Raw genomic sequence first — 72089 nt, forward strand, 5'->3', positions numbered from 1 at the left:
GGCAATTGATGTAATCCTAAGGAAATTAGAAGTCATCTATTTCTAAGAAAAGGAAAGACATGTAATAAGGTAATAGGACTAGGAAAAGGAATTCATAGTTCTATATATATACACGATCACCAAAGTTGTGGTTGATCATATGAGCAAGATTAGAGCTTGTGTTTAGTTTTGAGAGATTTTCTAAAAATCAATAAAGAGAGTTGTCTTTATATAAGCTAAGTTTCATCTTGCAGTTGCCATTAATTGGTATCAGAGCTTGTTTCTGAGCCATGGAAAACGAAACCACCATTGTGGGTGCAAAACAATTCATGCCACCATCAATACAAGTTCCAATCCTCAACGCCACAAACTACACAGTATGGGCCATGAGAATGAAGGTACTGAAGAAAATCTACAAAGTTTGGGAAACAATTGATCCTGGTACATTGGACCCAGACAAAAAAAATGTTGCCATTGGATTAATCTTTCAAGCAATACCAGAATGTCTTGTTCTACAAGTTGGTGAACATGAAACTTCAAAGAAAATTTGGGATGCAATAAAGGCACGTAATCTCGGAGCTGATCGAGTTAAAGAAGCCCGTCTGCAAACCTTAATGTCTGAATTTGAAAGAGTGAAGATGAAAGACACTGATACTATTGATAGCTTTGCAGGAAAGCTATCAGAGATAGCCTCAAAAGCTGCGTCACTTGGACAATCCATTGATGAAGATAAACTGGTAAAGAAGTTTCTCAATAGTTTACCAAGATCCAAGTATATTCATATCATAGCTTCTCTCGAACAAGTCTTAGATATAAAGAAGACTATCTATGAAGATATAATTGGAAGATTGAAAGCATATGAAGAGAGAATCCTTGATGAAGAAAACAATGGAGAAACTCAAGGAAAACTTTTGTACATAAACTCTTACCAACAAAACTCTGCGACAAGAGGAAGAGGTCGTGGAAGAGGTGGTAGAGGAAACATAGGTCGAGGAAGGGGAGGAAGGTTTAACTCACAAGATAGAACAACAAGTCAGAATGATCAAAACCAAGGGAAATAAAAGAAGGATAGATCAAACATTATTTGTTACAGATGTGATAAACCAGGACACCTCTCCTCTGTATGCCCTGAAAGAATACAAAAGATGGAAGAAATAAACAAGGATGAAACAAGGGAAGCAGATACAGCTCTTTTCATGCACGAAGTTGTATTCTTAAACGAAGGGAAACTAATACCAAAGAACTACGAATCAAAGGATGGAGAAGAATGAATCTGGTATTTAGATAATGGAGCCAGCAATCACATGACTGGTAAGAGACACTACTTTTCTGAACTCAATGAGAAAATCAAAGGACAAGTGAAGTTTGGGGATGGATCTTCTGTAGAAATTGAAGGGAAAGGATCAATTCTATTTCAGAGCAAGACCGGAGAACAGAAGTTTGTCACAAACATCTACTTCATCCCAAACTTACAAAGCAACATTCTAAGTTTAGGACAAGCTACAGAAGTTGGATATGATGTTAGAATGCGACAAGATTATCTAACAGTTCATGACCCAAGTGGAAGACTTTTAGTTAGAGTCTCACGCTCACAGAATAGACTCTACAAGATAAGTCTCATGATTGGAAGGCCATTGTGTCTGAATATGAGACTGGAAGATCAGACATGGAAGTGGCACGCAAGGTTAGGACACATAAGTTTCAGAACCTTAGAAACTAATGATGGACCAAGTAGGGATCCAGGAATGTTTCACATAAGATGGGGTCAAGTAATTGATGAAGGCGAAGGACACATAATCATCAATACCAATGGAAACAATGATGTTAATCAAGAAGAAGAAGAAGAGAATAATGAAAACACTGAGAATAACGAAGAAGAAGAAGAAGAGGAGATCGATGAAATAACTCAACCCATTACACTGCGAAAATCAACAAGACATATACAAAAGCCACAGTATCTGGAGGATTATGTTCTTCAAGCTGCAGAAGAGTGTGACATTATGCTACTTTCTGTTAATGATGAACCAAGGAATTTTCAGGAAGCAAAGGTCTCGACTAAATGGACACAAGCATGTAGAGAAGAAATTATTTCAATCAACAGAAACAAGACTTGGTTTCTAGTTGATAAGCCAGGTGGGGTAAAAGTGATTGGTCTTAAGTGGATCTTCAAAATAAAACGGAATGCTGATGGTACTGTCAACAAATATAAAGCAATACTTGTAGCTAAGGGATACGTTCAAGAATCAGGCATAGACTTTGATGAAGTTTTCGCACCAGTTGCTAGACTAGAGACAATTCGTCTCTTAATAGCAGAAGCAGCATCAAACTCATGGGAAATTCACCACTTAGACGTTAAGACAACATTCTTACATGGTGAATTGCGAGAAGATGTGTATGTTGAACAACCAGAAGGTTTTGAAGTAAAAGGACAAGAGCATAAGGTTTATAAGTTATCAAAAGCTCTATATGGTCTAAGACAAGCTCCTCGATCCTGGAATACAAAGTTAGATCAAATCTTAAAGGGAATGAGATTCATAAAGTGTTCTAAAGAAACTTCTGTATACAGAAGAGAAGAAAAGGGAACGCTTCTTGTGATTGCAGTCTATGTAGATGATCTATTTTTGACTGGCAACTCCCTTAAGGTGATCAATGAGTTCAAGAGAGAAATGTCATCAAAGTTTGAGATGTCAGACCTCGGAAAACTCACTTATTACCTTGGCATAGAAGTCCATCAAGGAGTAGATGGGATTCAGATTAAACAAGAAGCTTATGCAAGGAGAATTCTGAAAGAAGCAGGACTTGAAACTTGTAATCCAACTAAGATACCAATGGAGTTTGGACTTAAAGTTTCAAAGGCACAAGAAGAAGCAGAGATTGATTCAACGAGTTATAGAAGAAATGTTGGATGCCTAAGATACTTATTACACACAAGACCAGATTTGGCTTTCTCTGTGGGAGTAGCAAGTCGTTATATGCAGAGTCCACGCAAGTCTCATGGTGATGTAATAAAGCAGATATTGAGATATCTAAGAGGAACAATCAGCTGTGGATTTAAGTATGGTCGAGGAGGATCAAAAGGAATTGTTGGGTATAGTGACAGCAGTCATAATATTGACCAAGATGATGGAAAAGGTACAACTGGTCATATATTTTATCTAGGTAAAGCACCTATTACATGGTGTTCACAGAAGCAAGACACTGTAGCCCTCTCATCCTGTGAAGCTGAGTTTATGGCTGCAACGGAAGCAGCTAAACAATCAATATGGCTTCAAGAATTATTGGGTGAAATCAAAGGAAGAGAACCTGAAAAATTTCTCATCAAGATTGATAATAAGTCTGCAATTGCACTCACTAAAAATCCAGTGTTTCATGGGAAGACGAAACACATTCACAAAAGGTATCATTTCATACGAGAATGCATCGAGAAGGAGGTCATTAACGTAGAACACATACCTGGAACTGAGCAGAAGGCAGATATATTAACAAAGGCATTGGCTCGGATCAAGTTTGAAGAGATGAGGAAATTAATAGGAGTACAAGATTTTTCACAAGCACAGTTGAAGCTTAAGGGGGAGAATGTTGGATAAACTTCAACATTAAGCCTAAGATAATCTCTAACAAGTTGGTTAGGACAAGAAAAGGCAATTGATGTAATCCTAAGGGAATTAGAAGTCATCTAGTTCTAAGAAAAGGAAAGACATGTAATAAGGTAATAGGACTAGGAAAAGAAATTCATAGTTCTATATATATATATATATACGATCACCAAAGTTGTGGTTGATCATATGAGCAAGATTAGAACTTGTGTTTAGTTTTGAGAGATTTTCTAAACATCAATAAAGAGAGTTGTCTTTATATAAGCTAAGTTTCATCTTGCAGTTAACATTACTTTAGCTCTCAAATATAACATCACAAAGTTTGTCAGACAAGTAGACACAACTTGTACGTTTTTCAAATCCTATACCGAATCAGCTACGCACCTTTTCTTCCAATGTGACTTTGCAAGAAGGGTGTGAATTCAATGCCCGCTGGGATTCCGGGTCAAGACCTGACAGTGCTTCGATTTCAGACATCATCATTGAATGGTTCATCCCTGATCCTAATGGTTTTGATTTAAGGTTATCTTGTCATATCCTACGGAAGATCTGAAAGACTATAAATGCTTACATTTTCAAGAAACTAAATCTCAATCCTTCATCAGTAAATATTTGTGCCTATAGATTGTCTCAAGATTACAAAAATCGTGAAGATTGAGAAGAAGCAATAAGTGACAGCGTCAACTAGCATAGGTGCAGTAATAACCGCCGGAATGCTCCTCCACCAGGTTACCACAAGGTAAATGTTGATGGGGCTTTCATAGACTTGACTATGATAGCGCTTGGGAGGCTGTAGCTAGAGATGAATACATACAATACGAAGGGTGCGGGAGTTGCTTTGGACGCTCCCTCTCGAAGCTGAGATAAAGTGTTTTCAACTAGCCCTAAAATTGGCATACGATCTGGGCTAACAAAAATTTATTCTGGAGGGTGATTGTTTAATTGCGGTTCACCTGATTAAAGGCGACATAGATTGCTTTCCTTGGAAAATTCGTGGACTCAGGACTGTTTGTTTGACATTTATAACCAGTTACTCTTTTTTGAAGATGTAAAGGTCATATATAGCGATCGTGACACGAATGCAGTTGCTCACAACTTGGTTAAGTATTCCCTGTCTTATTAAATATCTGATGTATGGGCGACAGACGCCCCCCTTGTATTACCAGTGCTTTGCACTTGGACTCATTATGCAGTTGATTTAATTATTTTTTTTTTCCTCTAAAAAAAAGGCTAGGATGTGGAGTTAATGTAGCAACTGAGCAATATTGGGTGATTTCCTTATACTTAGCTGAGCAATGAGTTTGATTATACTTTTAGAATTTTTATGTGGAGGGTTTTTCGATTGAGTTGGCGAAGTTAGAGTTTAAAATGAGTAAATTCATGAGAATTTTCTTTTGTTCTTTGTTTAATTTGAGAGGATATTGATAAAAAAAAAAGTTAAGAATTAATTTGATTATAGTTTTAGAATTTGTAAATTTGTGAGAATTTTTTTTTCTTTATTTAATTTATGAGGGTATTGATAAAATAAAAGCTAAGACTTGTTTGATTATATTTTTTATTTGTTTGTTTGATTTTTGGTTAAAATAAGTTTTGACTTCGAAGAAAATTTAAGACCCATTTGGTCTGATTGTACATAAATTTGCCAAAAACTAAGCTCACTATTGAAAAAGTGGGGTACAACAACCTCACCCAATATTTCGCTTAACAATCTTTATGGACTAAGTCCAATATACTTTTAAGAGAATCAACTGGACAGTCAGACTCAATCTTAATAAAAAGTATATCAAAGAGTTATATCTTAATTTCTCGATTCAATATTTACTCAAGCAAATAGAAATCTGCGAGTCTAATTGAATACAAGAGAAATTAACTTAAAAGGTACCAAAGACCAATGTTCAAGGATCAATCAATTTCAATCAACAACCAAAGGTTAGATTTACCAATTGATCAATTCAACACACAACCTGTGATATTTCAATTATATAACAAAATATAATGTAAAAAAGATATAACACAGACACCAGAAGTTTTGTTAACGAGGAAGCCACAAATGCAGAAAAACCCCGGGACGTAGTCCAGATTGAGCACACAATGTATTAAGCCGCTACAGACACTATCCTACTACAAGCTAACTTCGTTCTGGACTGTAGTTGAACCCCAATCAATCTCACACTGATCCAAGGTATAGTTGCGCTCCTTATGTCTCTGATCCCAGAAGGATACTACGCACTTGATTCCCTTAGCTGATCTCACCCACAACTAAGAGTTGCTACGACCCAAAGTCGAAGACTTTAATAAACAAATATGTATCACACAGAAAAGTCTACATGAATACATAAATCTGTGTCCCACAGAAATACCTATGAGTTTTGTTCCGTCTTTTGATAAATCAAGGTGAACAGGAACCAATTGATATACCAGACTTACATTCCCGAAGAAAAACCTAAAAATATCAATCACCTCACAATAATCTTAATCGACTAGTGAAACAAGATACTTTGGAATCACAAACGATGAGACGAATATGTTTTTGACTACTTTTCTATCTTGCCTATCGGAGAAATTAATCTCGAGCCAATTTTACAACTCAATACGATAGAAACAGCAAGATCATATCACACAACTACAGAGAAAATAGTTGGGCCTGGCTTCACAATCCCAATGAAGTCTTCAAGTCGTTAACCTACATGGTCTCGGTAGAAACCTAAGGTTAAAGGAGAATCGACTCTAGCTTATACAACTAGTATCACACATGAGGTGCGGGGATTATCTTTCCCAGTTGCTAGAGTTCTCCTTTATATAGTCTCCAAATCAGGGTTTGCAATCTAAGTTACCTTGGTAACGAAGCATTCAATATTCACTGTTAGATGAAAACCTGATTAGATTCAAGCTAATATCTTTCAACCGTTAGATCGAACTTAGCTTGTTATACACAAATGAAATGCACGTTCATTTAGGTTTGTGTAACCGTACCTAAACGTGTACACCTAGTTGGTTCAACAGTAGTTAACTGAATGGTTAGCCATATGAGCACTTTCAGATCAACCTTATTCATCTGGACCATAACTAGTTCAAATGACTCAAAAGAACTAGTTAGAGAGTTGTTCAATTTCTTAGATCCCATAGAAGTATATAAGACACAATCGAAGCAAAAACGATTTTGATTCACTCGAATCGATTCATGAACATTATAGCCACTGTTTGCAGATATGCATTCCTTAGTTTATATATGTCTTAGTTCACGAATAAACGGTTTTACAAAATAACCTACTCAAGTATGCATACCGATACGCATACTTAAGTATCTGGTTTGAGTTTGTTTTCAGTTCACAAACTCCAGCAGAAATTCACGGGATGTGAACTTCCGGCAGTAGGCGGACTTTAGTTCCGGTTATCTTGAGCAGCAAAGTACACATACTTTGGTTCAAGGATTTTGGACTTACACACGTATGAGTTCATATACAATGTTTATATCCATTCAAGGTTATATATTCTAAACTCTCATTTCAATCATTGAAACATTCTTAAAGGATGTTAAATAGAGGTTATTCACACATTATTTTTCATCAAAGCGATTTTCAAGATACTGAAGTAATCAACATGACTTTCGTCACTTGTAAAGATGAACTTGTCCAAAGCGAAAGCTTACCGACACATATTTCGAGAAACAGATAAGCGAAATAAACACGGCTCAAAATAGTAAATGTGTATAATTGAAGTCTATATAGCAATACGACTTTTGTCTCAATATAGGAGATAGAGTAGATAAAATTTTGAGTAATAGATAAGTTCAAGTCTCCACATACCTTTTAGTCGATGAAGATACACCAGTTCCTTGAGTAGTTCTTCGTCTTTGCATGATGAACGTCGTGGAGTCTAGAGCTCAACTACACTTTCTATCCTAGTCCGAGACTTAGATATAAGTAGAGTAGAAATCAAGACTTATATTTTTGGCAACTAAACTTGACCAACAAGATTGAGATAGCAACACTTGCGAGTTCAACCGAACAGTGCTCTAACAATCCCCCCCTTTGTCAATTTTAGTGACAAAACTATCAATACACATGAAATACAAAATAAATAAACTTTGAAGCTTCTTTTCCACATGCATGATCTCCTTGTTTATTCAACATTACTCGAAATCTTCATCACTTCCAAGTACTCCAATGATTCCAAAGATATCCAATGCAACATCATCGTTGTTGAAGATCCGTAGCCATAACAATGAGAAAACAAAAGCTCTCAATCATTGTTACACAGTGTCATAGTATTATTACACATCATCAAAGTTCAATTGTATCACAACTTCGACAACAATACTATGGTGATACGTATCACCCCCCTTAGTCAATACTTCATCTCACATGAAAACCACTCCCCCTTACATAATGATCCGAAAATCATATGTATTTGTAGTGTGAACTACACATTAATTCTCCCCCTTTTTGTCAATAAAATTGGCAAAGGTACGAAAACTAGTGGGATGCTAATGAAATCTCCATAAAGACACTTCATGACCAAAAGAAATCACATATCAACTTTTTTAGATGCAATCATGTAGCCGAAGCTAAATGCATTCATCAAGGAGTTTAAAAAGATACAAGATAACCCCTAAAATATTCCACAACCGCACTCTCGACAAAGATATGGCAATTAAGCACAAGTTAAATTAAGAACTCTCCCCCATAAAATGTCATTCCCGAAAGAACAACAAGAGAAACCTTACTTTCACAAGAAAAGAAGGATTTCTTTGGACATTACAAATCACATGAAACATGAATTTGTATCCAAAGTACTCAACTAAATTAACCACAAGAAAACCCATTATTAATTCAATCGGAATACTCAACTAAATTAAAGAGAACCTATAATTAATTTAATCTGAAATGCTCAACATAAGAGAACTTACGGAGCCGCACAGCATATACATAAAAAATATGGATCAGGGAAGATGAATACTGCGGAATAAACAAAGATTCATTCTTGCACAATGACATGAAATAGACTTAATCTTTTTAAACAAAAGTTCATCCTTTCTTCCATAAATATTTGCATAAAGACATAAAAGGCTTAACTTTCGTTTGTTAAAAGTTCATTCAATCTTTTATCAATACTTGCATATCGACATATGAAGGACTTAACTTTTGTCCACGTATGGGACAATTATAGTTCACGGACGCAAACACACATATCCCATAACAAATTGCAATATATAAAACCATAAAGATTAATACTGCAAAATAATCTTCCAAACAAACTTTAGAATTTAAATAAATAAATCTAAAAACATTGAAGATGAAAAACGTTGAACATAGTTATGTGTAATCACAATAATGGCTATTCCAAACTCTAGTTATTCTTCTTAAAAAAACACAAGAATAAAATTCTCATAAGAAGGTTTTCCTAGACATTGAGACCTCCGAAAAATTCTTTATCGTCCCCGAACTCCTTGTCGTCAACAGCCATGGGAACCTATGGTTCGTGAATAAAGAAGTCAATTCCAACAAACCTTCTAGTTGATGATGTCGAACCAGGGCCTTCTGAATTTCAAGAGTTCTCATAACAAAAGCCTTTATTTGTTGAATCTCCTTTCTTGACTCCTTCAACTCTTCAAGAACATCAGAAAACTTCTGAGAATTTGAAGGAACAACTCTTGGCTTCCTCACATTCCTTATTTTACTTTTCAAGGTTGGAGGTATCAGAGATTTTTATTTTTCCTTCATGATTGATGGCTTAACAATCATATTAACATATTTTCCATCAGAAGACATGATTCTTGGAGTATCCATATGCGTACAGGTTTGTGAGAAGAAGTCACAAAATAAGCTCAACAAGCAGTCTTTGGTTAAAAAGAGTCTCAGGGAAGGAAAAGGATATGTAGGGTTACGAAACCTTTAAACACACAGGTTCGTGCTGAAAAAGGGGGGGTCTAACAACCTCACCCAATATTTCGATTAGCAATCTGTATAGACTAACTCTAATATACTTTTAAGAGAATCAACTAGACAGTCAGACTCAATCTTAATAAAAAGTATATCAATGAGTTAATATATCAATCTCTCGGTTTGATCTTTACTCAAGCAATCTGCGAGTCTTTATCAAATACTAGAGATATAAACTTGGATGGTACCAAAGACCAATATCCAAGGATCAAACAATTTCCAATCAACAACCAAAGGTTGGATTTCACAATTGATCGACACAACGCAAAACCTGTGATATTTCAATTATATAACAAGATATAATGCGGAATAAAAATAACACAGACACCATAAGTTTTGTTAACGAAGAAACTGTAAATGCAGAAAAACCCCGGGACCTAGTCCAGATTGAACACCACACTGTATTAAGCCGCTACAGACACTAGCCTACTACAAACTAACTCCGGTCTGGACTGTAGTTGAATCCTAATCAATCTCACACTGATTCAAGGTACAGTTGCGCTCCTTACGTCTCTGATCCCAGCAGGATACTACGCACTTGATTCCCTTAGCTGATCTCACCCATAACTAAGAGTTGCTATGACCCAAAGTCGAAGACTTGATAGAAAAATCTGTCTCACACAGAATAGTATATGATAATAGATAAATATGTCTCCCATAGATAAACCTATGAGTTTTTGTTCCGTCTTTTGATAAATCAAGGTGAACAGGAACTAATTGATAACTCAGACTTATATTTCCGAAGAACATTCTAGTATTATCAATCATCTTACAATAATCTAAATCGTATGGTAGGGAAACTAGGTATTGTGGAATCACAAACGATGAGACGAAGATGTTTGTGATTTCTTTTTTATTTTGCCCTATCGGAGATATAATCTCAAGTCAATTATTCAATTGAACTCGTACGATAGAAAATGGCAAGATCAGATCACTCAACTACAAGAGAAGTAGTTTCGTCTGGCTTCACAATCTCAATGAAGTCTTTCAGTCGTTAACCTACAGGGTCTCGAGAAGAAACCTAAGGTTAAAGGAGAATCGACTATATCAAAACCAACTAGTATCACACAGGAGGTGTGGGGATTAGTTTTTCCAGTTGCTAGATGTCTCCTTTATATAGTTTTCAAATCAGGGTTTGCAATCCAAGTTACCTTGGTAACAAAGCATTCAATATTCACCGTTAGATGAAAAACCTGATTCAACTAAGCTAATATCTTTAAACCGTTAGATCGAAACTTAGCTTGTCACACACAAATGAAATGTATTTCATTTAGGTTTGAGTAACCGTACCTAAATGTGTACACTTAGTTGGCTCAAAAATAGTTAACCAATGGTTAACCATATGAGCACTTTCATATTAACCGTATTCATCTTTCTCATAACTAGTTCAAATGACTCATAAGAACTAGTTGAAGAGTTGTTCAATTGCTTAGGTCTTTATTCACAGACACAATTGAAAAAAAATCGTTTTGATTCATTTGAATCAATTCATGAACAATATACCCATGGTTTGCAAATATTGCATTCCTTAGAAATTATTGTTTTAAGTTCATGAACTACCGATTTGAGAAATAACCAGCTTGGGTACGCATATGGGTATGCGTAGCTTAGCTACCGGATTTGATTTTTCAAACTCAGCATAAATTTTGGGTTCGAAAACTTCCATGGGTACGCGTACGGGTATGCGTACCTAAGGTGACTAGTTTACTAGTTTGCAAACTACAAACTCAGCAGAAAGTTTCGGTTGAAAACTTCCGCCGGTACGCGTACCCAACCTGTCTCCTTCACCAATACCGTATGCACACATATGCACATACTTGGTTTCCGGCACATGGATTTATACACTAATGTGAGAACACACTATATATGCTTATATCCATAGTTGGTAATCTCAACTCTACATTTCAATCATTGAAAATTATTCTATAATTTTATAACAACCGTTATTCACGACTATCGTTATCAAAGTTATTTTCAAGATTGAAACGTCATCATGACTTTCGTCACGGGTAAAGATGAATGTGGTTAAATCAAAAGCTTACCAACACATATTTCGAGAAAAAGATAGGCGAGTAAACTCGGCTCGAAATAGCAAATGCGTACGTATGAAAACTATCATACTTATACGACTTTGTCTCACATAGAGTTTTGAGTGATAGATAAGTTCAAGTTTCCACATGCCTTTTTAGTCGGATGAAGTTCCACTGGTTCCTCGAGTAGTTCTTCGTCTTCGTAAGATGATCACCATGGAGTCTGGAGCTCAACTACACTTAACTATCCTAGACCGAGACTTAGTCATAAGTAAACTATAAATCAAGACATATCACTAATATTTACAAACATGCTTGAGATAGAAACGCATGCGAGTTCGACCGAGCAATGCTCTAACAATCTCCCCCCTTGCCAATTTTAGTGACAAAACTATCAATACATATGGATTACAAAATAAATAAAACTTTGTAGATTCTTGTCCACATGCTTGATGTCCTTGGTGCTTCAACATTACTCATAAACTTCGTCTTTTCCAAGTACTTCCATGATTCCACAGATGTTCAGTTCAGTATCATAGTTGTTGAAGTTCCGTAGCCATAACAATGAGAAAACAAAAGCTCTCGATCATTGTTATACAGTGTCATAGTATTACTACACAATATGAAAGTTCTTATATCACAACTTCGACAATAATACTATGGTGATATGTATTTCTCCCCCTTAGTCAATACTTTGTCTCAACACGAAAACCACTCCCCCTTACATAATGATCCGAAAACCATATGTATTTGTAGTATGAACTACACATTAATTCTTCCCCTTTTTGTCAATAAAATTGGCAAATGTACGAAAACGGGATCCTAATGAAATTTTCATGGAGACACTTCAAGACCAAAGAAAAGTACATATCAACTTTGTTTAGATGCAATCATAAAGCCGAAGCTAAATGCATTCATCATGGAGTTTATAAATATACAAGATAACTCCTCAAATATTCCACAACCGCACTCCCCACAAAGATATGGAAATTAAGCGCAAGTTCAAAAGAACTCTCCCCCATTTGATGTCATTCCCGAAAGAACAGCAAGAGCGAACTTATAGGTTTAAAATAGATAATTCTTCCTTTTATAGGGTTGAGAGTTGTGTGTACCCGTGTTAGAGCATTTCTCGGTCGAACTCGCATGCGTTGCTATCTCAAGCATGTTTGTCAAGTTTATTTGTAAAAACTATATGTCTTGATTTCTAGACTACTTATAGCTAAGTCTCGGTTTAGGATAATTTAGTGTAGTTGAGCTCCAGACTCCATGGAGATCATCTTATGAAGACGAAGAACTCCTCAAGGAACCAGTGGAACTTCATCCTACTAAAAGGTATGTGGAGACTTGAACTTATCTATCACTCGAAAGTCTACTCTATATCCTACTCTTGAGACAAAGTCGTATAAGTATGATAGATTTCATACATACACATTTGCTATTTCGAGCCGAGTTTACTCGCCTATCTTTTTCTCGAAATATGTGTTGGTAAGCTTTCGATTTAACCACTTTTCATCTTAACCCGTGACGAAAGTATGACGTTTCAATCTTGAAAATATCTTTGATGACGATAGTTGTGAATAACGACTGTTATAACATTATAGAAGAATGTTTCAATGATTGAAATGTAGAGTTGAGATTACCAACTATGGATATAAGCATATGCCGTAAACTAAGTGTGTGCATATGTGCGCATACGGTATTATTGAAGGAGACAGGTTGGGTACACGTACCCGTACGCGTACCAGCGGAAGTTTTCGAACCGAAATTTTTTGCTGAGTTTGTAAGTTTACAAATTGTTAAACCAATCACCTTAGGTACGCATACCCGTACGCGTAGCCATAGAAGTTTTCGACCGAAAATTTTAGTTGAGTTTCTAAACTCAAATCCGGTAGCTATGGTACACTTACCCGTACGCGTACCCAAGCTGGTTATATTTCTCAAATCGGAAGTTCATGAACTCAAACAATAAATCAATAAGGAACGCAATCTTTATAAATCGTGGCTATATTGTTCATGAATTAATTCAAGTGAATAAAACCGATTTTGTTTCATTTGTGTCTATTCATAAAGACCTAAGCAATTGAAAAACTCTTCAACTAGTTCTTATGAGTTATTTGAACTAGTTATGTGAAGAAGATGAATATGGTTGATATGGAAGTACTCATATGACTAACCATTGGTTAACTATTTGTGAACCAAATAAGTGTACACGTTTAGGTACGGTTACTCAAACCTAAATGATATACATTTCATTTGTGTGTGACAAGCTAAGTTTCGATCTAACGGTTGAAAGATATTAGCTTGGTTAAATCAGGTTTTTCATCTAACGGTGAATATTGAATGCTTTTTTACCAAGGTAACTTGGATTGCAAACCCTGATTTGAAAACTACATAAAGGAGACATTTAGCAACTGGAAAAACTAATCCCCACACCTCCTGTGTGATACTAGTTGGTTTTTCTAGAGTCGATTCTTATTTAACCTCAAGTTTCTTCTCGAGACCCTGTAGGTTAACGACTGAAACACTTCATTGGGATTGTGAAGCCAGGCGAAACTACTTCTCTTGTAGTTGAGCGATCTGATCTGGCCATTTTCTATCGTACGAGTTCAATTGAATAATTGAATTGAGATTATATCTCCGACAGGGCAAGATAAAAAGAAATCACAAACATCTTCGTTTCATCGTTTGTGATTCCAACAATATCTAGTTTCTCTACCATACAATTTAAATTATTGTGAGGTGATTGATAATTCTAGGATGTTCTTTGGGAATATAAGTCCGGGTTATCAATTGGTTTCTGTTCACCTTGATTTTATCAAAAAATGAAATAAAACTCTTAGGTTTATCTGTGGGAGATAAATTTATCTATCATCGTAGACTTTTCTGTGTGATACAGATTTGTTTATTAAATTCTTCGACTTTGGGTTGTAGCACCTCTTGGTTGTGGGTGAGATCAGCTAAGGGAATCAAATGCCTAGTATCCTGCTGGGATCAGAGACGTAAGGAGCGTAATTGTACCTTGAATCAGTATGATATTGATTAGGGTTCAACTACTGTCCAGACCGAAGTTAGTTTGTAGTAGGATAGTGTCTGTAGCGGCTTAATACAGTGTGATGTTCAATCTGGACTAGGTTCCGGGGTTTTCTGCATTTGTGGTTTCCTCGTTAACAAAATTTCTGGTGTCTGTGTTATTTCTATTACGCACTATATTTTGTTATATAATTGTAATATCACAGATTGTGCATTAAGATCAATCAATTAGAATATCCAACCTTTGGTTGTTGATTTAAATTGATTGACACTTCGATATTGGTCTTTGGTACCATCCAAGTTTATCTCTCTAGTATTTGATAAAGATTCGCAGATTTCCATTTGCTTGAGTATAAATCAAATCGAGAGATTGAGATATTAACTCTTTGATATACTTTTATCTTGATTGTGTCTGACTGTCTAGTTGATTCTCTAGAAAGTATATTGGAGTTAGTCCATACAAATTGCTAATCGAAATATTGGGTGAGGTTGTTAGACCCCCGCTTTTTCAATTGGTATCAAGCTGGCAAACACGTTTAAGACCTCAAAAGTCTGCGTTTGTAAGCAATCTGCCTTGATTGACAGTAAAGTCTCTATAAATGCTTCACCAGGAATAAATCACAATCTTATAGAATGTTCAAAAAATCTTGTTATTCTCCAAAAGAAGTTGGATGAACAAATCCAGATCAACCTTGATCTTATTGCAGAAATTGCAAAACGTATGGATTTGAAATCTGTCAAAACTCCTTCAGTTGTGATGAATAATCTCTTTGATTCCTCTCTAGTGAATCATAGTAAGTCAAGTGTTTAACAAAGTGCATGCTTTGAGAAACTTGATAGAAGGAAGAACTTCTCAAATAAGATTACTGATGTTGGCCCCTGTATGTTTTGTGAATCTCACAGTCACACTCACATACGTGTACACACTTTCAGAAAAGTATAAATGTTGCGAGTAATCTTCTCAAGAAAACTGAACAACTGTTTACTTTTATAAAAAGGTGTACGATACTAACAAGAAATTCTAAACATGAAAGTAGTGTTAGTATGGGAGCTTTTGCCTTATATTCAACATCACTCTTTCAATGGTTTCTTGACAGTGGTTGTAGCCGACATATGACTGGAGACCTTTCATGGTTTGTTTCTACAAGCGACTTTGAAGGAGGACCAGTTACTTTCGGAGAAGGGAGATGTTGCTACATTAGCAAGAAGGGAACGATCAAGCTTTCCGGTGTTCCAGAAATCCATGATGTAGTATACGTCAAAGGTATGACTACAAATATTCTTTCTATTAGTAAAATTTGTGACAAAGGCCATAAAGTTTTTTTCAATTCAAATGGATGTGACATTGTAGACAAAACTGGAAAAGTGATTTTTCAGGGGACTCGTGGCAAAAATAACTGTTATCTTCTTGATACTCAGTTTAGTAACTGTTGCAATTTGACTAAGGTGGAATCTACACATCTTTGGCATGAGCGTTTTGGTCACATCAATTATCGTCTCTTAACTAAGATCATTAACAAGGAACTTGTTAGAGGCGTTCCCAAAATCAATACAAAGATTGACGGTGTATGTGGTGCCTGTCAATAGGGTAAGAAAACAAAAGTTCACCATAAGTCATCTCGAGATATTCTCACTAAGGCTCCACTTGATTTAATTCATATGGACCTCTTCGGACCAATTCAACAACCCATTGTTGGAGGAAAAAAGTACGCCTTAGTTATGGTAGATGACTACACCAGATTCACTTGGGCAGCATTTCTAGCTCATAAGAATGAAACCCTTGGTGAATTTAAGATTATTGTTAATAGGATCCAAAATGAACAAGGTCGTAAACTAAAGAAAATTAAAAGCGACCGTGACACTAAATTCAAAGACACCAAATTATTTGAATTCTATGATAAACTGGGTATTATTCAACAATACTCACCACCTATCACTCCTCAAGCTAATGGAGTTGTTGAAAGAAAGAATAGAAATATTCAGGAAATGGCCAGGGTAATGCTCCACAACAAAAACTTACCTCTAAGGTTTTGGGGAGAAGCTCTCTTTACAACATGTTACTTGATCAACAATGTATACCTACGGTTTAAAACCCTAAACACTCCATATTAGTTGTGGTGTGGTAGAAAACCCAACTTACACTATCTTAGAGTATTCGAAAGCAAGTGCTACATCCTGAAAGATCGAGAACAAAGAGGGAAATTTGATACTAAAAGTGATGAAGGTATCTTTCTGGGCTATGCGTCTGACAATTGTGGTTTTCGAGTATTTAATCTCAGAACCCAAGTAATTATGGAACCCGCTAACGTTATCATTGATGATATTAGTGACTTTCATCATGATTTTTCTCCTGCTGAGCTGCCTCCTACCGAGACAACTGAGAAAGTCAAAGAAATTCCGGATTCAGTTGAAGTTATACCTACTGTTGTTGATCCTGATCTTTCTAGTGACGAGGAGAAAAATACTGATCAGACCGTGCCTGTTGAACAAGAACGTGTCCTACCGCGACATCTATGGGTTCAAAGAAATCATGATCCAAACAGTATCATTGGAGGAAGAGATTCTACAGCAAATACTAGAGGACAACTTCAAAATTTATGCAATTTTGGTTGTTATTTGTCACATGTAGAACCAAGAAATATTGATGAAGCTCTCAGCGATCCCATATGGGTGAATGCAATGCATGAAGAGTTAAATCAATTTCAAAGACAAAATTTATGGAAGCTTGTACCTTGTCCTCCAAATGTCAACATTATTGGCACCAAATGGATATTTAATAATAAGTCTGATGAGTTTGGAACTATTGTCAGAAACAAATCAAGACTTGTCACTCAAGGATATTCACAAATCGAAGGAATCGACTTTGATGAAACCTTTGCTCCTGTGGAACGCTTTGAGTCCACCAGATTATTATTAGTTCATGCTCGTTTTCTTAAGGTAAAGCTATTTCAAATGGACATCAAATCCGCTTTTCTAAACGAAACTTAAAGGAAGAAGTCTATGTAGCTCAACCTAAGGGATTTGAAAAACCTGACTTCCCAGATCACGTCCTTAAACTTAATAAGGCGCTATATGGGTTGAAACAAGCACCTCATGCCAAGTGCGAAAAACTGACCTCATCTCTTCTTGGGAAAGGTTTTTCGAGAGGAGGAGCTGATAAAACATTGTTTACCAAGTGGAGTGAAAAAGATGTTTTGATTGATCAAGTTTATGTAGATGACATCATCTATGGATCAACATCGGAGAAACTTGCAAAAGAGTTCCAAGTGTCTCTTGGAAAGGAGTTTGAAATGAGCAATGTTGGTGAATGAAAATTCTGTTTGGGTTTACAAGTTCAACAACACAGGGATGGAATTTACTTATCTAAAGAGAAATATGCCAGAGATCTTGTTTCAAGATTTGGCCTTGATAAGTCTACTCCTAAACTAACTCCTATGCCTACCACTGGTAAACTGCATCGAGATGATAAATGTGTAAATGTTGATCAAAAACTTTATCTATATATCATTGGAAGCCTTTTATATCTCATAGCCACTCGACCTGATATTGCTTTTAGTGTAGGTTGTTGTGCTAGGTTTCAGGCAAATCCAAAGGAGTCTCATCTTGCAACTGCAAAAAGGATCATACGCTATATTAATCACACTGCAGGGTATGGTCTCTCTTACACCTTCGATACTACCACTGATCTTACGGCCTATTCATATGCAGATTGGGCAGGATGTGTGGAAGATAGAAAAAGTACATCAGGGGGTTTCTACTATGTAGGACTGAATCTTGTAGCTTGGCATAGCAAGAAACAAAATTCTTAATCCCTCTCAACATGTGAAGCAGAATACATTGTTGTAGGCTCATGTTTTACTCAACTTCTATGGATGAAACAAATGCTTGTTGATTATGGAATCAACACTGGAATAATGAGAATTTTATGCGACAATACCAGTGCAATTCGCATAACAGAAAATCCAGTTGAGCACTCAAGGACTAAGCACATTAACATAAGGTATCATTTTATTCAAGATCTTTATGAAAATGGTATCATTAATATGGAGTTTGTGCCCTCGGAACAACAATTGGCTGATATTATCACTAACCATTAGATACTGCTACGTTTCAACACTTACGGCAGTCTATTGGTGTCGTTCTGGTTCATTAGTCTTCCATAACTCTTGCCCCTGTTATTATCTCGATCTTTTGGGCAATTGAGTTTGGAATGTCTTGAGGTGTAAGGCTATATTGCACATTTGTTTCTAGTAGATGTATCTTCTAAGTATCTTAGTGTTATATTAAAATCCTTATTTTATTATAAAAGTAAGGTCGCTCTTGTTGTTCTTTCGGAAATGACATCAAATGGGGGAGAGTTCTTTTTAACGTTCGCTTAATTTCCACATCTTTGTGGGGAGTGCGGCTGTGGAATATTTTAGGGGTTATCTTGTATCTTTATAAACTTCTTGATGAATGAATTTAGCTTCTTGCATCTAAAAGTTGATAGGTAATTTTCTTTGGTCTTGAAGCATCTCCATGGAAATTTCATTAGGATCCCGTTTTTGTACCTTTGCCAATTTTATTGACAAAAAGGGGGACAATTAATATGTAGTTCACACTACAAATACATATGGTTTACGTGTTTTACGGATCATTATGTAAGGGGGAGTGGTTTTCATGTTGAGATGAAAGTATTGACTAAGGGGGAGTGATATATATAACCATAGTATTGTTGTCGAAGTTGTGATATAAGAACTTTGCTACTGTGTAATACTATGACACTGTATAACAATGATCGAGAGATTTTGTTTTCTCATTGTTATGGCTACGGATGTTCAATAACTATGATGCTGAATTGAACATCTATAGAATCATGGGAGTACTTGGAAAAGACGAATTTTTCGAGTAATATTGAAGCACCAAGGAGATCAAGCATGTGGACGAGAAGCTACAAAGTTTTATTTATTTTATAATCCATAAGTATTAATAGTTTTGCCACTAAAATTGACAAAGGGGGAGATTGTTAGAGCATTGCTCGGTCGAACTCGCATGCGTTTCTATCTCAAGCATGTTTGTCAAGTTTAGTTGTCAAAACTATATGTCTTGATTTCTGGACTACTTATAGCTAAGTCTCGGTTTAGGACAATTTAGTGTAGTTGAGCTCTTGACTCCATAGCGATCATCTTACGAATACGAAGAACTACTCAAGGAACCAATGGAACTTCATCCGACTAAAAGGTATGTGGAGACTTGAACTTATCTATCACTCAAAACTCTACTCTATCTCCTACTCTTGAGACAAAGTCGTATAAGTATGATAGTTTTCATAATACACATTTGCTATTTCGAGCCGAGTTTACTGCCTATCTTTTTCTCGAAATATGTGTTGGTAAGCTTTCGCTTTAACCACTTTTCATCTTAACCCGTGACGAAAGTCATGATGACGTTTCAATCTTGAAAATAGCTTTGATGACGATAGTTGTGTATAACGACTGTTATAACATTATAAAAGAATGTTTCAATGATTGAAATGTAGAGTTGAGATTACGTAACCAACTATGGATATAAGCATATATAGTGTGTTCGCACATTAGTGTATAAATACATGTGCCGGAAACCCAGTTTGTGCATATGTGTGCATACTGTATTGGTGAAGGAGACAGGTTGGGTACGCGTACCTGCGGAATTTTTCGAACCGAAAATTTCTGCTGAGTTTGTAAGTTTGCAAACTATTAAACCAGTCACCTTAGGTACACATACCCGTACACGTACCCACGGAAGTTTTCGACAAAAATTTTTTGCAGAGTTTCTAAACTCAAATCTGGTAGCTATGGTACACGTACCCGTACGCGTACCCAAGCTGGTTATATTTCTCAAATCGGAAGTTCATGAACTTAAACAATAAATCAATAAGGAATGTAATCTTTGCAAACCGTGGCTATATTGTTCATGAATTGATTCAAGTGAATCAAACCGATTTTGTTTCAATTGTGTCTATTCATAAAGACCTAAGCAATTGAACAACTCTTCAACTAGTTCTTATGAGTCATTTGAACTAGTTATGTGAAGAAGATGAATATGGTTAATATGGAAGTACTCATATGACTAACCATTGGTTAACTATTTGTGAACCAACTAAGTGTACACGTTTAGGTACGGTTATTCAAACCTAAATGAGATACATTTTATTTGTGTGTGACAAGATAAGTTTCGATCTAACGGTTGAAATATATTAGCTTGGTTAAATCAGGTTTTTCATCTAACGGTGAATATTGAATTCTTTGTTACCAAAGTAACTTGGATTGCAAACCCTGATTTGAAAACTATATAAAGGAGACATTTAGCAACTGGAAAAACTAATCCCCACACCTCATGTGTGATACTAGTTGGTTTTGCTAGTATCGATTCTCCTTTAACCTTAGGTTTCTTCTCGAGACCCTGTAGGTTAACGACTGAAAGACTTCATTGGGATTATGAAGCAGACGAAACTACTTCTCTTTTAGTTGAGCGATCTGATCTTGCCATTTACTATCGTACGAGTTCAACTGAATAATTGACTTGAGATTATATCTCCGATAGGTCAAGATAAAAAGAAATCACAAACATCTTCGTCTCATTATTTGTGATTCCACAATATCTGGTTTCGCTACCATAAGATTTAGATTATTGTGAGGTGATTGATAATTCTAGGCTGTTCTTCGGGAATATAAGTCCGGGTTATCAATTGGTTTCTATTCACCTTTATTTTATCAAAAGACGAAACAAAACTCTTAGGTTTATCTGTGAGAGACAAATAAATCTATCATCGTAGACTTTTCTGTGTGATACAGATTTTTTTATTAAAGTCTTCGACTCTGGGTCGTAACAACTCTTGGTTGTGGGTGTGATCAGCTAAGGGAATCAAGTGTGTAGTATCCTACTGGGATCAGAGACGTAAGGAGCGCAACTGTAACTTGAATCAGTGTGATATTGATTAGGGTTCAACTACAGTCCAGACCGAAGTTAGTTTGTAGTAGGCTAGTGTCTGTAGCGGCTTAATACAATGTAGTGTTCAATCTGGACTAGGTCCCGGGATTTTTCTGCATTTGCGGTTTCCTCGTTAACAAAATTTCTGGTGTCTATGTTATTTTTTTCCGCATTATATTTTGTTATATAATTGAACCCCAATCAATCTCACATTGATCCAAGGTACAATTTCGCTCCTTACGTCTCTGATCCCAGCATGATACTATGCACTTGATTCCCTTAGCTGATCTCACCCACAACTAAGAGCTACAACCCAAAGTCGAAGACTTTACTAAACAAATCTGTATCACACGGAAAAGTCTATAGGAATAGATATATCTGTCTCCCACAGAAATACCTACTAGTTTTGTTCTGTCTTTTGATAAATCAAGGTGAACAGGAACCAATTGATATACCAGACTTATATTCTCGAAGAACAGCCTAGAAATATCAATCACCTCATAATAATCTTAATCGACTAGCGAAACAAGATACTGTGGAATCACAAACGATGAGACGAAGACGTTTGTCACTACTTTTCTATCTTGCCTACTGGAGAAATTAATCTCGAGCCAATTTTATAATTGTAACTCAAAAACGATAGAAACATCAAGATCATATCACACAACTATAGAGAAAATAGTTGGGTCTGGCTTCACAATCCCAATGAAATCCTCAAGTCGTTAACCTACAGGGTCTCGGTAGAAACCTAAGGTTAAAGGAGAATCGACTCTAGCTTATACAACTAGTATCACACAAGAGGTATGGGAATTAGATTTCCCAGTTGCTAGAGTTGTCCTTTATATAGTCTCCAAATCAGGGTTTGCAATCTAAGTTACCTTGGTAACAAAGCATTCAATATTCACCGTTAGATGAAAACCTGATTAGATTCAAGCTAATATATTTCAACCGTTAGATCGAACTTAGCTTGTTATACACAAATGAAATGCACGTTCATTTAAGTTTGTGTAGCCGTACCTAAACGTGTACACCTAGTTGGTTCAACAGTAGTTAACCAAATGGCTAGCCATATGAGCACTTTCATACCAACCTTATTCATCTTCACCATAACTAGTTCAAATGACTCAAAAGAACTAGTTAGAGAGTTGTTCAATTGCTTAGATCTCATAGAAGTATATAAGACACAATCGAAGCAAAAACGATTTTGATTCACTCGAATCAATTCATGAACATTATAGCCACGGTTTGCAAATATGCATTCCTTAGTTTATATATGTCTTAGTTCATGAATAAACCGTTTTTAGAAAATAACCTACTCAAGCATGCATACCGGTACGCATACTAAAGTACCCGGTTTGAGTTTGTTTTCAGTTCGCAAACTCCAGCAGAAATTCACGGGATGTGAACTTCCGGCAGTACGCGTACAGGTACACGGACTTTAGTTCTGATTATCCTGAGCAGCAAAGTACGCATACTTTGGTTCAAGGATTTTGGAATTACACACGTATGAGTTCACATACAATGTTTATATCCATTCAAGTTTATATATATTCTAAACTCTCATTTCAATCATTGAAACATTCTTAGAGGATGTTAAATAGAGGTTATTCACACACTATTTTTCATCAAAGCGATTTTCAAGATATTGAAGTAATCAACATGACTTTCGTCACTTGTAAAGATGAACTTGGCAAAAGCGAAAGCTTACCAACACATATTTCGAGAAATAGATAAGCGAGATAAACTCGGCTCGAAATAGCAAATGTATAATCGAAGTCTATATAGCAATACGACTTTTGTCTCAAGATAGGAGATAGAGTAGATAGACTTTTGAGTGATAGATAAGTTCAAGTCTCCGCATACCTTTTAGTCGATGTAGATCCACCAGTTCCTTGAGTAGTTATTCGTCTTTCATGATGAAGGCCGTGGAGTCTAGACCTCAACTACACTTTCTATCCTAGTCCGAGACTTATCTATAAGTAGACTAGAAATCAAGAATTATAGTTTTGGCAACTAAACTTGACAAACAAGCTTGAGATAGCAACGCTTGCGAGTTCGACCGAGCAGTGCTCTAACAACTATTTTTCGAGGTAGCCAGATTCGGTGTCTAAGAAAAATTTCGCGGGGGAAACTATATCTTTACTTCTATGTTTCTTCTTTGAATAGGGAAATGAGGGTTCGTGTGGACATGATGTTGAAATCAATGATGGCTATGTTATTCTGGTTTCTTCTTTAAGTAGATTAAGCTTAAGTGCTGGTGATTCCAATGATTGCGTTCTTCCGAAGATGCAACCTCATCACTCACCATTTAAATCCTCGAATATGTCTATGCACCCGCCATCCACAGTCAGCGGAAGGACCCTCCTCTCTTGGATACGTCGTCGGGACACTTCTATCACTCATGAGGCTATTAGAAGGACGCAAGATCTTATCTTGATAGTTATATCGCGAGCTGAGACGCTCATCATCCGCAACTTCTCATTGGATACCGAAGGAGATCTGAATTTTTCTAATTTACTGAAGATTTATTTTTATTTAGATTATAGTGAGGCTTGTTTGATTAGTATCTTTAATCTCAGACTTATCGCATTTTACTCTTTCCTTGCCAAGGTTTTGTCCTTCGGATTTTCCTTGTCAAAGTTTTGATGAAGTAAGACATGCGTGTCCAATACCGGATCACTCTAGGAATCTCGGTGGTTTGTGTCTTTTGTTTTGTTTGCTTTATTTTCTTTCCTTGTAGTAATTCTTAAATATTAATTAAATTTTCTGAACAAAAGAAACAAAAACTATATCTATACAAGTGAAATAACTTTTTTTTTTTTGCTAGGTCAAAAAGTTCATTAAGGCAAAGACGCAGCTACAAGAAATTTCAAGGGTGCCCGAAGGATCTTGCCCAAACAACCATCTCGTGTGTTGATTTTTATAGTAAAACACACAATAAACGTGATATCCTGTGCTTGCACCGGGAAAAAGGGAACACAATATATACCGAAACTACAAAAATACGATGAAGAATACGTACGTTATGGGCTTTGAAGCAAGCAAAGAGTGAGAGATCATGAAAGTGGGCTATTTCTCTGTTGGGCCGAAATATTGTGAAGCTACTAGGAGGAAACACAGTTTTCAGTGATACAGTAACAGATAAATCAAAAAAACTGGTAGCAGTGGAGAAAAGTGCGGGAAATGCATATTTAACTTGGAGTCTAAGAGAGCCTATGTAGGGGGTGGGTAGGGTAATTGAGATTAAAAAGTTCAACTAACCTTTAGAAATTAGAGAGGTATGGTTGGTGTATCCAAAGATTGTTTAACGACAACACAAAGATAAATTTGCAGCAAAACTGACGAGGTACAAGAAAAGGGAGTATACACAACCAACTAGGCAGTGGAGTGAATGCAGCAATGTCATTTGTTGCTTGCAAGCTAAGTATAGTTAGTTAGTTCTTTTTTACTTTGGATGATCTCAAGTAGCATTAATGAGACGGAAAAATGGAGGATGGTGCCAGCTATATGGCATATGCCAAATTATGCGGTGTATGCAAATGAAATCTAAGTTAAAGACAAAATAATCAACTAGATTATCCTGATCAAGTGCATAAACAATTAAGACGAAACCAAGTGCATAAATAAGATAGCTAGAATTACGTTCATCCAATTACCATCATCTTGAACTTCTTCCTAGCTTGTGGTGTAAGTACCGGAATATAGGGGAACTAAGCTCTCCATGTAACTCTCCGATTGAAGAAGATAGTTGAACCTGTCAATGCCATTGAACTCCAGAATCCTAATCCTGTTCTTCTTTTGGTCATATAAAGCGAAATCTAGTTGAAGTTGTATTAGAATCTCTCCATTTTTTAAAGACCAATTCGCCAATGACGGTTGAAGAAATTGGGTACTGGTGAATTTCTTAGTCCAAGATTCTCTCACTCCATAATTTTGCATGACCCATACATCAACTGGAAGACCAGGGACTAGACAAACTAAGCAAAGGGAATCACCCAAAACCCTAAGCTTACAACGATTGTTTGGACGTAGCATAACATCTTCTGGAAAAGGTAAAATCCTGAACTTCTCATTGCTAATATCAAAAGCAACTATGTGTTTACGGATTCCACCGGTGGCAGTAGCCCATGGCCAATGAAGAGCACCATTATTAAGCAAACCTCTTGGAGCACCATTTACAAACGCACAAACTGGTTTAGGAAAACAACAATTATAAGGGATGCTGGTATTGACTCTTGTCCATGAATTGGATTCTAAAGTGTATACATGAACTTCGTCCCCTGATATACATACCAACTTGTAATCATTATTTTTATTGTCGTAACCAAACCCATACGAATTAGTGAGCCGATATGGGAGGCCATTAATTTCGTTATATTGTTTGGTTGATGGGTTCCAAAGAATCAGTATGAGTGTGAGTGGCTCCTAGACAAAGCAAGCCACTACAAGATCCCAAAATATTAGTATAACGACCTCCACCTCGATTATTTTCTTTCACTGGATTATCCATTAGAACAGCTCCGGCACACTTGCATGTTGTTGACGATAATGATGCTGACGCTGTTAATATCGAAGCATAACCTACGGAATAATACATGTAATCGGGGAATTTAGTATCTCTAATAATGATTCTAGGGTTTTTGCTGGTAAGACTAAGGTGATACTTGACGAATTTAGGACTACAAAGTAACGCATGCCAACTCTTGCATATGGACTTGAAACATAAGATGGATTTCACTGGTAACCTTGATAAAATCTCTTCTTCGATCTCTTGCAGGCTTGACACTTTTGTTTGCTCGTCGGGAATTAGGGTTTAAAGATTCCCCGTGGAAGTGTAGTGGCGTGGTTAACATGGGATGGGATTTTATAGGTACACAATCCCACGAAATCACAATCTCGCATAAATCATATCCAGACCCTTGCATATGTGACATAGCCCACGCATATCCAGACCCTTGCATATGGGATTTTATAGCTATTCATAACCCAAATAACTAAAGTTAGGGACCTTAAGATGCAAGGTCTTTTGTTTTCCATCGTGTCCCACCATACCCACCCAAAACTTCAGGCTCCGGGCACACAAAGGGAATTTTGGTCGTTTATTGATTGCAAGTGGCTTCGAGTTTTCTTCTTTATAAAGAGAGGATTGCAAGGTTATTAGCTTGACACAAAAGAGAACCCAACTTTATCTTTGGCTGGATTTCTCCTCAGAGTTGGTTTAAGTATAGTATTATTTCTTTTACTTTACAGATCTTTTTCAACATTGAGAAATATCGAGTCTAATCGACCTTTCTTCTCCAAATTAATTAATTAATTCATCAAAGGAGATATATATATATTATCAAAACAACTCTAAACATGTCGATCTCACACAATATGTAATTATATATTAGAACATTAGTCTTGATAAATTAAGGCAATTAACTGACAGATCCAAGTACTAATTTAAAGTAGCTTTTGCTAATAGAATACGTAATAAAGGGTAACTAAATAGTGTATGCTAGGATGACAAAATCCAGTAAACAGTGGGAAAATGGAGCTTTTGCTAGTTAAGGCAATTAACTAGTTCCAAGTACTAATTAAAGTAGCTTTTGCTAATAAAATTTGCTTTGCATAAAAAATTCCTAATTAAAGCGGAGAATTGGAGCACCAAAATAACCCTTTATACAAACTGAAAAGATATATACTCCGTATGTCTGAGTATTCCAAATCCTCACTTCGGAAATGGCCACACAGGGATGCGTACAGCTGGAAAATTTATGCATGGTTATGGAAACGTAACATTGACTCAAGGTATTCTACACTGCCCCTTGTAAAAACACTGCACCAAGGGCGAAGGAATAAGGCCTTTTTTGGCTTTGCCTCATTACGGTAGGGCGTGACTTGAGAGTCCCGTATATGGAAACAAGAATTTAATGTCAGAGAACTTATACGAAAGCATTTCTCACCCAAGAAGAAAAGTATATATTCCCCCATGCATATATATTAGACCCCTTATCATACCTGATTTTCACCAACTCACAGTTCAATCTTCATTTTAGAAAATTTCCTCCACCACCATGTCTACTAGAGAATTAAGTATTGGTGGTGGTCATGATAATCGATCTCCTGACGAAGAAATTATAGACATTAAAATGTTACTTAAAAGTACTCATTGAATCTCATACAAATACTCGAAATGAGATGATGGAGATCTTAAGAAGCAGTACTCATTCTAATAAAACTGATAAAGGAAAAGACAAAGTTGTCGAAAATCCACCACCACCAGCATCATCCGATCATCAAAAACAGAAAGGTAAGTAATTATTAATTAATCGTTCCGGTGGGGAGTGCGAAGGATATCCAACATTAATTGAACACTAACCAATTGGCAGGGGCGGAGAGCAATCAGCTAGTTATTACTAAGGTTTTTTATGCATATTTGTACCAAACAAATAAGTTCCAACATTTGCTCTTGTGTTCATGTTTTGCCCCCGTGCAGTGGGAACTTTTTTTTATCGCCCCTTCTTGTCTACGATCCTGGTTCCATCACTGTCAATTGGTAAATTATTGTGTAATTAAGATAAAATTCTGTAGTCCAAATTTCTTGAAATTGGCGTGCATATATATGCACATACGTGCCTAATTGTCATATCATTAACCTATTGATATCAGGAAAAAATAATGCGAACAGCAATGGTAAACAAGAGATTGCACAGGTACCTGGTGGTGATGATGAAGAATACAGGCAGCACTCTGAAGTTGGTAATGACCTGTACATACGACTCACTATGTTTATGCACACAGCACACACATGTTAAAATTTTATTTCTTAGTTTTGATATTTATTAAGGAAAAATATCGTTTGGTCGTTTTTTAGATGGTCCCCTGTCTGTTTAGTCCTTTCAGAAATCACCTTTTCCATTTGGTCCATAATTATTTAAAAATATTAAATGGACCAAAGTACCCTTCCGTGTTAATTTCTATTTATTTTTTGTAGCAGTTCATTCGTCAAAATGAACTCCTATTAATTTCTACTTATTTTATCAGAAATCACCTTCTATCAGGAGTTCGTTCGTCAAAATGAACTCCTGATAAAAACCTATATGAAACCAGAGTTCATTCGTCAAATGAACTCCTGATAAAAACCTACATAAACCAGAATTCATTCGTCAAATTAACAGGATAACTAAATAGTGTATGCTAGGATGACAAAATCCGGTAAACAGTGGGAAAATGGAGCTTTTGCTAGTTAAGGCAATTAACTAGTTCCAAGTACTAATTAAAGTAGCTTTTGCTAATAAAATTTGCTTTGCATAAAAAATTCCTAATTAAAGCGGAGAATTGGAGCACCAAAATAACCCTTTGTACAAACTGAAAAGATATATACTCCGTATGTCTGAGTATTCCAAATCCTCACTTCGGAAATGGCCACACAGGGATGCGTACAGCTGGAAAATTTATGCATGGTTATGGAAACTTAACATTGACTCAAGGTATTTTACACTGCCCCTTGTAAAAACACTGCACCAAGGGCGAAGGAATAAGGCCTTTTTTGGCTTGCCTCATTACGGTAGGGCGTGACTTGAGAGTCCCGTATATGGAAACAAGAATTTAATGTCAGAGAACTTATACGAAAGCATTTCTCACCCAAGAAGAAAAGTATATATTCCCCCATGCATATATATTAGACCCCTTATCATACCTGATTTTCACCAACTCACAGTTCAATCTTCATTTTAGAAAATTTCCTCCACCACCATGTCTACTAGAGAATTAAGTATTGGTGGTGGTCATGATAATCGATCTCCTGACGAAGAAATTATAGACATTAAAATGTTACTTAAAAGTACTCATTGAATCTCATACAAATACTCGAAATGAGATGATGGAGATCTTAAGAAGCAGTACTCATTCTAATAAAACTGATAAAGGAAAAGACAAAGTTGTCGAAAATCCACCACCACCAGCATCATCCGATCATCAAAAACAGAAAGGTAAGTAATTATTAATTAATCGTTCCGGTGGGGAGTGCGAAGGATATCCAACATTAATTGAACACTAACCAATTGGCAGGGGCGGAGAGCAATCAGCTAGTTATTACTAAGGTTTTTTATGCATATTTGTACCAAACAAATAAGTTCCAACATTTGCTCTTGTGTTCATGTTTTGCCCCCGTGCAGTGGGAACTTTTTTTATTGCTCCTTCTTGCCTACGATCCTGGTTCCATCACTGCCAATTGGTAAATTATTGTGTAATTAAGATAAAATTCTTTAGTCCAAATTTCTTGAAATTGGCGTGCATATATATATGCACATACGTGCCTAATTGTCATATCATTAACCTATTGATATCAGGAAAAAATAATGCGAACAGCAATGGTAAACAAGAGATTGCACAGGTACCTGGTGGTGATGATGAAGAATACAGGCAGCCCTCTGAAGTTGGTAATGACCTGTACATACGACTCACTATGTTTATGCACACAGCACACACATGTCAAAATTTTATTTCTTAGTTTTGATATTTATTAAGGAAAAATATCGTTTGGTCGTTTTTTAGATGGTCCCATGTCTGTTTAGTCCTTTCAGAAATCACCTTTTCCATTTGGTCCATAATTATTTAAAAATATTAAATGGACCAAAGTACCCTTCCGTGTTAATTTCTACTTATTTTTTGTAGCAGTTCATTCGTCAAAATGAACTCCTGTTAATTTCTACTTATTTTATCAGAAATCACCTTCTATCAGGAGTCCGTTCGTCAAAATGAACTCCTGATAAAAACCTATATGAAACCAGAGTTCATTCGTCAAATGAACTCCTGATAAAAACCTACATAAACCAGAGTTCATTCGTCAAATGAACTCAGAGTTCATTCGTCAAAATGAACTCCTGATAAAAACCTATATAAACCAGAGTTCATTCCAGAAATGAACTGCAGCAGCATCATCTTCATCATCTTCGTCGTCTTCAACAGCAACAACAAACATCATAGTCTTCAAAAAAGCAACAACAACATCATATTCATCATGTTCATCATCTTCAACAACAACATCAAACAATAGAGACGAAAAAAGAAACACAAAAACTACATCGTATTCAAAAACTAAATCATCATCATCGTCTTTGGCATCAACAACATCATCTTCATCATCTTCAGCAGCAGCATTAAATCAACAAAAAACGAAAAAGAAACGCAAAAACTTCATCATTATCATCTTCTTTATCGTCTCCGTCATCATCATCATCAACAACAACATTAGCAGAGAAAAAAGAACCCAAAACGTCGTCGTTCATCATATCTTCATCTTCTTCATCATGAGCAGAGAAAAAAAATGGGGAGAAGAAAAAAAAATAGATCTGAAAATAAAGAAGAGAGAGAAAATAAAGAAGAGAGCGAAAGTGAATCTGAAAATAATGTATTTTCTACTCCTTTTTTGTATATATATGGACCCAAAAGGGTATTTCTGCCACGACAAGATGACAATTACATCATCCATGATGTCACCCTAGGACCAAATCATTATTTCTAGGACCAAACTATAATATATATATATTTCCAAAAAGGACCAAACAGACAGTTGACTAGGTCAACTGGACTAGACTCTCTTTAATACTCCCTCCTTTTCTAAAAAATTGGCTTGTTTGGTTTTCACAAAAATTAAGAAAATCAATCATTGTAGCCACTTTTTCATGTTTTTTCCTAATCTATCCTTGATCCCCACTCATTTGATATAAGAGAAATGGGAGAGAGAGTTGGTCCTTTTTTTATATTAAGAGAGAAAAAGGAGAGAGAGAAGTGGTCCCTCTATGGGTGTACTAGTAAAATCATAACATTTGACTTTCCACATATGGAAACAAACCTATTTTTTTGACATACTCAAATAAGGAAACAAGTCTATTTTTTAGGAACAGATGGAGTATATTATTTCTAGGACCTATTGGTATTTCCTACTATTTATTAATCGTTTTCACACTTTTGCTGCATCTCGTGTTATGAACTAGACGAGGCAATTTATGTTCCTGGTAGAAACGACCAACTATACGAAGCACTAAGAGTCGATGACTTGGATCCGGCCAAGGAGTTTCTTAAGAACAATCCTGACGCGATTAATCAAGCAATCACACATGACTTGGGTACAACATTGCATTTGGCTGTATATTGGAATAGAAAGACAGTATTCGTAGAGGAGATTATGAAATTGATGACACCTAAAGTACTTGAATACAAAATATGTATTAATGGTATCACAGCACTTCATACTGCTGCCAGCCGTGGAATCATTAAAGCTGTTGTAATGATGGTGCATAAGAACTCAAAATTGACTCAGATACGCAATCACGACGGAAGAACACCATTCGAATATGCTCTTTTTTTGTTACATTTGGGCAGAAGGAAATGGTTGAGTATCTTTACTCAGTGACAAGAGACGAGGATCCTAACAGTCCGTTCTCGGGTCCTGATGGTGCTAGGTTAATATGCAGCGCAATAGATGCTAATTTCTATGGTAAGTGACCAAATTTAATTAAGCTCCAATCATTCAAGCTCTTTCTTCTTCTTTTTTAACTTAGCTTAAATATTCGGCGAGTAGAAATTCTTGCTTCGTTATATGGTTGATGTGCGAAAATTAAATGTACGCTTTGTTTGTAGATTTGGCATTTTGTCTTGTCAAACGGTTTCCGAAATTGGTCATGGAGAATTCACCGCAACATAATATGTGTGGATTAGAGTTGTTGGTTCGAAAGCTGTTTGTGTTTCCAAGTGGGACTAAGCTGACATGGTGGCAGACCCGCATCTATTCATGTTAGTTTGTCATCACCCTAACTCCATGTTGTGCATATCAATTAGCGAAGGAATAACCATATACTGGTTGTTAATTGAATTTTTCCAAATGCAACAGTAATTCACGTGGACATGAATATGACATACGTCCATACGGCGGAGCCAAACACTTTCCAATACTCTGCAGAATGCACTGAAAGAGATAAAGAGAACTCTCCAGAGTATGCCAAAACAGAGGAGAGCTTTTCCTTAACCAAACATACAGGAATCCTCATGCTTTGTTTGACACGAGGTTTTTTTTCCCATGAAATAGCTATCCAGATACATTCAAATGCCACTTGACATTTTGGAAACCATATGAATTGTCGTAGTTTTTCATCTTAATGCATAGTGCTTTGTTTTGACTCTTATTTCAGTGCCTCATCTTAAAAAATCATAAAACCATAAGTTGATGCACCTACAAGCAACTGTGTTGCTCAAACAAATGTTGGTGGAGCTTCGTAATGCAAATAGTACTCCTGAGATAATAAATTTTTTTCAATCTAAGCCCGACATCATGAAGATAGCTATAAAGCATGGAATCATAGAATTTGTAGCCGAGTGTCTTGAACAGTTCGATTACCTGGTTTGGCGGAAGATAGCAAATCAAACAATGATACAAATGGCTATAGCAGAGCGTAACGACATAATAGTGAGTATGTTATGCGATTTTGGTGACACATACGGAGAAAAGTTTAGCCTGCTTTCTGAAACAGATGGTAACAAGAATACCATCTTGTATTATGCTGCCAAGTTAGCACCTCCTATTCAACTCGATTTGGTATCTGGTGTAGCTCTTCAGATTCAACGAGAATTACAATGGTATAAGGTAATTAAGGGTACGAAGATCACGTTTTTATTATAATATGCCACTCTACTTTCATGTTTTTATTTTCCTAAAAGGATAAGCATAATTTTTATGATATCAAATGTAAATACTATTTTCCGGTGCAGGGTGTAGAAAGCATTATGCCAAAAAATGATAAGTTCAAGAGAAATAAGGAAGGACATACGGCTCAAGTTGTATTTACAAAAGAACACAAAGACTTACTAAACGAAGGGGAGGTTTGGATGAAAGATACATCCGGATCGTGCATGATAGTGGGTGCCCTCATTGCTACAGTAGCATTTGCAGCTGCTTTCACTGTACGATGAGGTCTTATTAGTGAGTTGGATAGCACTAAGAATGGTTCCCCAGTTTTCTTGGGACGGGTGTCATTTTTGGTGTTTGTGGTAGCTGATGCCTTAGCTTTATTCTCTTCTATAACATCGGTTCTCATATTCTTAGCGATATATACATCAAGATATTCGGAAATGGACTTCCTTTTGTCTCTACCACAAAAGTTAATTATAGGGCTTTCAACACTTTTCATTTCTATGGCCTCAATACTTGCAGCTTTTGGTGCATTGTTGTATATCGTGGTTGGAGAGAAGTTCCCGCAAGAGCTAGTTCCTATAGCATTGCTTGGTTGTGCTCCTACGTCCTTGTTTGTATGGTTTGGATTATCATTGTTTTATGAAATGTTTCGTTCTACATATTGGGTTAGCCTATTTCGGAATCACAGATATATCGATCCTAGAATTAAGAAGAACCACAACAAAAAAAAGAAAACATAGTAACCCGAGTCAGGTCTTTCTGGTCACTATGACTAAAGATATTTTGAGACGCCACATAATTTCTTTGTTGTTTTAGTAGAGATTAATCTCTCTTATTTCTATCAATAACACTCTTGTTACACTCTGTGTACGTTAGCAATTAATTTTGGTGTCTATGTTTTAATTTGTGTCCAACTGACGTGTTTAGTTTGTATTGTTATATCTAGAGTAGAGCTTGTCATGTGCTGTAATTATCTTCCTTCTGCTTGTCTTGTGTTTGTATAAAAGATTTTATCTGTTTTCTTTCTTCCTTAATAAAAAATAATTTTTACCAATTCTATTATGATATCGGACAAAACCTAGGGTTTTCAATCCATTCAGATTATGCTTTCCGCCACTAATTTTCTGCAAATTCTTTCTTCAATCTTCGTCTTCATTTTCTTTCTTCCATATCTGCATCAATGGCAAGAAATCAAGAAAACCAAATAAACTCAATCACATCAATTCCTCTTAATACTTTGTCTAATATCATACCTCTTGAACTTCAATACGAGAATTTCTTAACATGGAGAACTCTAATCACTCATGTGTTAAAGAAACTCCACATTCTTGGCTATGTTACTGGTGCAATTTCGTGCCCAGATGCAGTTGTTTCCATGGAGACATGAACCACTCAAACAATCAGTCCTCTCTATACTTCTTGGAAAGATATTAATACTACAATTCTTTTACTTCTTATTAACTTAATTTCTCCAAATGTAATCTCTTATGTTGCTGGTTCTATAACTTCTAAAGAATTACTGGATCATGTTGTTCAATTGAGAACAAAGCTTCAAAACATCAATTTAGGTACTTCTTGGTAACTACTTACATATATGAAATAAGCAAGATCCGCATTCTCTTGTTTCTTGTGGATATACTATTAGTGATAGTTAATTGCTTGTCTCTGTTCTAAGAGGACTACCTTCCGAATACTCTTCTTTTTGCACTTCAATTAGAATCAAACATCCAGTTGTCTCTTTTAGGAATTTACACAATTTATTACTAAGTGAGGAAATCAACATCTCTGAATCCAAACAAACTATTGTGTCTGATGCTAATTCTAAAGCATTTCTTGCAAGTTATAGTTCTTCTACTTTTAATTCTAACCACAACAACAATTAGAACAATCAAATGCATTCCTGTGGTGGTGCAAATAATAATTTTCGTGGTGGTAGAAGTAGAGGTTACAATTCAGGTAGAGGTGGTGGTCGTTCTCGTTCTTTCACTGGAAATTATGGTTATCATGTATCTAATTCGTATCCAATAATGATAAATGATTGACCTACATCTCAGATATTTTTCAAATATGGACATTCAGCTGCGGAGTGTCGTCATAGGAGAAATTTTTCTTATCAGGGACATGTTGCTCCTCAAAATCTCTCTGCAATGATGCCTTATGGTCCTTATAGTGCTGGTATTCTTGGAGAGAATCCTTGGTACTTTGACGTTGGTGCTACAAATCCTTTGACTTCAAACATGAACAACTTGCATATGTCTGCTCCTTAAAATGGTTCTGACAAGATTAATACTGCTTCAGGTGAATGTATGTCAATTTCTCATTGTGGTAGTCAGATATTGTTATTCCTAACTATGAATTTAAACCGAACAACACTTCATGTGCCTAAGTCCTCTAGCAATTTTTTTTTTGCACAAGTTTGCTAGTGAAAATACTTGTTCATTAACTTTCGATTCGACTGGTTATTCCATTAGGGATCTCAAGTTGGGGAAGACTATATTTCAAGGTTCAACTGAGAATGGTCTATATCCCTTATACTGCAATATTTCAAGTCATCACCAGTCACCTAATTCAATAACTATTACAGCTTTATCAACTATCAACACCTCAGTTGAACTATCATAGAAGACTTGCTCATCCCTCATTTGAGTATATGTCCAAAGTCTGTAAATCTTTAGGTTTGAGTAAAGCAGTTAATAAACCTTTATTCTGCAATGATTGTCAGTTAACTAGGAGTCATAAACAACCCTTTTTAGTATTTTTTTTTCTTTTCTTTCTATATCCACTTATCATTTGCATCTTTTACACATGGATGTCTGGGGACATGCTCCTATCAATTCTATAATTGGATACAAATATTATGTCAACATAGTGGATTATTTTTCAAAGTTTTGTTAGGTTTATCCACTAAAGAATAAAAATGACTTTAAAGTTATATTTCATTGTTTTGAGTCATTTGCTTAAAAACTATTTTCCACACATATTTCAGTTATAAGAACATATGGTGGAGGAGAGTTTGTTAATAATGAATTTGGTGATATTCTTAATACAACTGGTATTAATTAGTCATGAACTAATGTGCCCTCATGCCCCTGAGCAGAATGGGGTTGATGAATCTAACCACAAGCATTTGTTAGAAATAACTAGAACTTTCTTAAATTCAATCAGGATTGTCAGAATATTATTGGGTTGATGCTTTACAAACAGCAGACTGTGTGATAAATATACTACCAACAAAACTACTTCAGTCTATATCTCCATTTCAGGTTTTATTTTAGAAGCAACCAACTGATTATAAGTTCTTAAAGTTTTTTGGGTATCTGTGCTTTCACTGGTTAAGACCTTACACAACAAACAAACTACATCCTAGAAGTATTTCTTATATCTTTTTAGGATACAATCAAACCATAAAGGGATAGCACTGGAAGAGTTTACATATCCATACATGTGATATTCAATGAACAATGTTTTCCTTAATTTGGCACATAATTCTCCATATAAATCATGTCGATCAACTCTACCAGATAGTCAAGTAACTACTTCTGAAAATATTAGGGGTTTTTCTCATGCTTCCTCAGTTACCAATGCACCTGACACTGTTAATACTTCTAGTCATACTATTTCAGCTTCAACTACTTCATCTACTGAAGTTACTTCTGATACTTCTGTACTTATTTCAGCTCCAACAGTTGCTACAGATACTTCTACACATCCTATGACTACAAGGGATAAACATGGTATTTTTAAACCAAAAGCATTTTTTGCCACTAAACATGTTTTGCATGCAACTTTACTTATTGAAGTGTCACCACCAGTTCCAACTTGCTTTACACAGGCTAACAAACATCCAAAGTGGAGGAATTCAATGTTTGTTGAACATGAAGCTTTCTAACAAGCAAATACATGGACCAAGGTTCCACCACATCCATCTCAAAATGTGGTTGGTTGTAAATGGATCTTTATACTTAAATATAAACCAAATGGTACTGTTGATAAGTATAAATCCATACTAGTTTTCAAAAGGCTTTCATCAAATTGAGGGTTTGGACTACACTGAAACTTTCGGTCCAATCATTAAACCAACAATAATTAAGATAGCTATCTCCTTAGCAGTTAACTTTAATTGGGACATAAAACAAATAAATGTAAACAACTCATTTCTGCATGGATACTTACAAGAGGAAGTTTATATGATGCAACCACCTGGCTTTCAAGACAAAGATCATCCTGACTATGTATGCAAATTACATAAGTCTATCTATGGACTCAAAGAGTCACCAAGGGCCTTGATAGACACATTTTTGTTTCTGAATTGTCCTCAATGTCTGCATTGTTAGTGCTCGATTTTGTACTAATTTTGGTGTTTTTATGTGTGTATAGATGCCTTTGGAGAAATAAACTCTTATGGAAGAAGTTGCTCGCAAAGTGCCATTTGGATCCCCTGTGAAAATTACTAAAGGCACCACAGAGGAGTGTTAAAGGCGCCCTAGAAATGTGTTGGAAACACCCCAGAAAAGTGCTCAGGGCACCCCCCACAAAAAAAAGTGTTAAAGACACCCACTAAATTACTAAGGGCACCCTCAGAACAGTTGTTAAAGGCACCCAGAATTCGGATAAGGGCACCCCCTTCTTCATCGTTCAAACAAAGTCGTCTTGGCAGGAAAGTCTATCTCTCTACTGCGTTATCTTCTGGATTGGTTTTGAGCGAGATTTTCTCGGATTTCTTCACGGGAATGAGTTGGAATTAACCTGTTTGGTCAAAACAGAAGTGTTATATGGCTTAGAAACGAGAAAAAAAGAAGGGAACGTATAAACGAAAGGAAACATGAAGTGGAGGAAGACACATGATTGTGTGTAATTTCATGTGGTTAACTCATGTATAGAACATGTCTGGAGTGTGCCGAGCAACAACAGGTGCGTGAAGGAGATAAGTAAGAATAATTGACAATATTAGGCGCGTGCAAAGAAAAAAAAAGGAAAGACAAATATTCCGAGAACTGCATTTACTCTGAGAAGATTTTCTGCATTTACTGCGAAATATAGAGGTCATGTGAGTATAAATAGAGTTGACTGATGTCATAGAAGGGGGCGGAGAGTTTAGGAGAGGTACATATCATCAACAGAGCCGGAAAGTTAAGTTACAGAGAATCACCATTGCTGCTGATGTGAAGAACACGAAGAACATAAGACGCACGTTGAACAGTCGTAATTGCTACAGTAGTAGTGACAGTTATCATTTATCGTTCTCTGTAACAGTTCAGTTTGTAACAAACATAATTGTTACAAACCCGGTTTTAATCATTTTCTCCCATTTTCATCATTTGTAAACACTTTGGGAAATGAAATCAACTTTTGAGCGTGTTTCCATTATGATGAGCTAGACCCAATCCTTGGGGCGACGGAGGAAGCTATCTTGTCAATGAAAAAGTGGTAATTCCCAATTATTTAATTTGTGAATTTTTATTTATGATTATTTGCCTAGATTGAAAATAAATTTTATGATTTTTGTTAAACAATTGTATCTTTTATTGATGGAACATACTTAGCCTAGGGTTTTGATGTCCCATTCTTTGGGTTAACATTTGTTGTTTCTAAAAATCTACTTTTGCAATAGTTGAGAATCAAATTGAACGTGTGAAATTGCATGGTTATAATTAGTATCACTTTGGAATTGGTAAATAGCGGAATCCTTTCCCCAGTCTCTCCATAATTTTCACGACACTTTTTATTTTGAGTTTGTTATTTTTATTTATAAAAATTAAGTCTAAAAAAATCTGTTTTCACAAGTCTCAACGAACCATATTAGTTACCACTTCTACAACCACTGTAAAAAATACCATCAGGCCTAGTATGAGAATTCCTTAAATGTACTTGTTCAATTGGGTTTCAAACCATCCTTGGCTGATACTTCATTATTTTTTCAAAAGATGGGTTCAAGAATCACTATTGTATTGGTGTATGTTGATGACATACTTATTATAGGTAGTTATTCTACTTATTGTGATGAAATGATCTCTTGCTTCAAAAAATTCTTCATTGTAAAGGATTTAGGATCTGTCAACTACTTCTTGGGCATGGAAGTAAGGAGAAGCAGTTCTGGTATTTTTCTACATCAAACTAGTATAGTCTTGATCTTCTTCAAAAATGCAATATGGTAGGTGCAAAACCTTGCAGTTCTCCTGGTCCACCAGATGCTAAACTGAGTACCAAATATGGTGAATTACTTCAAAATTCAACTGAGTACATATCACTTGTTGGAGCTTTGCAATATCTTACTTGGTCCAGACCTGAAATTGCCTACTATGTGAATCAGGTATGTCAATTTATGCACTCACCTACTACAACACATCTATCAGCAACAAAGAGAATACTTAAATATATTAAAGGCACTCTAGGACAGGACATATTATTCACTAAGGGCGTTACTGTTGTATCCGGTTACACTGATGCTGATTGGGGAGGAGATCCTGACACTATAAGGTCCACAAGTGGTTTTTGTTTGTTCTTTCGTAATAATCCAATCTCTTGGTCTGCTAAAAGCAACCAACTATCACTAGAAGATCTACAGAAGCTGCGTACAAATGTTTATCAACATCTCAAAGATTTATACATTTTTCTACCTTCTTCACCGCAGCTGCTTTGTGATAACAGAAGCTCAGTATCCCTTGCTTGAAATCTAGTTCTACACAGCAAAATGAAACATCTAGTTAAAGATTATCATTTTATCAGAGAATTAGTTCAGTACAATACTTTCAAGGTTTCTTATGTCTCTATTATTCAACAACTGGATGATATCTTTACAAATGGACTTGCAGGACCGCGGTTTACTTTTCTAAAGAACAAACTGAACGTGGTTTCTCCCTTTCGGTTTGCGGGAGACTAGTAGAGTAATCTCTCTTATTTCTGTCGGTAACACTCTTGTTACACTCTGTGTACGTTAGCAGTTATTTTTGGTGTCCGTATTTTAATCTATGTCCAACTGACGTGTTCAGTTTGTATTGGTCTAGCTAGAGTACGGCTTGTCATGTGTTGTAATTCTCTTTCCTCCTGTGTTTGTATAAAAGATTCCGAATTTGTGTATTTATATTTTAGGGTTATTTTGCGTTTTCTCCCCTGCCAAGATTGCTAATTAGTGTTTCCTCCCCAAATAGATTGAAATTAGTGTTTCCTCCTATCGTTAGGAATTCCGTCCATTAATCAGTTAGCTGAGTCAGCACATGTGCGCGCGTGGCAGAAATTGTACACGTGTTTCGTCACCTTCCCAAAATACCCTCTAAAGATCCCTTACCTCCAAAACCCAAAAATGTCTGAACAATACACACTTGCTAGACTTGCTTCTTCATCGTCACTTTTACAGAAGCCAGCCGGGTCTTCGGCATAAACCAGAAAAGAATAGATAATCAAACTTTTTGTTCATTGATCATCATTTAAATGGAGAAATCAAATAAACTTTTAAATCAAAACCCAACTTAAGATTCCCAACAAAACAAATTATTCAACCGAAAAAATCAAACAAAATCTCTGTTAACCAGTTGGACAATACCCATGTTAGTTTGTCACCCAACATTAAACATCTATTTCATGTCATTTTGCTGCTCTAATAAAAGACAAGTATACACCACTAATGGGGTCGTCAATCTTATTTACATCCCTTACCTCCAAAACCCAATTGTGTTCCATAAAATCATCACCATTTATTGTCAATCTCCGATCTATACTTGAATCTAAATCTAAAATCGAGTTTATGTTCGATCTAATTCATCCAATAATCCATAAAATATCTTAAAGATGTTAATGGGATCAATCCAAATGGAACTGGAGATGGGGTCGGGATGAAATTAATAATGATGAATATACTGTTAGTAATTCCTAATGGAATTGAAAAAAATATTTTTGCTTGCCTAATGGATTTGAGTGAATCAGTGATCAAGAATAGGGGTTTGGGGAATGAGTTAATGAAGATGGGACTTGGTGATCTTATATTCAGATCTACAAAATTCTAATTTGTTTTGATAAAAAAAAACACCCTAATTTTAGAATTCTAAAATCTCATGAAACGTGATATGGGAAGGGTTAGGATGAGGGGGTCTTGGGGTTAGGATGAGTTTTAACCGATGAAGAAGACGAGGGTATTTTAGGTAGTTTATGCGGCACGTGTACCTTTTTTCCACTGTATATTGATGCTGACACATCTAACTGATATTTGGATGGAAAATGTAACGACGGGAGGAAACATTAATTTCAATCTATTTGGGGGAGGAAACGCTAATTAGTAATTTTGGGAGGGGAGGAAACACAAAATAGCCCTATATTTAAACAAACAAGTTTGCAAGTTTCGTTATTCAGCCCTACTAGATGAGCTGAACAATCGCTGCAGATATTTAGTGACACGCAACAACATATAAAACACAAACAAATATTGCTGCGAATACAAAATCCCTACAAATATTTTGCATCTACAGAAGTTTATTGCATGCATATTTTTGCAGCTGTGAAGTTTTATAACATACAAGCGGACGTCATTTCCCTTGGCATAGTGGTGAAGGCCTATATATAGAGCATTGGGGCACAACATATAATCATTGATGCACATAAGGATCATAGCAAATCACTTATTAATATTTCAACAAGTCTCAAACTCAAAGCTCTTACATATACTAATGAAATCCACACATATAATATTATTCCAGTACAAATAAAATGAAAATACATGCAGTATTACTAAAGCACACGCTTAAGAAACTAACAACACAGACACAAAAGTTTGATTTCCCCTGTTCCTTGGACGCAATGACTTGACTAGCCCGAAGTTCAGCTGCAAGAATTTCAGCTTGCCAAAAACGCTTAAGAATTTCAGCTGTTAAGAAGAACTAACAGACACATCATCACTCATGTGATGACTATACTTGGTAATAAACTCATGTGCAACTTTAACGCAGTTCTCAATCAAGAGGCCGTAGATACTACTCTTCTCTTCAGCGATGACGGCAACGTCATCATCGGGAGTAGAGGGAGAAGGAAAGGAAAAAATGGAGGGATAAAGAGAGCGAGAAGAAGATGATGAAGGAAAGGGAGAAGAAGGGGGAGTGTAGGGAGGAGGATAGGACGGAGAGGGAGAGGGAGAAGAAGAGGGAGGTGGAGAGGCAGGAGGATTCGAGGGAGGTGGAGAATCTGGAGATGTAGGAGGATTCGAGGGAGGTGGAGAGGTAGGAGGAGTCGGGGGAGAACAAGAGGGGGGTGCTGCTGGACTAGGAGCATCATAATAATCATGTAAAGCTTTGAATCCAAGAAAAGGAATATGATGTTGATGACAGACCAACGCAATTGCAGCTCCTTCCATATCACATGAACTGACATGAAACTTCGAGTTTAAGAAGTTCTTGTATGCATAATTATCTACATACATACTTGCACTGCTCCCTTTTTTCACTGCTACTACTTTTGGTGTCTTCTGCAAGCAATATGTGCCTTCTTTTGTGCATCCTTTTAATGCTACTACCTGTTAATAGGAAAAAAAAATAGTAATCATTTTTTTCATAGAATTGCCGAAGAAATCACGTATATGGGCTAAGGTCACTTTAAGCCATAGAATTGCCGAAAAAATTAGTAATCGTTTTTTGTGGATCAAGGTCACTGTAAACCATCGATCCACTTATACTTTTAAGTGACTGCGAAATTGAATTAACAACTTATGATGCATGGTTGTCCAAGAGATACATATTTTAGTCGAGGCAGAAACATTTTTTCGCCAAAGTGACCTTGATGCAATGATGCTTTAGTATAGTTTAAGCGATTCATAGTCAGATATATATGTCGCGTTCGCAAACTAGCTAGACACAATCTGACGAAACATGAATGGAAACCATGCAAGATTTTAGATGCCAAATCAACTAGATATGTAGTATATATTGTACCTCTAGCTTCTTGGCTGTTTCGTAGTACGTATATGGAGTAGGAACCCAAAAAACTGAATCTTTTGTTTCACCAGCATGAAATATTTCTTCGGGTTGATACCAAATGTTGTTTAGGTCATTATCATAGGAATAATCTTTGTCCTTCCCATCAGTCTTGTTTGTGTAATAATCAGCAAATTTCAGATAACCATAATCTCTCGAAAAATATCCTTCTTCTTCAAAAGCTAATTCATCGTCCGGACCATACCCATACCTCTACAAAATCCGAAAGACGAAGAAAAAGAAAATTAAACAACTTTGTCAGATAAATAAATCAAGTGCAACAATAATTATGATAATCAAATCACCTGCCAGTTCCAGTATCCGGTATGAGCCCAATATTCAGGAATCACTATGTCACCCATATTCATTTTACTATCAGCATTAGTCGCTAATCCATAGTGAAGAACGTGCTTAATTTTGAAGAATCCACATAACATTTGTGTAGTAATCGCTGCATTCATCTGTCGCAGTGAAAAACACAGTTTGAGCCAATATTCATAGCAAGGTGACAAAAATAAGGCCAAAATAATAAGTAACTCTTCCTAACTATTGATTTACCATGCCCATCCCTGTCACGGCGACTATCATCTTCCTGTCACCGATATGTCCAATGTAAAACCTTCTGCCTTTACATGACACCATCAAAAATTAACAGTTAGGCATCATTGATCAAGCTTAGTGCATGAAAACTGGATTCCAGTCAAGGAGCTTACTTGGTTAAGTGTATTGAAATTTAAATAATCTTAATTAGGCAACTTAAACAACATGGCTGGGTGGTGTAGTTGGTTATCACGTTAGTCTCACACAGTAAAGGTCCCCATTTCGAACCTGGGCTTAGACAAATTCCTTTTCTTTTTTTTTTTGGAGAAAAATAAAATTGCACACTTTGTTGAGAAAATAAATTTGGGAAACATTTAAGTCAGAAACTGAGAATGAACAAACTATACCTGATAATACTACATGAGAAATTTTACTGTTGATATGAAAGTTCGGCGACTTCAAGAACGGTTGCAACTCTGAGTCTTTGGAGACGAGTAAACCACTGTAAGGACCATCTTTATTAACCTTACTGATCATTTTGTAATCAGATTTTGAAAGTGCAGCTTCAGATGTTTCAAAATTGGAACATACCACAATCAGCAGAGTGACTGTTATGACAACCCGTAAACCACCCATTTTTGTGTTGAAGTCTTGATGAATGATCTCTCAACAGTTCATCCACCTTATATGGAGTAGCAAGGCTATAAACAGGCAGTGAAGTAAACTTACGGCAAGGTTAGATTTTTTTTGGTTTTTCACTAGAACTTGAAAATTGTTGAGAAAAGTTTGATTTATTTGACATCAAAGTGTATTTTTGTTAGAATAAGTGGTAGTGTATAAATACTAATCACTTGTTTGTATTCATGAAGCTGCAAACCTAGAATTTAGTTGCTAACTTGACAAGTATTGAAGAAATTTCGAAGAAACCTCGCGCATTGTCGCGAAATCTATCAATCATAAAAATCCAACAGAGAAGAGACTTGTGAAAGAGTAGGTTACAATTAATACTATTGGCTTTCTTGAGCAAATGAAGGAATGTATTTCATTTTTAGTTCATCAATGCATCTTCTGGCTGGTTATTATTGATGGGTGAGCATTTCCAACTTTTTAGTTGCAATGGTATCTTGCGGGGCTAGCTCAGTTGGGAGAGCGTCAGAGTGAAGATCTGAAGGTCGCGTGTTCTATCCTCGCATTCGACGAAACATGTTCAGGGACCAAAACTGCTTAGCAGGCTGAGCTAATCATAAACACTTGGTATGTACATGTATCCCTGGCTTACTTAAAAACAGACTCTCAGAGCGCAGGTTCAGTCAGATAAGTGAAATTCCAGGAATTAAGAGAGTAATGCACTGTACACACTTTCTTTGTGGCACAGGAGATTCTGTAAGTAAAGAAAAGAAAGGATTCTCCACCAGAGACTGCAATAGTGAGATGTCACCAAATAATTAGAGACCAGGAGGTTTAAGAAAGGGAACAGCTCCAAGAATCTCTTCAAAGTCAACTGGGAAGTTGAGCGCTTGATTGATTATCTCAGGTGAAGAGGTCTTCGCTTTCCATGTAGTGTACCAAGGTCCTCCGCCAGTTTCTAGTGCTGCCATATTGCTTGTAACGTCTAGAATAACCTACAAATGATCAAGGATGATAGTTCTCAATTTCGTAGTAAATAAAGCTACCCGGCTATAGAATCAAGAAAATCAAATGAGAAATTTGGCTTTTCTTGACCATCTGATCTGAATAATTTTAAATGATAGGCATGCAATGCCAAATGACGAGTAACAGAAAAATCTGATCGATGGAGACCAATGTGGATTTCGTGAGTAACCTATCACTTATGCTTAGTACGAGCGTAATTCATTGCAACTTCTTTTGTAGCTCTCTAGAGATACCAACAGTCTCAGAAAACTGAACCTTTTAGTGGTACTAAGAAATCTCAGTATCATTGGATCTTCTTGTGATAGGAAGAAATCTCAGTATGATGGACCTAGGGAGATTATGTGGAGGGTATGTAGGTAGTTTCGTGTGGTCCTTTGTGTAGGCTATAACAGCAGACCAGAAGGAAATTAAAGAGAGCATTAAAATTAAGAGAATCACGCACCTTTCCCTTACTACCATCATATCTCTTTTCCCACATTTGTAATCTAAGATCCCCGAAACAGGTATCTCTGCAAGCTACTGCAAGCCCTGCTTCAGATGTAGGAGCTCGCAACGGAGTTCCTGGATCCTTTGTAGTTCCCTCTAATTCCACCTGTGAATCAAAATAAGATTTGTAATTATACGCAATGAAAAGAAAACAATAATAACAATTATTATTTATAGTTATTGATGGCCCGGTGGCAAACATTGTAGTAGGAAGATTATCTCAACATAAATTAAACACTTCCACATACACGCTCAAGCAAAATAACTACTGATGTCAATCGCATGTTGTTGTTGTTTTTTTTTTTTCCTGATGAAATTGGCATGTCTGCTAGGTCTATGACTTAGCATTATAAAGAACAAAACTTAGCTAAATTAGACGAGGAGATCACCTTATATGATCCATTTTCTGCATACATGTGCCAATAACCCCATGGTGCAATCTCCCAATTAACAACACCATTCCATGGAACAAATTCATAAAATTTTCCTCCACAATGAACTCCGATCTGCATAAATACAAGTATCTGGTTAGTTCATACGCTCTTGCAAAATCCGCAAGGAGTAGATTGAAAACAAGCATAAAAGATCAATAGTTTTTGCAACTACTTAACTAAACAGTGTGGTGATCTAAGAATTACAAATAAATCAGTCTGCAAGCCTAAACATAAAATTGCCCCAATAAATAATGATTAGTTAAACGTGATAGGTAGTAAACTTAGCAGATTCAGTGATAATAGTACCACTAATCCTTCGTAAAAGAGATTGATAATTGCGAGGAAGATAAACAAGATTGCTGTGGGGGGAAAAGCCCATAAAGTATGTACCAGTGCAGCATTTTCATAGCTGTTCAATCCAGGCAGTTCCCTTAAACCACCGGCAGCAGTCAAAGCAACTTCTCCTTCTCCGCCTTGAAAAACATTGCATTGAGCCTGCAATAAGACACCAACCATCGATCCCTTAGTACTAAAAACTCTCAACAGTTCATCAATCAAAAGATTCAGCAGATACACTACACCTCACGTCAACTATGGATTTTGGAGTAGTAACTTATGGGTGATGGCTTTTTTATGGCTTAGCAACAAATCATTCTTGGTTTGAGTAAAACAGGATTAGTGATAACACTAGTTAATGTGATTAATTTTGCATTGGCTTTCTTATGGCTTTGCAACGAATCATGCCTGGTTTGAGTAAAAGAGGATCAGTGATGATACTAATGTGTGATAAGAATCTATAATTATGTACTTCAGCTCATATTTGGTTAATATTACATCAACTCTAAAGTAGCTTAATGACACCATTAATGTCCATATGTCTAGTGTGAGGTATCTCTACAACTTGTTGTGGTAAGGTTGAAAAACATGTTTTTAAAGCATCAAATGAACGCTCTTCTAGCCTCTTCACATAGGCATGAGGAGATAAGAGAAGAAGTTCAAGTCTAAAACTTAGTAACAGCTATATTTCTGTATTTCAACTCAATATGAGCTGTTTTATGCCATCATGGTTGTAGTTTATCCCAAGTTATTGAACACATCATCTATTTCAGCATACTGAACAATCATAATCATGTTTAAGCCTGAGAAATCATGTTAACGAACTGAATTGCTAACACTGGGCCACTGGCAATGAAATGAACAATTGCAGATAATACACCAATTGACATACTGCAAACTTCAGAATACTTGGACTATTTTTTTTTTCACCCCCTTTCTCACAGGTATAACTACATTTGAACTAAGCATTCGTAGATGGAAACATTTAGATTCTTACCCAGAACCATTTCTTTGGGAACGCTCCACCCCAATTCTTCTCTGAGTAAGAAGGTGCATTTTCAAATTCAAAAAGTTCGCCGTCCCATTCTATCCAGCCTGGAATGAACGTTAAGAATCTGAGATGTCTTACAATTACAAAATTAACAAACACAGACAGGTGGAATCACTTTTTAAGTGGGTTTCTTGTTGTGCTAAGGTTAGCTTCGAAGAGTACCCACAGATCATATTATCTTGTGTGACTTGTGTCCTCTACTTCTTTCTCTGGGCTATCACAATCACAAATTAACAGTAATTTGTGGAATGCACAGCATCATCGCATGTGTCTTTACACAAATCACGCAAAGTTCGCGACCTCCTAATGGTTGTTTCCTCATTAGAAATAACATATCTGACTAATATTAGTGGATAACAAAGAAACTAGATGTGGAGCAAATCATATCCAAATTCACTAGGCAGAAGTAAGAACATTGATGCATACCTGTGGAGAGTCCACCTGCCATGCAAACTTGCCAATGAGGCTCAAATACAGGAAAAGCTGCAAGCCAGCCTGCTGTAGCTTTTTGGTTCGAGCCAACATCACCCCAACCGTAAACAGGACGCGTACTATATTTCCATCGTGCAGTCTTTACAGTGTTCACGTAACTTGATCTGCCAACTCGAATAAAAGAGATAAATTAGGCGAGATATCATCAAGTTACCAACCACCCACGGATGCACAAATAAAATAAAAAATAATAATTTCTGTGGTAGTTTGAGCTACAACCAACCGAATAGGAAGATCTTTTTTTTTTGTTGTTTACATAACTCTTTTCTTAAAATTTACCTCGAGGAGACCTCTTTACTTTGATTTCACATGAAAGGAAATAAGGAAAGAAACACATTTTAACATTTACAGACCCCATATGGTGAAACTCCAACAATCAAATTTTCAGCTTGAGTTTAAATAGTATAATTCAACTTTCTTAGCTGCTTAAGGCATACCTATAGAGAATCATACATTCGGATGGTACGAGAGATGAGTGTCAGACATTTGCACTACTTAAACACATGCTTTTAACATCGAGAATCATTTCCAAAACCTGACTTGTAATGTATTCCTAAAGACATTCTAGAGTTTGCATTGTGATATTATGATAGGCGTATCAGGATAGGAGTGCAAAACACCATGCCAAGCATTAAAATTTCCGACTCTCGAAGAGTATTTTGTCTACGTTAAGTGGGAAGGACGAAAGAGAAGGTAATGCTTGTCCGCCATCAAGTTGTTAACACATTTGATCTAAAATGACAACGGAAAAGACTGAAATAGACCAGCTTGTATAAGAAAGTCCAACAGCCAGATTACAACACTTATACAAATTTACCTACTCTGACTGTAGGATCCCGATGAAATCAGTTCACATTAAAACCATTGAGCACTGAATATAACAAAATTGAAACCCGTACCTGCGTAAAACTATGACCTTATACATTCACTAAACAAACTTTAATTTCTTTTAATAGTACATGGCATACCTTCCATCATCACAGATAAAGCCTTGATTCCAAAGTGGGGTAACTTGGAAGCCTTCAGAGACTTTATCATCAAATACCTGAGGAAAAAACCATAAAAAAAGGGAATTTGCTGATTACTACATTTTAAGAATCAACCCCACAAGCTCACTAATAACTATTTTTCAAATCCGCAACAAACACCAACGGGCACTTTCAAAAGTTAAATCTCATAAGTTTAAGGAGCTACTATTCGAGCAACATTCTAGTGATTTATTTGTCAGCAATAAAGCACCAAGCAAAGAATATCGACATTTCTCACTCTCATCTATTTGTAAATGTGAAGCAAACATGTTACACGTATACTACCTAGCTACCAATAAGAATGTTCCAAACAGAAACTAGCATAGTTCCCTAAGCACATTGATGGTTATAAATATCCTCATTCTTTATCAAAAAGTCAAAAACTAAATGGCCAGAAAGAAAAAAGAAGCGAAATGAAACTTTGAATGCATTGATTTTGAATCTCAAGAGGTATGGACCTGAGGAGGAACTTCCCTATTTGGGGGTGGCGAGGCTTTTCCTGCTGTAAAGGTGTTCCCTAGTGTTAACTCATGCCTACCTATGCATTAAAACTCATTGTTAAATAAGCATCACAAATACAAGAAATAAAATCATCCCAACCTAGGGGAATCACAAAATTAACCAAATATGGCAAGCAGTAAACTTACCTCCCCAAAAGTGCTGAGATTCCTCAGAAAACTGACAAATGTACTTATCATCTGGTCCAAGAATTTGAGCCCCAACTCCAGTAAATCTAGGTCCATTGAAAATCTGTTCTAATGTACTCATTTTCTTACGAAATGCAGGATTCTCCACTGAATACATAAAACAGAAACTTTGCCTCCTTTCTGGAATTGACACCTTAAAATACCAACCCTCGAAAAATTTCCTTGTAGTTCCATCAAAATGATACCTTCACATACAAAAATCACATAAAATTACAAACTTTCCTACACTAAACACCCATTGGAACAAACTACAGCATCCTTGAATGCAATTAACAAAACCTAAGAACAAAAAGTGGCGAATTGAGCAAAGTATTAGACTTACCCACTGTGTGGAGTTCGCAGTTCTCTATTGGGAGGCGTTTTAGTATAAGTTGGATTCAAAGAAACCTTATTTTCCACTGAATCAATATTCTCTGTAATCGGTTCCGCAACAGCAAAAATTCGAGATTTTGATTGAAACCCAGACTTTAGAAGAGATAATCGAGATGTTTTAATCATAGAAGTATCATTAGAAACCTTTAAGAAATTAAGATTTCTGGAGAGATTAGTTTGAAACCCTAGATTAGAAGGAGAAATGCGAATTCCAGTGACAGGATTGATACAGTGAGTAGATACGGTGAGATCCATTGAGAAATTTGATACAGATACAGAAGAAAAATAAAGTTCGGAGAGAAAAATGAAAGATATTTTAAGGTTCCCGTTTTGTACTACTGACAAGTGGTTGAAGTTGGAACTCGAGTTCCTTCATCAGTCAGTCACTTCACTTCGCTAAAAACTATAACTAATAAGGCAGGTTACTATGGGGGTGGCTAATCCCCTCATATGCCGAACTTGCCGAGCCACCGTTGGAACGTCGTTAAGCGATCGAGTCTCTACCGTTTGATTGATTTTAAACTTCTAACGGCTCATCCTCCAGTGCTATAAAAATTTGACATTCAAACTCAAATTTTATACCAAATTTTTTGTGTAAAAATTTTCTATTTTTTCTTTACAAAATGGTAAAGTTTGAATCCCAACTTGACTTGGCTACCCAACTTGATTCTTCGGGAGTGGTGCTTGAAGTCGTTGTTAGTAAGATATGTGAGTCTGTGACGGTTATAAAGAAATAGGTAAAAACCAAAGAAGTCTACAAGCTTTGGATATTAACCAAATCAAACCTCCAACTAAGAAAAGACAAAAAAAAGTTCAAGGCAAGGAAAATTTGAAGGCAGAGAAGAAGATAAACAAAGGAAACTCCGTTCATGAGCGCATTGATTGGAAGTTTGGTGAAATGAAGAAGATAAACAAGATGAAGAACATTGTCCCAAATTTTTATTTTTAAAGTCTTTATTCTAAGTTATGTCTAGTTTATATCTTATTATCTTGATTAATGAAAGAGGCACTAATGTAAATCACAATTCGAAAATTAGATTATCAAACTTAATGAAAGATGCACTAGTTTATATTAATAATATCTTAAAAGTAAACTTAAATCTTGATTAAATGCATCATATTTGGGCAACACCCTCAAGATATGATAACAATTATCGAATTGAAAATCTTTTCCCACTCTGTTGCGCCATTCAACCAGACACATTTGCTCCACATCAAATTCGTTTTTACCATTTACTCAGTTTCGATTGCCTTTAATAAGTGCAACAACAAACAAGATCACATCCTTGTTGATTACTCCGAAGCGATGACACAAAGAATTTGCTTCTCGATTATTGAGGTTCAATGTTTCTTCTTGAAATCTCTGAAATATGTTCTGCCATATAGTAAGTTGTTGTTATGCACCATTGGCCATATCTTGTGTAATAAAAATATAATTCCTGCAAATGGATTCATCTTCACCTAAGCTAAATCTGCGACCCCGAACTGATATATTGGATTTGTGGAGTGAAAGAATGAAGATTGAAGAAATGGTGTTAGTTAAAATGAAACTCAATATTGTATTTATAGGATGATGAATTGATGACCGTTGGATGAGATGTTGTGGCTGACCGTGTTTACACCGCTGGTAGTCGACTCTTGACCGGTCGGTTTAGATTACATTGAGCGGTACTCGACCTGGCCTGGCAAAGTGGCAAATTTGCCACTCTGCCATTCCCATAGTGGGTGCAAAAGTGGCAAACTCATGATTTTGCCATGCCCATAGGAACCGTCCTAAAAAGATGTGAAGGTGGACTTCACTTCACTGACCATTTATTGTTGGTAGACCAAGATGTGTTACTAAGAGCAAGTCAAGTAGGACACTTGGCAAACTAACATATTTGATAAGCCAGGTAGATAGACAAATCCAATGTCTTATCATAGAACATTGAGTCGACCGTTGCATATTGGGTCGATCGTCTTAATGTTCTACGACAACGACTATTTTTCAACAGCCAAAAAATTACTACTTTTTCAAACCCTATAAATAAAAAGCACAATTGGGAGATACTCTCACAAATTAGGGGATACTCATGGTTATATGGGCTTGGATTTTGGCTAAGGGGATATTTTTAATTTTGTATGCCCTCAAAACTTAAATCAATTTCAATACTGATATTAGTTTTTGTGTGATTCGGACAATACTTTAATCTTAGTAGTTGCCATATCAATACGACTTAATGGTGTCAAATCCCCAAATCAATACTTTCATCTTGGTGAGGTTAACAGTAAATTCACCATGTAGAAATTTAATATCAAAACTTGTGACTTCAAATAATTAAGCTTGGAATCCGAGAAGGAAAATTTTATATCCAAAAGACCGAGTGGTCAATCTATGTATTGGGTTTGTTTAATATTCTTTTTATGGTACCCAATGGTAACAGTCGGTACTGATATTAGTTTGAATGCAATACCGATTGTTATATAGCCAGTATTTTTTTGTTGATGAAACCAATACCAAATGTTATATTAGCATTGCTTGTAGGTTGAATTCAATACCGAATGAAATTAAGTTACATGGGTACTTTTGCATGTTAGGAGTCGGCATAGTCGATTTTCATGATTCAAATACCGACAGTTAGTTACCAATACAGATTCCATTTGAACCAATGCTGACTGTTGTTTTTTTCTACAATTAAATTGAACTCTCAGCCTTGATATTTTCCATGATCGGTATTGTCGGGTAACACTTTCCACTGCGACTGTTAACACACATGGGAATACTTAAGGATAAGTTTATCCATTACAAAAATTATTTGGATAAGGGGTTCTTAAATTACTTCATAATGCTTTTTTTTTTAGTATCCCCCAATTGTGCCTTCATAAGTAACATACTCATTTAACTTCTCTATTCACACCAAATTCAATCTTCTTTGCAGTTTTTCTCCACTAGAGAAACTTCTAATTCTTATACAACTTTTTTTTTAAAATTTCTCAAAAGAAATGTCTCGATATTTAGATATTAGGCGAACAAGAAATACCTACCACCTAGGACTAAATCCAGTCAACCTATACTGACAACACAATCAAGTTCGGACAAAGAGAACAATCTTAACTTACTTTCTGGTCCAGAATTAGCCAGAGGTGAAGGCTGTTTGTCAACAAAAATGAAGCGAGATAGCGCTGTTCAAAAACCAAGAGGTGGTTGTTACAAAGTTAACAAAGTATATGCAGAGCCACATCATGGTGATATAATTATTGTCGATAAATTTTTCTGGTTTATTTTGTACCATATTGATGCGAACAAATATCTTCACAGATTGTTGTTTGTGTTGGTGGACCGCTGGTGGTATACTACACATACGTTTCATTTTAAAAGACTTTGAAATATGTATGGTTTTTCATACAGTCAATACGAAGATGTGGATGAAATTAACAATTTTAATGTATTACTGGAATAACGCTGTCAGATTTATATTTTCTACTTGGGATAGCTTGCAGTTTGGGAGATGATGTTCTATTTGACCAAGAAAGTTGGTTGGAAGAAGACGGATATAAAGATGAACTTTCGTTGTATTTTGTCGTAACAACATATCCGGAGCACATGAACTTAAGAGGTGGTGGAATTTGTAATTTCGCTTTAAATGCGTTTGGGTATCACAAATTACACTATAACGACCCTGATTCGGAATGTATGACCTTGTCGCGGATACAGAAATTGCCAAGGTATTTATTTTATGGTTATTTGGTTTATGTTTTTCCCCCAACTCAAGCATTGGGGCTCAAGTTGGATGGCTAGAAGCGTTGCGAGATATGGAGGTTGTCGCCACTTATGATTGGGAGTCCGATATCTTGGCCGAGTTGTATATTTGTCTCAATATCGCATCACTGGCCAACCACTAGATTGGAGTACGTGGGTTCGTCATCCATCGAGGGTCTATGGGGAATTTTTGAGGTAAGTATGACAATATATATCCTTTAGATTTATATTAGTTAGAAATTTTAGCAAGTAACTAATTGTATGATGTTTACTTTCAGCTTTTGTGGTATACGTATTAGATTTAGAAGAATGTATGTCCCACTCCCCGACTCTTTAATAAAATACGTACGTGTTATAATTTTCGAGTAAAGGTTAAATGAATAAATCTCTATGGCTTTTAGCAGATCATATAGATTTTTTTTCTTGTGTTTGGAATCATCTTAGAGACCGATCCTTCGTTTTTCTAGGTTCCATATAAACTTGGAGCGTGATCCTGTAACTTGGTAAGCTTGATATTTTAGCCGTTAGTTCTAACTGGTTCATGCAGTTGTAAGCCCCTTCACCCACTATCTCTGTCAAACTTTCATTTGTTTTTTTCAAGTTTTGTTTTGAAAATCATATTTCGGGATGATTTTTTTTTTATGCATAGGTCTATTATTGTTCAGTGAAGATTGATGGATTTCTCTTTTTTTTTTTGGTTTTTCAACATAGATTTGATGAAGTATTTTCACTTCATTATTTTAACTAATTAATTTTTTTCTAATCAATAGCATTAATTGTGTTCTGTCAAATCTAAAAACTTTACTTGATCATAATTAAATTAAGTAAGTATAAACTGGTCTCACTAGAGTTCGGTTATTAATTGGACGATTGTCAAATGAAAACTTAAAATAACACATATTTTGTCGAATTATGGTAACTTTTGAATGAAAACACAACTCGGTATAAATGCTTGTATCCTTCTAAAGAAATACAAATTATTTATGCGTACAATAATCACATTTTGATTTGAATAGGTTTGAAATAATTAAATAAAGCGAAATAGTAAAATCTTTAGAGCTAAATCAAAATTTGTTGTTGAAATGATAACTTTAACCAAACAAACTGTTATCATATGGACGTGGTGAAGATACTTTTAGTAGGCTTAAAAACAAAATGTGCTCAATTATGGAACGATGTGGTATCCAGTTTCAAGGAAGAAGACCTCATAATAATAGGAAAAACTCTTAACCACGTCAAAGTTTTGTTTGCACTAATACATTTTGTTCATGAATATCCCCTCAACTTCCCCTCAACACACACACACATAGGTAAATATGGTAGCCTTTTCCTTTGGGAAAGTGACTTCTTCTTTGACAGAGTCCACCACACAACACATATAACATTGTTAGTATCAGTATCTAAACAAATCATAAGGCATGGGAATGATAACTAACATGCATGGCTACATGGAAGTGGATATGCAACCGACAAAAACAGTGAGCCTTTCTGCATGTAATGGGACAGCATGTGGATAATTCTTGGTTACTATTAGGTGAGCGTTATTTCATTCTAATTAACAGCAACAAAAACGTGACAAGCGGCAACTGCATCTTTCTTTCTTATGGAAGTGATATCATCAATTCCTCTTTGTCAGTATAGCTTTCTGATAGAGGATCAATACTCGGGATAAAATGTCAGATCTAGCTTTTATATTCATTTTCAAGTTTTTTTGACTACCTAGGATATATTTGAGGATGAATCAACTAGTTTAAGCACATATCTGAGTAAGTCATTTGATAATACATAGATTGAAATGATAACTTCGAAAGATAAAATTGAGTACGTGGATTTTAGATTGATCACCAAAATAAGATGATTGAGCATCAATATTATAAAATCCCTCAAATTAAAAAACTTAGAGCACAGATAAATGTACTGACCTCCTGACCGATGTCGTTGACCTCCTGACGGGTGCATTTAAATACGAACTTTCTTTTTTTTTGGTTTATTTAGAATAAAGAGGTATGTCACGTAATTTAATTCTTTGAAGCTCATGGTAACAACTGTCAATAGTCCATGATTTATCACGGTTTTCATCTGTTATTCGAATCGTTATTTATTTGGTGTGACCTTTTATAAATAACTAATAGAGAACGTTATTAAGTATGACGAATAAAATACGTGACTTTAAATCACGAATAGAATCCGTTATTTAGTACCACGGTTATCGTATGTTAAATAAAATAACGGATGACGTTTGTCATAAAGGAGGGACTAATTACAACGGCTATTGGGTGTTACATACAATAACAGCCGGTCACTTTCATCCTACTAATTCAGATTTTAGTATTTTAGGTTTTGTGAATCTGAATTTCATTCGGACTCAGATTTGGTGTATCTCTTTATTTGCAAATTCTAAACAAAAAAAATAGAATCTTAAACACAACAGCTGATATTAACTTTATATCAATTACCAAAAACAAAGAATATCCAAATACAAATTGAATGAAAGAACTCTAGCTACCCAAAGTCTAAACATTAAAACGGAATTCAATCTACAGTCACCTAATCATTAAAATTGAACTCAGTCTACAGTCACCCAATATTGTCACTCTAACTTGAACCCTCTCTTGTAGAATTTACATAAGACACCTCTTGAAACATCTCCAAAGTACTCCATCTCTATCGCAAAACATCGTCGCCTTGCATCCATAATTTCATCAATCATTTGGTGGCTTTGGTCTATCAACATGCACATTCAACCGCTTTTTTCTTGAAGTTCCTAAAAAAAAGGCAAAACGACGAAGGTGTTGCTGGAATCCCAATATCCTGACTAAGAAGCAGGAACAAAAAAGATCTATCGATCTTCACTGCGGGAAAACAATATATTCTAGTAACCATTAAGCTAAAACCATGGTCATACAAACACTTGCACCCACAAAACCATTCAGAGCAAACCTTTATAAATAAATTAAATGCCACTTATACACAACATATATAGTGATTTTCAGAGTCTTCAGTATGCAATATATAAGATTACCTTGAGCTGTTTAGTTACATCTCTAACAGAGGATCTTGAAACTCCAATCCAAGTCTTAGAAAACAAAGCACAAGCTAACAACATAAATAGAAGATAAAACATCACATGAAAAAGATTGGCAACCATATCTGCCAAACTGCAAATTATAAAGTTATAAGTAGCAGAGAAAATGTCATGTGTCAGATAATAGAAAGAAAAGTAATGCAATTTCTACCTTTATGGGGGAAGTAATGTAGTAAGCAATTCCACCAACAGGAATGAACTGGCCACCTGAATATTCAGATTCCTTCCACTTTCCGAGCAAATTCACAAGGAAGTTCGAACTGTGTCACATGTATAGAAACTGTATAAAAAACAGTACAAGGCTAACGAAAGTGTTAGGCATCAAGTGGTATGTTAATTGTTAGATAGTAGGAGTCAAGCATCTGAATCAAACTTCACTGGAGTGTTCTATCTAACTAGGGAGATAAAGTAAAGGTTGGATACAAGAGAAGACTGCAGAATAATGAACATGTTAAGAGGTGTAGAACGTATATGAGCTGCAGATCAAGCAACCATTTCTTGCTTTGGTTTCAATACATACTAGTATGCTTTGGCTTCAATACAATTCCAGAATCTTGAATATTAGGATCAGTTACAATCTCACATTCAAGCACACATGAACGACTTCAATTCCCAAAACAATCAAACTCATGAAGAACTCAGATCAGTTACTATCACAATAACTAATCCCACACACAACAAGCAATATAGAGGAAATGGTCTTACTTTTCTTGTGTCTTTGTCATGATTTGTATGTTATAGTCCTGAACAAGCATGAGGCCAAGGTTTTGGAATTCTCCCAAATTGATATCAGATGACATATATGATGGAAGCATTGCCTTGAGTTTCATCTTCCCATCCCTAGCTGTGAATCAGAAAATAATCAATGTAAATTGATAAATTTCTAAATAAAAGCCTAAGATTCTAAAACTTCTAAGATCGAAGACTGAGACACAACAGCCAAACCCAATAAAATAAAATCCTAACAAAGATAGAAAAAGCTAGATCTATCAAATGGATTAAAATGAAAGAACATCACAAGAATCCCATACCATAGAAACCCCTAAAGGAAACAAATTTACAATAATAATACTTCTCTGCTAACTTTTTAAAAAGGAACTTAAACAGAATTTAGAAATCGATTTTACCTTGGTAAGACCCTTCACATGACTGAAATCACAAAAACAACTTAAATCGATTCAGATTGATGTTTATTGGTATAAAAGATGCATTAACAAACATGAAGACATCAAAATCTCTACCAAATTCCCAATTTCACATAAACCCTGGAGTCTTTACAACAATCTTTCCGAATTTGATTTTTTTTCATGAAAACCCTAGAATCTGACAAGAACATTAAATCTAATCAAATACAAATCAAAGAAGAGAAAACGAAGAAATAGAATCATACGTGAATTGAGGGGTTTGTTTAATGGGAAACAAACGGTTGTTGTTGTCTTTAGGTTTGTTGGAGAATTTAGGTTCCATGGAGAAGATGAAAAAGAATGAGAAAGGGGTTTAAGTTTGGGATTCGGTATAGTTTTTCTGAAGATTTCAGTTTCTGGTTTATGAGATGCAGAAGATGGATAAGAGAGAGGCGCAAAAAGGTTAGGGTTAGAGCGAAAAGGAATGAAGAGCAAGAGACGGTGAAAGCAGCTAAAACCTGGGGCTATAGAAATGCTCCCGAAATTGTTCTATCCTCTGCCAGTGACCAATAGGTCCAATACCGAACTAAATGAAAGACTCAGGCAAATTAGCGGGAGGCTAACCATTTTGAGACTTATAATAACGTGGCATTAAATGTGGCTAGCCACATTCTGGGTATGCAATAAAAGATTAGTGGTGGGCGTATAAATACTAAAAATATTCATCGGACTTATTACGTGATATAATGGTTTTTCGTTAAATCACGCACTTGGTAAATTATCACGTTTAAGAATGACGGTTTTTTTGCGTTAAATGATGGGTCCAACTATTTTCAAGTTATATGACGGAGTTTGTATGTAAGATTCCATTAATCCGTCATTTAAAAACGTGATTAATAGCCCTTTCTGGACTAGTGTGTAGGATTTTCATCATAGACAACCATGGTATCTCCTAGCAGCATGGAGAATATTTTTCCATGACATGCTTAAACCCAAGTATAACCTTGAAACCCATCCTTGATTCCATAATTCTGTCATTGTCGGCATGCAAGTTAAGTACGAATTCACTGAATTTAATCCCAAAACCCATCCCAGTAGATTTCATCCCAAAATTAAATTTTCAAAACAAAAAGTTCTAAAGGAAAATGAAAGTTTGAGGTGATGGATGTAAAGGGGATTACTCTCCATTGGAACCAAGATCGATCTCCAAGATGATAAGATTTTGTTTTTTCAAAGAACTGTAAAATCCATAGAGGTTTATCAAGATGAAAAGAATATTTTTCCAAGATCTGCAAAATCCCTAGGAGGTTTATTTCATTAAATCTCTAACGTGTACGCACTCTATTACTAGATCTTTGGCGAGGTGATTATGGGACCTATGCTCTTCTATAAAACTATTTAAAGCTCACTTGCTAATCATTATGACAAGGCAGATTATTGAATTAACAATATACGGTGAGCGCCTAAGAAACATGTTTGATTGTCAACTATTTTAACACATGCATGACTTTTTTCGTCATATGAAAACTTATAAGCCCCAACTTTCGTCAAATTATGACAACTTTTAAACAAAAACATGACCGGATCTAAAAAGATGGTAGGTAGTCCAAGTTAGGGGGCAGTGCCCTAAACTGATTTCTAAAGAAACAAAAATGCTTAATATGTACAATACTGACATTTTGGTTTGAATATGTTTGGGATATTTTCAATTAAGGAGAACGAATCAGTAGATCAAAATATCTTCGAAAATCATAACTTTGACCAAGCAAATTGTTGTCATGTTGAGTTGTGACAAAGACAAACCCGTCGTTATTCAATCAAACTAGTCAACCCAAAATACGGTTATAAAAAAGAAACTTGGAAGGAAAAAAAAAAGTTTGATAGAGAGAAAAAAATGGGTATAGGGGTCTTACAATACAACTAAGCTCTAAGTTATGTTCCCAGAAATAATAAGTTTAGTAGCTATCGAGTTAAAAATAATATTTCACTAATATATAAACTGTCAAGCTTACTGAACTGTATTTCAAGATGACATGATATAAGAAGAAATCTCAAATATAATCTTAAAGCCAAATCTATTCTTTTTTACCTTAAAATTGAATGAATACATGTACGTACAGTCATACACTTTCAGTTTTGGAGTGGGACCCAGTTCCTTAACAACTAAAATATTACTAATCATTTAGAACAAGATAAATTATTATATTAATAATAGACGATGAGCGTCTAATAAATATGTATGATTGTTAACTGTTTGTAACACATACATAACTTTTTGTCAAATGAGAATTTATAACACCCCACTTTTCATCGAATTTTGACAACTTTTGAACGAAGACATGAACGGATCTTAAAGACTGGTCGATGGCCCAAGTTAGGGAGTAGTATCCGAAAGTGAATTCTAAAGAAACACAAATGCTTAATATGTTCATTACTCACATTTTGGTTTGAGTATGTTTGGAATATTTATAATTAAGGAGAGTGAACCTGTAGATCAAAATAGTTTTTGGAAATCATCATAACATTGACCAAACAAACTATTGTCCTGTGGAGTTGTGATGAAGATAATAATGTTATATCTTATAGATATTATGCAAATCTTGCACAATTGAGAGATGGATTTACATTGCTCTGTGTACTCGGGTATCATATCCGAGGATGACCGTAGTTTCACGTTTATCTCGTCTATGATTCTTCCACTCATCTAATAAATCAGAAAGGAAACAATTTAGAAGAGAGAAAATCAGCAAGAAACCATAACAATAAAAAAAAAATCCTCTTGTTTTTTTAAATATTGTATAAAAAACATGAAGAATCAAAACATAAATACAACAATCTACACCTAGCCAAAAATAAAGATAGAAAGAATACTAAAAAATATCCTAATTAGACCATAGACACAAATGATCTTTATAGTCATGATAATTCTATAATCCATATCTTCTATTCTGTTTCTATGATTTTCTAAAACTATAATGTTTCTCAACTAATCGAAACACGAAGTTCGAAAGAACCGACCCCGGGTAGCCGAGTCTCTAACACCAGCGTATAATATTGAAATGATATACCACAACCCAAGGGAAGTCCAAGGTCATGAATAATAAAGTAGGTTGGCGAGGAGATAAGGTGCCATTTGAACCTATAATTCAACTAGTTACTCTAAGACACCTTAAAACGAAATCCATGATCTCAGGCTTTTAAAATCCCTTCTTAGGATTCAACAAAACATCATCAACTAGAGAAAAAAATCTAGTAAGATCACAAAGACTAAAAACATTGATACATGTGTATCTTCCTATCCCCGGGAATTAGTGACCCACAAAACAAATTGAGGATATAATTATAATTTATGAGGGATTACTGATTTAAGGCAGTATTCGTATAGAAGGAAAATGAATTCCTAGAAGGTTTGGGAAACCAAGCCAAAGTAAGGAAGTATGCCAAGATAAGGAAATACTTCCTAGACAAGGTAATATTCCTAGAAAGGGAAATATACCTAGAAAGGGAATTATTCCTAGATAAGGAAATAGATTGCTAGAAGGTTTGGGAAACCGTTAAAGCTATAAATAGAGATGTTTAGCTCATAGCTAAGACATCTAGAGAGTGTGGTTTGACACCTAGAAAAGGAGGTTTAACACACATACCTAGAGATAAGTTTGTGAGACAATTACTATTATAAAAGCAAGCTTAGCAAAACAGTTTAAGGTTATTTACCTAGAGAGATTGTGAGCGTAACAAAGAGAAAATTGTAATAGTTTTCTTGTTCATAATCTAGAGAAGATATTTTCTTCGAATCTGGTTTCTAGTGCGTTCTGTTTTCTGGTTTTCTTCTATTATTATTCTGAATTCCGCCTCTATAATAATAGTTACCAAGGTATAGAGATCATACGTATAAAATTAGCATCACGATCAAGGTTAGTTTCTATGGTAAATCCCTGTGGTTTATGGTTTTCACTAGATCTCTCTACATAAATCTTTGTGAGGTACTCGAGAAGCTAGAAGACGTTAGGAGAAAAAGGGGATCAAAGATGATGAAGTCAAATAATGATCCTAAGCAAAGCGAACCAGAAACTATAGAAGAAAAGGTGGCTACGCTACAAACAGACATGAAGACGATTCAAACCACCCTTGAAGAATTGACTGAATGTATTCGTTCTCATACACCCAAGCCGAAGACGAAGAAAAAGATTACACCTTCACTTGAAGCTTCGGAAGAAGAGGAAGAAGAAGAGGATGAAGAAAAGAAGAAAAACTATTTTCTTAAAAGTCCTACATCAATTAAACTTCATGTTAAGAATCTGAAAACTGATTTTCGTGTTGATATTCCACTTTACGATGGGAGTGTCGATGTAGAAAAATTGGATGATTCGATTGGACGTCTAGAGACGTATTTTTCTTTCTTTGAATATGGTTCAAAAGAAAAGATTTATTTCGCGGCATTGAAGCTACAAAAGCATGCTCTAACCTGGTGGAAAGCTTATCAAAGACAAAACCTAGGTAAGGGAGTATTTTCATGGAAAAGATTCAAGGAAATTGCAAGGAAACAATTTTATCATGTTGGCTATCTTGAGGAGAGATGGTTCAATGGTTGTTAGAGCATTGCTCGGTCGAACTCGCAAGCGTTGCTATCTCAAGATTGTTGTCAAGTTTAGTTGTCAAAACTATAAGTCTTGATTTCTAGTCTACTGATAGCTAAGTCTCGGATTAGGATAGAAAGTGTAGTTGAGCATTAGACTTCACGACGTTCATCGATTGAAGACGAAGAACTAATAAGGGGAGCTTGTGGAACTTCATCAACAAAAGGTATGTGGAGACTTGATCTCATCTATCACTCAAAAGTCTATCTATTCTATCTCGTATTTGAGAAAAAAGTCGTATAGCTATATATATACTTCGATTATACACATTTGATATTTCGAGCTGATTTTAAATCGCTTACATATTTCTCGAAATATGTGTTGGTAAGCTTTCGCTTTAACCAAGTTCATCTTATATTCTTGACGAAAGTCAAGAGATGAACATGTGAAAATCGCCTTGTAATATCTTACATGATTTGTGTGATACAGTCATTTGATATAGATTTGGAAAGTTTCGTATTGATTATTCGATCACTTGAAAATTGCTTCGAAGCTACTAGTTTGTGTGAGACAGCTATTGTCGTCTTCTAAGAATGTTTCCATGATTGAAATAGGATTTTAGAAAAAATAACCATGATTGGATATAACACAATATGCTTACTTGTATGCTAACTGTTGCAAGATATTCCAAGTATAGGAACCATAGTATGCATACCCGTATGCGTACTGGTTGGTTAATGAAAGTCCGGGAACATAGTATGCATACCGGTATGTGTACTGGCGTGAGTTTCAAGTTCTGGGATTTAACTGATTTTGAAAGGTATGCGTACCCGTTCACATACTGGAAAACCCAAACTTAGTCCGGCCACTTAGGTATGCGTACCCGTTCGCATACTTGAGTAGGTTTTTTTCTAAAATCGGTTTGTTCATGAACTAATACATTTATATAATAAGGAATGCAATATTTTGCAAATGGTGGCTATAATGTTCATGAAATGATTCGATCTAAATGAAGTCAGTTTTCATTTGTTTGTAACAAGCTAAGTTCGATCTAACGGTTGAAAGATATTATCTTGAGTCTAATCAGGTTTTCATATGACAGTGAATATTGAATGCTTTTTTACCAAGGTAATATTGATTGTAAACCCTGATTTGAAAACTATATAAGGGAGAACTCTAGCAACTGGGAAACCTAATCCCCACACCTCCTGTGTGATAGTAGTTGCGACTAGAGTCGATTCTCCTTTAACCTTAGGCTTTTCCAAAACCCTGTTAGTTAACGACTTAAAGACTTCATAGGGATAGTAAATCCAGACCCAACTATTTCTCTATAGTTGCGTGTTCTGATCTTGCTGTTTTCTATCATATTGAGTACTATCTTCTCTAAGTTTTTCTCGAGATTTAATCTCCGACAGGCAAGATAAAAAGTAGTCACAAACATCTTCGTCTCATCGTTTGTGATTCCACAATATATTGTTTCGCTACCATACGATTAAGATTACTGTGAGGTGATTGATATTACTAGGTTGTTCTTCGGGAATATAAGTCTTAGGTGTTTTTGTGGTTCCTGTTCACCTTGATTTATCAAAAGACAGAACAAAACTCTTAGGTGTTTTTGTGGGAGGCAGATTGGTTTATCAAGTCTTCGACTTTGGGTCATAGCAACTCTTAGTTGTGGGTGAGATCAGCTAAGGGAATCAAGTGCGCAGAGTCCTGCTGGGATTCAGAGGCATAAGGAACGCGACCGTACCTTGATCAGTGTGAGATTGGTTAGGGCTGAACTACATTCCTGTCCACAGTTAACTTGGAGTAGGCTAGTGTATGTAGCGGCTTAATACAGTGTGGTGTTCAAATCTGGACTAGGTCCCGGTTTTTTTTTTTTTGCATTTGCGGTTTCCTCGTTAACAAAATTTTTGGTGTCTGTGTTATTTCTTTTCCGCATTATATTTGTTTATATAATTGAAATATCACAGGTTGTGCGTAGTTAAATCAATTACATAATCCAACCTTTGGTTGTTGATATAAATTGATTGACACTTGAACATTGGTCTTTGGTACCGTTCAAGTTGTTTCACATAATAATCAGGCTCACAGATTTTTATCTGTTTGATTTGCTGATTACATTGTGAAACAGAGATACAACTCTTGGATACATTTCCGTTGATTGAGTCGTACTGTCTAGTTGATTCTCTTGGAATTATATTGGAGTTTTTCCATACAGATTGTCTAAACGGAATATTGTGTGAGGTTGTTAGACCCCCGCTTTTTCAGTGCTACAAATTGAAGCAGTCATACAAGCAATCCATGCAAGAATATACTTCGGAATTTCTGAATCAAGCTATGGTTTTGGATTTAGACTTGGAAGATCATGCTATCTATATGAAGTATATTTCCGGGTTTCATGAGTATATATGGAAGGATTTGAAGATGTTTTCGGTGGATACTACATTCGAAGCAAGCATAAAAGCTAATGCCATCGAAGGAAGGCTTAGAAAATCTGATGTTGAGGGTGACACTAAGGGGAAGTCTGGAGGTTTCGTCGTTAAGGAAGATGAAACGATCAAAGAGGATAGGAAGTCTAGAGACAAAGAAGGTTTGATTTGTACTCATTGCAAACAAACATGACATGTTGTCGACAAGTGTTAGATGAAGTATCCTAATCTAAAACCAAAAAGGGTTGCAGAAGACAGAAGTTATGATGGCAACACTAGTCGCACAAGCTCCAATAGAAGTCCAATGACTAACGGAACCTAACTCAAAGCTCTCTCTTATGGCATGAGAAAAAGAAGGACCTTTAAAAGATGACCTTAGGGAACGACTCTTCACAGTTAAGATAAAGGTTAAGACAACACTTATAGATGTTATTGTTGACCCGGGAAGTCAGAATTATTTACTTTCACATTCTTTGGTACAGAAGTTTGGTTTGAAGACTTTCAAACATCCGAAACCCTATCCTTTAGGGTGGCTTCAAAAGTAAGGTGGGCTACAGGTTGCAGAGCAGTGTACGTTCAAGTTTGCTTTTGATGAGTCATACATTGATGAGGTTACATGCGATGTGGTTCCATTAGACGTTTGTCAAGTTATACTTGGTAGTCCTTACTTGTGGGATCGAGATGCGATTTTACATAGGACGGACCAGAAGTATACTTTTACCAAAGATTGGAAAGCTTTTGTAATACGAGTTATAGACTCTCCTCTTGATAGAGCGAGCTTGATTACAACAACTCAGGCTAAAAAGTTGGTGAATGCTAGTATGAAGTTCATTCTCCTTGTGACCCGTTCTCTTGAGGAGAAGCCGAGTAGAGTTTGTTTGGAAACCCTAACCAAACAACAAGAAGACAACCTGGTGTTGATGGTGGTTTTTAGCTTAGGGATAAAATCGTAAAACCTTGCATCTGATGTGACGTCACTCTGTAAGGAAACGGTGTCGTGAGTGTTAACCTCTCCACTGGCATATTTATTGAGACGTTCAATACATCCACATGAAATTTATCCAGGCTGGCGAATGTAGCAACCATCTCAGACGTTCTGTAAATTTCGGCGCCTTTCCTATATTCACTTAATATGAGTTCCTTTGAATACCTTTTATGCTATGTTCCTCGGCTGAACCCTTAATGTTGATATGGCATGGCGATTTGTGTTCACTCGCAGCAGAGTAACACGAATTTTCAAATATCAAGGATAAGGTCTTCGCATAAGGTATTCAATCAGAAAAGCATGCTGCTCTCTGGCAATGAACTTAAAAGAACTCTGTGTCAACACACAGAATTCAATCAATTGCCCTGACTAACTTGCAAAAGTTAGGGTTTTGCGCCTCGCGTAGTATATCAGACCTTTCTTGTCGAAATTAATCCTAGGCAAACTAGGTAATTAATACGTCGTGGATTAGCAGGTGCAAAACCTTCCCCAGAATCAGAAAACATGGAGCCGTAGCATCAAAGGGAGGCGTGGCCGTTCCTTGGGCCAACTGGTGCCACTTGTTATTGGCCACGCCCCTTCCTAAACTAGACCTATTTCCCTCGAACAATCGTGTCGCCTCAAATTAGCCACGCGCACATAAGTTGTGGGTGGGCCCACACTTGCTGGCCCCACTTCCCATCGACCAGTCAAGTCGCTCTAAACTTGCCACCATACATTGAAGGCCAAACACACCCTGCCGCGCCACCATACTAATTGGCAAGCCAAACACGCCCTGCCACAACAACATATTGATTGGCATGCCAACATTCCAAACATGCCACTTCGTGGTAACATGCCATAAATAGCGCCCTATGTGCCAACCTACGTCCTGTTCATGGCCAACGCCATGAAAAGCTTAAGATTAGGGTTTTCGGGTCAAAAACACGCCTATGCATTTCCCAAAGCCCTAATTTCCAGTCGTGGCACAAATCATGTCACTTCAACCCCACAACATGCCACGAGCCGTGTGGGACCTGGGAAGCCCTAGGGTTGGCGCCATATCATAGCCACCCACGGCAATCCCTACTCCAGTGGACATTTCTACACTATGGCCTTGCCATAACTCCTTTTGCATGGCTATGGCGCCATTTGCACAAAAGTATCGCCATGCCGCGGCCGCATGCCACACACACTAATTAGGGTTTCTACATGCCAAACCCTAATTTGGGAAAAGTTGCTACGCCAACCAAAGCCAAATAACGTTTCCCAGAGCGATGGGATTGATGTGGAAACATGGCCAATGTTGCAACGCCCCGTGTGGGTCCAACACCACGGCGTCAAACCCTAGCCTTGGCCATGCCGCTAAGCCCTAACTTTGTCCGCGGAGCCGAATCTTAGCTTTGGCCATGCTACAACGCCACAGGCGTGGCCATTCCACAATGCCACTGGCATGCCGCTATGCCACCGCTACTAGCATGCCGCCATGCCACGGCTACACCACTGGCATGCCGCTATGCCTCGGCTACTAGCATGCCGCCATGCCAAGGCCACGCCACTGATATGCCGCTATGCCACGTCTACTGGCATGCAACTATGCCACGGCTACTGACATGCCGCGATGCCACGGCTACTAGCATGTCGTCATGCCACGGATACGCCACTGACATGCCGCCAAACCACGGCTACGCTACTGGCATGCCGCTATGCCAATGGCGCCACTCCGCTATGCAACAAGATGCGACCATAATCAACGTCCACCCTTCCTCATGAGATGCAATCTCAGACATCCAAGTTCGCCACTGAACTGGCGGACTTGCGGCAAGTCCCAAGCAACCAGCTAATGGTCATGGCTGCGCCAGGCGCCACTTACACAACCGTGCCACTGGCATGCAAGAGATATGCCAGTCATGCTGCGATGCCACTGGCATACACCAAAAACGCCACTGTGACATTACCAGACGCCAACATAAGGTAGCCATAATCAACGACTACCCTTTTTCATGAGATGAAATCTCAGTCATTCAAGTTCGCCACCAAACTGACAGACTTGTGGAAAGTTTTAGGAGACCGACTAAGGCAAGCCTAATAACATCACATGCTATTGTCCTATGGAAAAGTCTCTTGACTTTGACTTTCCACACATGGAAACCTGTTACACGTTTTCCACGAAAACACTCGAGACATCAAACATGTCACAAACTGGGGGATACTCATCAGGGTATTGATCTGGCGGTTTACAGCGTGCGGCGTGCAATGCTCCCGTTACAAGAAAGTGTCATGAAGTGGGACAATTAGTGGTGGTGAAAAGTAACGGTGTAAACAATTCATTTCTTTCATCATGGAAGAGTAATGACTGACGGTTACACGAATTCACTTCCCTCATCATGGAAGCATAACGTCTGACAGTTACACGTTACTCTATTCTTCTACCACTCAATTTTTTCCACTTCCTACGAGACCAGGGTACGTTTCTATATGACTTGTATAAATAGGCTTCACCTATTTTCACCAAACAACAAGTTTTGGTCGGCAACAACACAATATCTAGAAATCACTTGGTAACTTTCCATTCTGCTAGCCAGTTCTACTTTCAGATACGAGTCATAAACAACCACACCTTCATAATCAACTATTCTGGTCTCAACACTCTCTTCGCTTCCCTCCCTAAGACCAACCCTTCTCCTTCACTTTGTGGCCGAAGCAATCCTGGAACGACAATTTCTTGGTTTAGGCCAGGATTGTACATATTGATATCTCGAATCAAAAAGTACTCCCATGCAGTGCATTGTTTAGGGTTTAGATTCGTTTCTCATCCACACACCCGAAATTTCAAAAAATCAGCAGAAACAGTTTTCACCACAAACAATTGGCGACCACAGTGGGAGATTAAATCTCTCGGTTACAACTCCAATTCCCAGAAGATGGTCGGTCTTAGAACACATTCCACAAATCCAAGTTCCGTTCAGAACTTGGCGAATGGTGACATCCCTCCTCCCAACGGTATACCTAATGGTGCAGCCAATGAAGAAATTCCAAGGTTGGCTGAATTGGCACGGGTTCAGGAGATCCACACAAGGAACATGGACCTGATGAAGGAGACGATAAACGTCATACTCAACTTTCTTGTCAGATTTACATCAAATTTGAGTGGTTCACCCGCCCCGGAAATTCCAACACTAGGGACTGACGTCCCGGATGATCGTTTACAGGTCAACAACTTCACCACCAATCAGAAACCGGTGAACCAGGAAGCAGCCGCATTGGTGGAGAGTTTATGTGAACTTATGCACCTCTCAAAGGACCAGCGAGCGGAGACATTTACCGCGGTTAATCAAATATCCATAGACGCGTGTTTGGTTCCTTTACGCTCGGAGACTTCAATAATATCAAAGATGTCCGTCAACAATGTTACATTTAATGAAGACGACATGATGGCAGAAGAAGGACATAACCGGTACCTAAACGTCACTGCTCGCATCAAGGATTCGGAGTTCAAAAGGGCCCTCATCGACACGGGGGCGTCCTCCAATGTTATTACTCTCAGAACGCTCAGGACAACCAAGGTGCGGTCAAGCAAAATTATACGGCAGCCTACCATGATGACAGATCTTGAAGGCAACCAAACCAGCACGTATGGATACATCCACTTGAATCTGTCAGTATGACCGATCCAGTCGAAGGTAAAATTCGAGGTAATCGAAAAGGAGCCAGACTACCACATGATACTGGGAAGACCGTGGCTCCATGATAACATGATCATTCCTTCAACATATCACCAGTGCCTATACATATGGATACTCTTTAAGTTATGGATGTTTTTACGTCCACACTGTACAAGTTTCTCTAACAACTAGTTTGTTTTAATAATTGGATAAGCACATAGTCTATAATTCAAAAATATCAGTTAATTTTTATATAAGGCGTATATTTTTCCCATTTGAAAAAAATTAATGATTATGTTATTTCAATCCGCTGACGATTTGTCGATATATGTGGTGGGTTTTAGGACCTTTAATTGGGTCATTTTGAGACCCTACTACGTAATAAATACTCCCCCATTACACTTACAAATATGGATTTTTTTGATATTTTCTTATCCCATTACACAGGAAGAAATCGAATTCCGAAAAACCTTTTTTACCAGATACGCCCTTATTTAAAGAGCATGTGTATCATCACGATTAAGTTAACGTCTCTAACTAGTACGAGGAATACGATAAAGAGTAAAATATGAAGAAATAAAATGGATATTTATGAAATCAAAATAATTTCTTATTTAACCTAAAAGATTTTACCTATTCCTCTTATACATGGGGGACGGAGAGGATACGATAAGCTGAACTTAGGCTTTGGACAACTTGGTTTCATAACCATTATTTTGATTAGGGGACCTAAGGTTTTCGTATTCTTTCTGTTTCAGAAGTGTGGTAGTTTAGGGGTTTCTTGATTTAGTTTGTGTTACTTTGTTTCTAATTTTAAAAAATAGTGTCGTTAAAACCTTTAAGAACGATATTTTTAGACTTACTAAATAGTAAAAATTTGAAAAAAATTCTTTTGCTGAAAAAAATGCGAGTAAAAGATTTTATTGAATCGAATTTGGATGCTTAAATCGAAGAATGCTGAGAATTCTTGAACTCTCTCGATATATTTTCCAATTTGAAGATCCAGGATTTGAGTTGATGTCATTTCATTTATTCATGTTTCATTGACTCTTCTAAAGATTTCATGTAAGTTGGCTAATTAACTGAACTATGGTGTAACCTGGTTGAATAGATTTTTCCATTCGTAGTTTGAGAAGCGCAAAGTGAAGTGATATTTCATTATAGACTTCAAGAACACGGCTGTCAATGAGACAGTATGCAAGCGCGGTTCATCTCACATATACTAATGAATTGTTATATGAAATTTCTAATTTAATAATACCAAAAAAAATTGATTGAGATATGATAATTAAATTGAATAAAATAAATAAATAAATATAAAAAATTAGGGTTCCAAGACTCCACCACTAATACGCGTATTAGATGATTTAAACTATTTTCTGTAAAATTCTTCGATACTGCTATAAACAATGTAGGACTCGAAAATTTACGTCTTGGAAGGTAAAAAACTATAACCAGATGTATTGAAGTTCTCAAAACCCTAATAATTTCCTTTCACTTAAAATGTTTTTCTCTATAAACAAAATTTATGACTCATAAAAACAAGCACAAGTACATGCCAAGAAGGAACCTCATGCTCAAAAAAAAAAAAATCACCTGTAGTCGAAAAGACAGTTCCCTTCCTCGGACTGCAAATAACTTCACTTATGTTAGTGATGGATGTCGGGTCAGTCAGCAGCATCTCGTAACCCGTCTTATGTTGGGCCATATAATTAATCTTCCACTATTAATTGGCCCCATCTTTTCTTCTTGTTTTCACTCTCTAGTCATCTTCAAAGAAGAAGAAGCGACAATGTCAAGCATTCCAGAAGATTGATATCTGGATATCCTGGTAAGGGCACCGCTACAATCAATATTCATCTGTAAGTGCGTTTGCAGAACTTGGTTTTCCCTAATTTCTAACCCTAATTTTGTTAAACTCCATCTTGATTTTGCTGCTCAAAGAAACAAATCTAGTAATCTCATGCTTGAAGGTTATGACTTTAATAAATAGTAACCACAATGGGATAATCTAGTCCATAAGTAATGATTCATTAGGGTCGTCATCATCATTGAGGGAGATTGAAAGTCATGATGTTCAAATGGATTATCCTTTCAAATCTTTAGGTCATTCAGTTTACTCGGCTGGATCTTATAATGGTTTGGTTTGCCTTGTGTTTTGTGATATCTTATTCCAAAAAAGATAAATTGTGAAATTGTTTTGGCTTTGGAATCCATCCACCAAAGAGTACAAAAAGATGTCCCACTTT

At 36.3% G+C, this 72089-nt stretch overlaps 6 protein-coding genes and 1 non-coding gene across 9 annotated transcripts; 4 read left to right on the forward strand and 3 right to left on the reverse strand.

Moving 5' to 3' along the window:
• Positions 1 to 25200: 25200 nt before the first annotated feature.
• Positions 25201 to 26122, reverse strand: LOC113351943 (F-box protein CPR1-like). The gene is made up of 2 exons (XM_026595847.1): positions 25999 to 26122; positions 25201 to 25715 (listed from the first exon to the last, which is right to left on the reverse strand). Exons 1-2 carry the CDS (start codon positions 26120 to 26122, stop codon positions 25201 to 25203), a joined length of 639 nt encoding a protein of 212 aa, XP_026451632.1.
• Positions 26123 to 27019: 897 nt separating this feature from the next.
• On the forward strand, positions 27020 to 32562 carry LOC113349106. 3 transcript variants are annotated; one of them, XM_026593026.1, is made up of 9 exons: positions 27020 to 27820; positions 28007 to 28066; positions 28180 to 28269; positions 29439 to 29501; positions 29688 to 29746; positions 29862 to 29951; positions 31509 to 32011; positions 32155 to 32307; positions 32405 to 32562. In XM_026593026.1, exons 1-7 carry the CDS (start codon positions 27709 to 27711, stop codon positions 31557 to 31559), a joined length of 525 nt encoding a protein of 174 aa, XP_026448811.1. In that variant the 5' UTR covers positions 27020 to 27708; the 3' UTR covers positions 31560 to 32011; positions 32155 to 32307; positions 32405 to 32562. The 3 variants fall into 3 exon arrangements, with proteins under 3 accessions (XP_026448811.1, XP_026448813.1, XP_026448812.1); XM_026593028.1 differs by lacking the exons at positions 29439 to 29501; positions 31509 to 32011; positions 32155 to 32307; positions 32405 to 32562 and having other exon boundaries at positions 29862 to 30329; XM_026593027.1 differs by lacking the exons at positions 28007 to 28066; positions 31509 to 32011; positions 32155 to 32307; positions 32405 to 32562 and having other exon boundaries at positions 29862 to 30329.
• Positions 32563 to 32783: 221 nt separating this feature from the next.
• Positions 32784 to 35469, forward strand: LOC113351944. Its single transcript, XM_026595848.1, has 4 exons — positions 32784 to 33154; positions 33280 to 33471; positions 35086 to 35208; positions 35257 to 35469. The coding sequence occupies exons 1-4, from the start codon at positions 32843 to 32845 to the stop codon at positions 35467 to 35469; spliced, it is 840 nt and encodes a 279-aa protein (XP_026451633.1). The 5' UTR covers positions 32784 to 32842.
• A 3881-nt stretch (positions 35470 to 39350) lies between these two features.
• On the forward strand, positions 39351 to 39872 carry LOC113351945 (uncharacterized mitochondrial protein AtMg00810-like). Its single transcript, XM_026595849.1, has one exon. It carries the CDS (start codon positions 39351 to 39353, stop codon positions 39870 to 39872), a length of 522 nt encoding a protein of 173 aa, XP_026451634.1.
• Positions 39873 to 41797: 1925 nt separating this feature from the next.
• On the reverse strand, positions 41798 to 44365 carry LOC113349108 (bark storage protein A-like). Its single transcript, XM_026593030.1, has 5 exons — positions 44103 to 44365; positions 43714 to 43781; positions 43461 to 43616; positions 43114 to 43368; positions 41798 to 42698 (listed from the first exon to the last, which is right to left on the reverse strand). The coding sequence occupies exons 1-5, from the start codon at positions 44329 to 44331 to the stop codon at positions 42060 to 42062; spliced, it is 1347 nt and encodes a 448-aa protein (XP_026448815.1). The 5' UTR covers positions 44332 to 44365; the 3' UTR covers positions 41798 to 42059.
• TRNAV-CAC lies at positions 43923 to 43996 on the forward strand. The gene has a single exon. It is a non-coding gene; the product is annotated as a tRNA-Val (tRNA).
• A 245-nt stretch (positions 44366 to 44610) lies between the features above and the next one.
• LOC113349107 (tocopherol cyclase, chloroplastic-like) lies at positions 44611 to 50622 on the reverse strand. The gene is made up of 10 exons (XM_026593029.1): positions 50205 to 50622; positions 49823 to 50067; positions 49634 to 49713; positions 49116 to 49192; positions 48082 to 48251; positions 47602 to 47699; positions 46659 to 46763; positions 46224 to 46340; positions 45791 to 45940; positions 44611 to 45317 (listed from the first exon to the last, which is right to left on the reverse strand). The coding sequence occupies exons 1-10, from the start codon at positions 50507 to 50509 to the stop codon at positions 45141 to 45143; spliced, it is 1524 nt and encodes a 507-aa protein (XP_026448814.1). The 5' UTR covers positions 50510 to 50622; the 3' UTR covers positions 44611 to 45140.
• Between the last annotated feature and the right edge of the window lie 21467 nt (positions 50623 to 72089).

The sequence above is a fragment of the Papaver somniferum genome, chromosome 2 (assembly GCF_003573695.1).
Source record: "Papaver somniferum cultivar HN1 chromosome 2, ASM357369v1, whole genome shotgun sequence".
Classification (NCBI taxonomy): Eukaryota; Viridiplantae; Streptophyta; class Magnoliopsida; order Ranunculales; family Papaveraceae; genus Papaver; species Papaver somniferum.

Bases quoted from the DNA above. Each gene is read 5' to 3' on its own strand.
- LOC113351943 (XM_026595847.1), bottom strand. From the start codon at position 26,122: ATGTATTATTCCGTAGGTTATGCTTCGATATTAACAGCGTCAGCATCA. The intron at 25,716-25,998 runs GTCGTTATACTA...TTCCTAAACCAG, and splicing joins AGAAAATAATCGAGGTGGAG to TTTGTGCGTTTGTAAATGGT.
- LOC113349106 (XM_026593026.1), top strand. From the start codon at position 27,709: ATGATGGAGATCTTAAGAAGCAGTACTCATTCTAATAAAACTGATAAA. The intron at 28,067-28,179 runs GTAAATTATTGT...TATTGATATCAG, and splicing joins GGTTCCATCACTGTCAATTG to GAAAAAATAATGCGAACAGC. The intron at 29,502-29,687 runs GTAAGTAATTAT...GCCCCCGTGCAG, and splicing joins CGATCATCAAAAACAGAAAG to TGGGAACTTTTTTTATTGCT.
- LOC113351944 (XM_026595848.1), top strand. From the start codon at position 32,843: ATGAAGATAGCTATAAAGCATGGAATCATAGAATTTGTAGCCGAGTGT. The intron at 33,155-33,279 runs GTAATTAAGGGT...TTTCCGGTGCAG, and splicing joins GAGAATTACAATGGTATAAG to GGTGTAGAAAGCATTATGCC. The intron at 33,472-35,085 runs GTACGATGAGGT...AACAACAATTAG, and splicing joins CATTTGCAGCTGCTTTCACT to AACAATCAAATGCATTCCTG.
- LOC113351945 (XM_026595849.1), top strand. From the start codon at position 39,351: ATGGTAGGTGCAAAACCTTGCAGTTCTCCTGGTCCACCAGATGCTAAA.
- LOC113349108 (XM_026593030.1), bottom strand. From the start codon at position 44,331: ATGGGTGGTTTACGGGTTGTCATAACAGTCACTCTGCTGATTGTGGTA. The intron at 43,617-43,713 runs GTAAATCAATAG...TCACTGCGACAG, and splicing joins CCGTGACAGGGATGGGCATG to ATGAATGCAGCGATTACTAC. The intron at 43,369-43,460 runs GTGATTTGATTA...CGGATTTTGTAG, and splicing joins CCGGATACTGGAACTGGCAG to AGGTATGGGTATGGTCCGGA.
- LOC113349107 (XM_026593029.1), bottom strand. From the start codon at position 50,509: ATGGATCTCACCGTATCTACTCACTGTATCAATCCTGTCACTGGAATT. The intron at 45,941-46,223 runs GTGATCTCCTCG...TTTGATTCACAG, and splicing joins CAGAAAATGGATCATATAAG to GTGGAATTAGAGGGAACTAC. The intron at 45,318-45,790 runs GTGCGTGATTCT...GATCATTTGTAG, and splicing joins ATGATGGTAGTAAGGGAAAG to GTTATTCTAGACGTTACAAG.